This window comes from Prionailurus bengalensis, chromosome A1 (genome assembly GCF_016509475.1).
Source record: "Prionailurus bengalensis isolate Pbe53 chromosome A1, Fcat_Pben_1.1_paternal_pri, whole genome shotgun sequence".
In the NCBI taxonomy this organism is placed as follows: Eukaryota; Metazoa; Chordata; class Mammalia; order Carnivora; family Felidae; genus Prionailurus; species Prionailurus bengalensis.
Window position 1 is genome coordinate 150,121,364 of NC_057343.1, and position 72,089 is coordinate 150,193,452.

The following is a 72,089-nucleotide window of genomic DNA, read 5'->3' on the forward strand; positions in this document are numbered from 1 at the left end:
AGATACCAAGGCCAGGGTCAAGAAAAATCTCTTTTTGTGCCAGTATGGTTTGGATGCCAAAGAATTAAGTTAAGAAAAGTAAGATATTATCAAGCTGTTGAGAGAAAATGACATTTCAAGCCCGGATTATAGAAAAAGTCTTTCTAAAAAGAACAAAAACCTCTTCCACTCCCCTAAATAAGTTCTATGATTAGATAAGCTAATGAACCAAATGGTGGTCCTTTGGGATAAAACCCTAAACAGATCCAAGCTGTTTCATTCCTTAGACCAAAAAACTTGCACCTTATTTTCATCTCTGCCACTTAACAGCAATTTCAGAAAGCTGGCACCTGTACACCCATTTTTACCATTTGCCCAAATGAGCTTTTAAGGTAAATCACCTCAAAGATTTATATATGTAGGAAGAGAGAGAGAGAGAGAGATCTATATATAGAGATGTAGCCTGTGAGCCTCACCGTCTTATCCATCTCAGTAGCAGAGGACGGCATGATTTGTGTGGGTGTAGTCAGCATCATGAGTTCTTTTTTATAAACTGAGTTTACGAGTTCAGGTCATATCACCACACCTGGGAAAGGTACAGAGCAAAGAATTAGGTAAAAGGAAAAGAAAGATGAAACATAGGTATATGAAAGATTATTTTGAGACTGAGTTATGTCTAGAGTAACCGGTGTCCTCTCTTCTTCTCATTCAGAGCAATAAGTAATAGCAATGTTCTTTTGAGGTTGTGAAGTCCCACTAAGAGCAAAAAAAAAATAGCATGATTGATTAGTAATGTTTGCCATATATATGGGTGAGAAATTGATGTCAGGATTCTGACATCAGATATCAGATATTCTGATATTCTTATCTCTGAGTTTTATTTATTAATTCTGATTAAAAATTATTTTTAAACCCTATTCTAATCCAGAGAGTCAAAACTTTTATATTTCAGGGGTGCCTGGGTGGCTCATTGGGCTTAACATCTGACTTGATTTTGGCTTAGGCCATGATCTCATGGTTCGTGAGTTCGAGCCCCGTCTCAGGCTCTGTGCTGACAGTGCAGAGCCTGCTTGGGATTCTCTCTCTCCTCTCTCTGCCCTTCCCCCGCTCGTGTGTGTGCACGTGTGCTCTCTCTCTCTCTCAAAATAAATAAATAAAACTCAAAAAAATATTTTATACTTCATAGTTTATAATTGAGTTTTAGAATTCTATAATATTTACATTATTTTCATTTTTGTAACTCTTTGCTACCCTAAATAGTAATACTTTCTCCAGTATAGAAAGCATTACTGATAAAAAAAAGATTATAACTGAAAACAAGTATGATTTTGGAACTAAATTTTGTTTCAAATTATCTGTTAATTTTATTTAACAGATTAAATAAAATATTTTAATAAGTAAAAGTATTTTAACTTTTAAAATACTTTTTAAAGTAAAGTATTTTAAGTAAGTTATTTTAACTTTGACATTACATATTTTTCCATTAGCATGGGAAACAATTGAATTTTTCAATAAGCATTGTTTTTTATAGTCTTTTAGAGTTATTGCTTTAAAGTGTTGCTCTTTATAAGATTTACCTATATATAATAAGTTACAATAATGTAGAGAGTTTTGGTATTAACACAATAAGCCTCTATATATATGAACCTATGTCTGGCAGTAAGAAACATTCCCAGGTAAAAGTTTAATTCTTTTAGCAGCCCAGGAATCTGCTTCCTTAAGCTGAACACAAAACAGAAGATTTATTACATAAAGTATAATCTAATTGGTTATTCAGTGTGAATAACTTAATTAAGACTTCAGAATAAAGACATTATTTTAAAGCAGGGTCAGAGGGGATAAGTTAGGTAACAAAAAAAGTGTTTAACTGAAATTTCCTTTAATCATAATTATAGGTTATAAAAGTACTCAATCAACATATTCATTTCGCATAATCAATTGAGCTGAAAAAGAAAGCTTATTAGGAGTTTATACATCTAAAAGATGACAACTTTTAAGTAATTATTCAACAAGTATTTATTCAACACCAACTATATGCAAGGTATTATGAAGAATATAATACTGATAAAACACACTAACTATCCCCAAGAGACTTAAAATTGCAGCAGAGGACATAAAATGTGAAAATGAATATCATTTATAACTTTTTACTTAGGTGAATAGTGCCAAAATTTGGCATGCTCTGGGAATTTTGAGGGAAATTATTAAATGCTTTGTAAAGACGGTTGCTTATGAAAAGTCCTAAAAACATGGATAGAATTTGGTTGTGGAAAAATTGAAGGAAAGAGGCCTCCAGATAGAAACACAAATACATCAGAAGGAGATTATCTGCTTCAGGATGGTGGTTGAAAGTAGATAACTGCAGATAAGGGAGACTACTGTATTTTTAAAATAATGACCAGGGATGCCTGGATGGCTCAGTTTGTTGGGTGTCCAACTTCGGCTCAGGTCGTGATCTTGTAGCTTGTGAATTTGAGCCCCATGTCAGACTCTCTGCTGCCAGCACAGAGCCTACTTCATATTCTCTGTCCCCCTCTCACTCTGCCCTTCCCCCGCTCGCATGCTCGCTCTCTCTCTCAAAAATAAACATTAAAAAAAATAAAAATAATGACCAAAAATTGATGTTTTTCTTTAGTGTTGTTCCAAATTGAAAATGTGTCATTTTTTTAATATTGTCAATATCCAAAATCTTAATTAAACTTTGTTACTGTCATAACATAATTCAGTATCTGGATTATTAATTTGAAAAAAATGTATCAGTGCATCTCTGAAAAAACGTCTAAGGCAATTAAAGCAGAATGCTGCCAACTTTTTGGAAATATTTTTATTTCTTTGAAACCTAGAAATTTAATGAATTTTTATAAATTTGTGGAGAGAGAGAAGGAAAAAGAGAGAGGGGGAAAGGGAGGGAGGGGAAATGAGAGTGGAGAGGAGGGAAGAGAGCAGAGAAGAAGTGAATGGAGGAGGAGGAAAGAATCAACAAGGAAAGTGATACTTTTCTTTATTTTTCTCTGCCAACTAGGGGGCCCATAAATCACAGGGAACCATATTATGCTATTTGGAGAACTACTACCAAATGTGTTATGATCTACTCGTTCAACAAACATAAATGTATTTATTATTGAATCACCAATCCTTCGTAAGTAGGAAGGCTGTATAGAAATTATGTAATGAATGCAAACATCCTGCCATTACCCACTGGATATTCTTCATAGACAATGTTGAGCAGTTATGGTACTCTGTCCCAGTGAGTACAGATTCAACCTCAAAATCCTCTGTATAGCACTACCAGTGGCCCACACTAATCAATTAAAGTAGGCACAAGATATGCAACCAATTTGCTACCTTTGATTTAATGACTGATAACATACATAAAAAGCATGATAACATATGTATAAAGCATTTAGCATTGGATTTTAGAATCACTTTGACTTTATTTTGCTACTTTGTTTTGCTACTTACTAGCTATATGATCTTGAAAATTTTACCTAACTCTTCAAATGGCAGCTTCCTTATATGTAAACTGGGAATAATATTATCTATGTTTTAGTACCTGTAATGTAAATGAGATAATATAAAAAAACACTTAGCATAAAGCCTGGTATATAATAAATATTGGCTCTATCACAGATACTGTGGGTAAAATGAAAGGAATAAACAGATTAACTGTATAGAATCCTCGCCCTTAAATTTTTCTTGTTATGGTATGGAGAAGTAGGCATAAACAAATGAGTTTAGTCAAGTGTTACCACTGCTACAATAAAAGCATGTTTACACAATAAAATCTGTCATCAGTTCTATAGGAAGGTTTCAGAAAAAAAAGTTTGGCATCTAGTAAAATATTGACTATAAGAATAAGGATCTTGAGAGAGAGGTTAAAGAAGGTATCTGAAAGAGAACCAGTATTTAAGAAGTGGATGGAAGAAGAGGATTTAGGGGAAAAAATGAGACCCAGAGTGACAGGAGTGGAAACAGGATAGACTAATGACACCAGCACCAAGGTAGAATTTTGGGTCTTCAAAGCTATAGAGTGCCCCAGTGAGAGGAGGAATAAAAAATTGCCTATCAGTTACACAGAGCAAGTTGCTCAGCAAGAACTATTTTAATGGATTGTGAGGATGCAAGTCAAACTGCAAAACATTAAGTAGTAAATGGAGGGTGAAATCTTGGAGTCAGGGTTTTAACTGGAACTGAGAATTTTAGATGTGAAAGGAGAATAGGCCTATACTATTAGGGTCAAAATTTGAGACAGAGATATAAGGAGAGATTTGCACATATTCTAGAAGGATTGGAAAGTACAGGTTTAAATACAAAATGATGCCCCCTCAAGCACTTTCTTTGTGAAACATGACTATTCAAAAGCTCACCAGGTTACCCTATCTTGTGCTATCTTAGATAATATAAACTATGGATCATAGGGACCCAACTCCTAGCTATTGACCCCTAACCAGTTGGCGCCAGCCTGTTCAGTCCCTCAGGAATGGAGAATATCAACATCTGCTTCCACAGTAGTCTCTTAAAAATAATTTAAAAATTCATATATTTCTTAAATATAATTCTGTTACTTGCCTGCTTAAATTATTTCAAAGGCTCCCACATCCAAGTTTGCAGTGCATTTTTTGGCATGCTCTGGTACACACACTGCTTACTTCTCTAGATGCATGTCTCTTAGTATTTTCCTGTCCACTCTACCCTTGAATTTTATTGTTATTACTTACTGGTGTTGCTATGTTTCACAAGGATGCACTCAATGCCTAGGTGTTGGGTTTTCCATTAGGTACTTTGTATGTCTGAAATGTTTATGCCACTGTGTCTGCTGAATTTTCCCTCACCTGCCCAACCTCCCTTCTGAATAATCATTACTAACTCTTTTTATCAGTTATTAAACCTTATGTACACACATCATGATATGTTTATCATCTTCCCTAGGGAGTATTTGCCCATCCATTTAACAATGTAGACTATGAGATCCTTAAAAATGGATTCCATATTTTATGTAAATTTGGATCACTACTACCAAAAATGGGCCTAGAATATTGTCACGAACTATTTTTTAAATGAAGCAATGAATTAATGGATGTGTACAACCATTTATGATTTTAATAATAATTTTAATTACATTTCCTGGTCCAGTTTTTTTTCTAGACAAACATATCCGTCATACCAAAACCATAGCTGAAATAAATGGCATTTAGTACACTGAGAGTAGATGACATATCTATTATTCTAGATTTGATAAGTCAATATATTTGAAGTCTCTTATTCCTAAAATAACTTACTCATGTTCATTAAATGTTATCCTACCAAATAAAAGAGATCTAACATTTCAAGACCATCTAAGCCAGAACAGTTTGATTTCATAATTAACGATATTTTTCCGATGAAACGAACTGGCTCCAGTTGACTAAATATGGGTTGTTACTTTTCAGTTAGAATCAATAAGAAAATCCATATGCACCTAGAATATGTTCCCAATTGTACTCTTAGAAATTTGATCGTACAACTTACAAAATCCCTGAATTAGAGCTTTCTCCCTTGACATGGGTCCTCAATTTCCTGAGAGCTAGAGTGACAGGATGTAATTATTCTGCTTGGGCTCTCTGACAACAAATGCATTCAATCATCAATTAAGAATTAGCACATGTATGGTTTCAATTATATTGATTTATAACAGTAGCTTTTTAATACAGAATTAAGTTACAGTCTATCATGCCTTGATAATTAAATTGCACTTTGTTTTATTGTTTTTTACTCACTTGTAGGAAAACAAGTAAAGTTATAAAAGCTTCTTGCATTGTATGTTATTTATTTCTACTAATCATGAGACAGAATTTCCCTGTACCTGAGCATTGTAAAATCCAGACAAATATTATCACTATCATTACCATCTCAGACTCTCTTTATATCATTTCTCCACTACAGCATAAATATGAGCAATGTTTGCCTAAACTACATCATGGACAGGAAAACATAACTCTTAATTTTATTTGCCTTTAAGATAAGAAGCACAGCCTGGAAAAAAATCTGGACACCTCCAAAGTTACTTCTTAGAGTGCCAGTAATCTGTTTTTGCACTAGCTTCCCTCTCTCTGTTTGATGATATCTACCCTCACATCCAAGTCAGGACATCTACAGGGCCACTCTGCTTTCTAATCCTTTACCACTGGTGAAACTGAGAAATGGCTTGAGTTAACTCATTATATCTGCTGATTTATTAAATATACTTAAGTGTGAATGAGTTCCACTGTATCATCAATCCTGGCCATTTGTATGGCATGCCTTGGTATAAAAGTATTACAAAATGAACATTTTTCTCTCCTTCAGAGACCCAAGTAGGTAGTAATTTTTTCTTGTCCTTGAAATATTATGACCATTTCTTTGGCTTATTTGAAGTCTAAAACTAATTTATTTTAGAAGAGCATTTTTCTAGTAAAAGTAATGATTTTGGAAATAACCTAGCTGCAGTTACCATGGTATTATTTCTGTGTGTTGTTGGGAGCTGGAATGTTCATGCAGTCACCTCCATGCATGCCTATGGTTTCTGCTCCCTGTAACTTAATCTACTTTAACCAACGTTTCCAGTTATTTGGTGACATTGCTCTTTAGAACTGAAAACTGTCCTTCACCAGCTTTCCTTCCCCTTACGTAAAAGTTATTTTTGCTCCCCTATAACTTCCCTTATCCAGAGGTCTAAGCACCCAGACAATATTCTTAGAGTCTGGGGATTGCCACGATCCGGGGTCAGCCTAGCCAAGCAAGCTGGCTATTCAAGCATCAGATCCACAGAGCCTCCAGCTTTCCAGACCTATGATAGCTGAAGATCAGGGAACTGGGCTGAGGCAAGGATAATACCATCAGTTACAAATATTGAGCAAAAACTAAGCATCACAACCTGGGTCATATTCTTTATATCCATTGGCTATGCAATTCACATAATACCGCTTTCAAGTAGGTAACAGCTTTATCTCATATTTTACAGATGAACTGAGGTTCAGGAGCTTAGATGTATTGTTCAATTTCATCCAAAAGGAAGCAGAGATTAAACTCAAAGCCAGATCTGCCTTATTCCATAGTCATTCTTCCCAAAACTGCTTTATTTACTTCTTGGGTGGGGGAAGATTGCAGAGAAGGGAAACAGATCTTAAAGTCTTAATCTTGGTGTGTATTCTGCAGAGACAGGGAGAGAGGAAAGATTAATTGTATTAATAGAACTCTTAACAGTGGAGGAGTCATATTAAGACCTTGGGCGTTGCGGGCGGTGGCGGGGTGAGTGGGGTGGCGGGGAGGGCTGTGAGGTTAGAATTTATATGTGTGACTGATGAGGATCAAGTTTTACATGGTATCAGATAAAATTATCGGTACTACCAGTCATGAAAATACTGAAGAAATAATGAAAGAGCTATATAATTTTAGCTTGGCTATGGAAAATTATAATCATCTGTTGTCCATTCAGTTTTAATTACCATGTAGCACAACGGCAATTATGCATATCATTAAATAGATGCTAGATTAACTTATGTGCATTTTATTGGATCAAAGCAGTAAAATGCAGTTTGCAGTATGCTCAGCCTTTATACTTTGTGGTTCATGTAACATAATAATCTACTCAAAGTTAAAAACTATTAGGAGATGTGTTGATTATGAAGTTTTATTATATCGTGTTAGCTAATCAATTTTACTACCTTGTATAAACAGTGGAAATGCAGCTGTTAACCTGGATATATGTAACCTACTCTGCTGAAATATTTCAGAAGGGGAAAATATCCTTTTTAGTGGCAGAAGTGATATCTGGCAATTGCCTTTGAACTTCAGTTTTTGATACCAACCAAAATTTATAATTTATTTTATCTAGGATAATAACCTAGAAAAATCTAACTAAGTTAACTTTTGCTAATATCTGGAATGTAGATATTTTTTGTCATATGTGCTTCTGCATTTAAAGTTTTTAATTTTTTTAATAATGTTTATGTTTATTTTTTAAATTTATATCCAAATTAGTTAGCATATAGTGCAACAATGATTTCACGAGTAGATTCCTTAGTGCCCCTTACCCATTTAGCCCATCCCCCTTCCCACCACCCCTCCAGTAACCCTCCGTTTGTTCTCCATATTTAAGAGTCTCTTATGTTTTGTCCCCCTCCCTGTTTGTGTATTATTTTTGTTTCCCTTCCCTTACGTTCATCTGTTTTTTCTCTTAAAGTCCTCATATGAATGAAGTCATATGGTATTTATCTTTCTCTGACTGACTAGTTTCACTTAGCATAGTACCCTCCAGTTGCATCCACGTATGTGCAAATGGCAAGATTTCATTCTTTTTGATTGCCAAGTAATACTCCATTGTATAAATATATACCACTTTTTATCCATTCATCCATCGATGGACATTTGGGCTCTTTCCATACTTTGGCTATTGTTGATAGTGCTGCTATAAACATGGGGGTGCATGTGTCCCTTCGAAACAGCACACCTGTATCCCTTGGAAAAATACCTAGTAGTGCAATTACTGGGTCATAGGGTAGTTCTATTTTTAATTTTTCAAGGAACCTCCATACTGTTTTCCAGAGTGGCTGTACCAGCTTGCATTGCCACCAGCAATGCAAAAGAGATCTTCTTTCTCTGCATTCTCGCCAACATCTGTTGTTGCCTGAGTTGTTGATGTTAGCCATTATGACAGGTGTGAGGTGGTATCTCATTGTGGTTTTGATTAGTACTTCCCTCATGATGAGTGATATTGAGCATTTTTTTCATGGATCTGTTCGCCATCTGGATGTCTTCTTTGGAAAATTATCTATTCATCCTTTTGCCCATTTCTCCACTGGATTATTTGTATTTGGGGTGTTGAGCTTAATAAGTTGTTTATAGATTTTAGATACTAACCCTTTATCTGATATGTCGTTTGCAAATATCTTCTCCCATTCTGTCAGTTGCCGTTTAGTTTTTCTGATTGTTTCCTTCGCTGTGCAGAAGCTTTTTATTTTGATGAGGTCCCAGTAGTTCATTTTTACTTTTGTTTCCCTTGCCTCTGCAGACGTGTTAAGTAAGAAGTTTCTGTGGCCAAGATCACAGAGGTTTTGCCTGCTTTCTCCTCGAGGATTTTGATGGCTTCCTGTCTTACAGTGATGTCTTTCATCCATTTTGAGTTTATTTTTCTGTTTGGTGTAAGAAAGTGGTCCAGGTTCATTCTTCTGCATATCGCTGTCCAGTTTTCCCAGCACCACTTGCTGAAGAGACTGTCTTTGTTTCATTGGATGTACTTTCCTGCTTTGTCAAAGATTAGTTGGCCATACGTTTGTGGGTCCATTTCTGGGTTCTCGATTCTGTTCCATGGATCTGAGTGTCTGTTCTTGTGCCAGTACCATACTGTCTTGATAATTACAGCTTGGTAGTATAGCTTGAAGTCTGGGATTGTGATACCTCCTGCTTTGGTTTTCTTTTTCAAGATTGCTTTTGCTATTCAGGGTCTTTTCTGGTTCCATACAAATTTTAGGAATTCTGATGTGTGAAGAATTCTGATGTTATTTTCATAGGGATTGCATGGAACATGTAGATTGCTTTGGGTAGTATCGACATTTTAACAATATTTGTTCTTCCTATCCAGGAGCAAGGAATCTTTTTCCGTTTCTTTGTGTCTTCTTCAGTTTCTTTCATAAGCTTTCTATAGTTTTCAGTGCATAGATTTTTAACCTCTTTGGTTAGATTTATTCCTAGGTATTTTATGGGTTTGGGGACCGATGGGATCGATCCCCTGATTTCTCTTTCTGTCACTTCATTGTTGGTGAATAGGAATGCAACAGATTTCTGTGCATTGATTTTATATCCTACAACTTTGCTGAATTCATGAATCAATTCTAGCAGTTTTTTGGTAGAATCTTTTGGGTTTTCCATATAGAATATCATGTCATCTGCGAGGAGTGAAAGTTTGACCTCCTCCTGGCCAATTTGGATGCCTTTTATTTCTTTGTGTTGTCTGATTGCAGAGGCTCAGACTTCCAGTACTATGTTGAATAACAGTGGTGAGAGTGGACATCCCTGTCTTGTTCCTGACCTTAGGGGGAAAGCTCTGTTTTTCCCCATTGAGGATGATATTAGTGTTGGGTCATTTATATGTGGCTTTTATGATTTAGAGGTTTGATCCTTCTATCCCTACTTTCTTGAGGGTTTTTATCAAGAAAGGATACTGTATTTTGTTAAATGCTTTCTCTGCATCTATTGTGAGGGTCATATGGCTCTTGTACTTTCTTTTATTAATGTGATGAATCATGTTAATTGTTTTGCAGATATTGAACCAGCCCTGCATCCCCGGAATAAACCCCCTTGGTCATGGTGAATAATTTTTTTAGTGTATTGTTCAATCCGGTTGGCTAATATCTTGTTGAGTTTTGTATCCATGTTCATCGAGGAACTTAGTCTATAGTTCTTCTTTTTAGTGGGGTCTCTGTCCGGTTTTGGAATCAAGGTAATGTTGGCTTCATAGAAATAGTTTGGAAATTTTCCTTCCATTTCCATTTATTGAAACACCTTCAAGAGGATAGGTGTCAACTCTTCCTTAAATGTTTGGTAGAATTCCCCTGTAAAGCCATCTGGCCCTGGACTCTTGCTTTTTGGGAGATATGTGATTATTAATTTTATTTCTTTACTGGTTATGGGTCTGTTCAGATTTTCTATTTCTTCCTGTTTCAGTTTTGGTAGTGTATATGTTTCTAGGAATTTGTCCATTTCTTCCAGATTGCCCATTTTATTGGCTTATAATTGCTCATAATACTCTCTTATTATTGTTTTTATTTCTGCTGTGTTGGTTGTGACCTTTCCTCTTTAATTCTTGATTTTATTTATTTGGGTCCTTCCCTTTTTCTTTTTGACCAAACTGGCTAGTAGCTTATCATTTTTGGTAATTCTTTCAAAGAACCAGCTTCTAGTTTCACTGATCTGTTCTACTGGGTTTGTTTGTTTGTTTGTTTGTTTCAATAGCATTAATTTCTGCTCTAATCTTTATTATTTCCTGTCTTCTGCTGGTTTTGGGTTTTATTTGCTGTTCTTTTTCCAGCTCTTAAAGGCGTAAGGTTAGGTTGTGTATCTGAGATCTTTCTTCCTTCTTTAGGAAGGCCTGGATTGCTATATACTTTCTTCTTAGGACCACCTTTGCTGCGTCCCAGAGGTTTTGGATTATGGTGTTATCATTTTCATTTATTTCCATATACTTTTTAATTTCCTCTTTAACTTCTTGGTTGGCCCATTCATTCTTTAGTAGGATGTTCTTTAGTCTCCAAGTATTTGTTACCTTTCCAAATTTTTTCTTGTGGTTGTTTTTGAGTTTCATAACGTTGTGGTCTGAAAATATGTATGGTATGATCTCAGTCTTTTTGTCCTTGCTGAGGACTGATTTGTGTCCCAGTATGTGTTCTATTCCGGAGAACATTCCATGAGCCCTAGAGAAGAACGTATATTCTGCTCCTTTAGGATGAGATGTTCTGAATATATCTGTCAAGTCCTTCTAGTCCAGTGTGTCATTCAAAGCCATTGTTTCCTTGTTGATTTTTTGATTAGATGATCTGCCCATTGCTGTGAGTGAGGTGTCGAAGTCTCACACTATTATGGTATTACTATCAATGAGTTTCTTTATGCTTGTGATTAATTGATTTATATATTTGGGTGTTCCCACATTTGTCACGTAAGTGTTTACAATTGTAGGGCTTCTTGGTGGACAGACCCCTTAATTATGATATATTTCCCTTCTTCATCTCATCATACAGTCTTTATTTTAAAGTCTAGATTGTCTGATATAAGTATGGCTACTCCGGCTTTCTTTTGTTGACCATTAGCATGATAGATGGTTCTCCATCCCCTTACTTTCAATGTGAAGGTGTCTTTAGGTCTAAAGTGTGTCTCTTGTAAACAGCATATAGATGGATCTTGTTTTCTTATCCATTCTGTTACCCTATGTCTTTTGATTGGAGCATTCCGTCCATTGACGTTTAGAGTAAGTACTGAAAGATATGAATTTATTGACATTATGTTGCTTATAGAGTTGGAGTTTCTGGTTGTGTTCTCTGGTCCTTTCTAATCTTTGTTGCTTTTGGACTTTATTTATTTATTTATTTATTTATTTATTTATTTATTTATTTATTTATTATTTTCTTCCCTCAGAGAATCCCCCTTAAAATTTCTTGCAGGGGTGGTTTAGTGGTCACAAACTCCTTTAATTTTTGTTTGTCTGGGAAACATTTTATCTCTCCTTCTATGTTGATTGAAAACCTTGCTGGATAAAGAATTTTTGGCAACATATTTTTCTGATTCAGCACATTGAATATATCCTGCCACTCCTTTCTGACCTGACAAGTTTCTGTGGATATGTCTTTGGCAAACCTGATCTGTCTTCCTTTGTAGGTTAAGGACTTTTTTTCACTTGCTGCTTTCATGATTCTCTCCTTGCCTAAGTATTTTGTGCATTTGACTATGATACGCCTTGCTATTGGTCAGTCTTTGTTGAATCTAATGGGAGTCCTCTGTGCTTCCTGGATTTTGATGTCTGTGTCTCTCCCCAGGTTAAGAAAGTTTCCCACTATGAGTTGCTCACATAACTCTTCTACCCCTATTTCTCTCTCTTCCTCCTCTGGGACCCCTATGATTCTGATGTTGTTCCTTTTTAATGAGTCACTGATTTCTGTAATTCTTAAATCTTTCTCTTTTGCCTAAATCTCCTTCTTTTTTTTCTGCTTCATTATTCTCCATAAGTTTGTCCTCTATATCACTGATTCTCTTTTCTACCTCATCCATCCTTGCCACCTCAGCATCCATTTGAGGTTGCAAATCAGTTATAGCATTTTTTATTTCATCCTGACTAGCTTTTACTTCTTTTATCTCCGCAGAGAGGGATTCTAATCTATTTTAGACTCCAGCTAGTATTCTTCTTATTGTGATTCTAAATTCTGGTTCAGACAGCTTGCTTGTATCTGTATTGGTTAAGTCCCTGGCTGTTGTTTCTTCCTGCTCTTTCTTTTGGGGTGAATCCTTTATTTTGTCATTTTGAAGGGAGAAAGGAAATTAATGAGGTAGAAAAGATTAAAATTTAAAAAATGAAATTAAAGAAAATTAAAACTAAAAAAAAATTAAAGTAAATGATGCTCGATCCTATGTGTGTTTTGGTCTGGGTGTTGAACATGACTTGATAGATTAGAGAAAAAAGGAAAGAAAAAAAGGAAATCATTTGAAAATTTGAAAAATGAATACACTGAAGTAGACTAAAATGACATAATGGAAGTAAAATAGAATTTGAAAAAAGTTACGCAAAAGTAAAAAATATAGTAGAAAAAACTTGAAGAATATTTTTAATAAAAATTGAACATAAAAATGAAATTTTTCTCTTTCTGTATTCAAGGAAAAGGAAAAAAAAGAAAAAGAGAAAAAAAAGAAAAAGAAAATTGAATAGATGGTCCAGGTAACAGACTGAAATATGACTGAAATTACTTAGTTTCCCCCTAGAAGTCAAACTATGAAGTGCTTTCTAGTCCATAAACTAAGCAGGCGGTGAGACCTGTGTTCTTGAAGAAGGAGGTTGGCCCAGTTGTGCAGGGCTTAGTGTAGCAGCTCCATTCTCCAGTAGATGGTGCTGCTAGCCTACTGGGGTGGATTATTGTGGCGATTGTAGGTGCGTATGTGCATGCACGGGAACAGTGAAAATGGCATCACCCAGCTATGCAGTCTCTAGTATTGGAACTCTGTTCTCAATGATCAGCATTCGTGCAACCATCCTTTGTCTTCATCTTCTATCCATTCTCCACTTCCTCACTGTCAGTGACCAAGCCCCAGGCAGCACCTCCCTCCCGAGTTTTGTCTCAGATGCGGCTGTCTTCCCTGGCCCCCCACTTCTGAGGGACTGCGGCTTTGACCAGCTCCACCCCCTGTGGAGTGTCTCACCGAGCAATGGCTGGTTGCTAGCCACACCCAGGAACTCTTGTGGGACTGTGCTGCTGCTGATGCCTAGAGACTGTGGCCAGGTGCCAGCCCACCCCAGAAAAAGTTCACAAGACAGTGTAGCAGTAGCACCTCAGGGATTATGGAAAATCACACACACACATCTGACACCAGGCTTCACCCCCAATGACCTTGTTCCAACACCAGTGAATGTGGCCTTTCTCTGGGGTCTGCTAGCCCCAGGTAGCCTCACAGACTCTACCAAATGTCCTTCCAGCAGTGGAACCACTTCTCTTCGTGTAGCCCAAGGACCTCCTGGACCCCACTCTGCTCCTGTGGATCTGTCCTTCCCACCAGAGCACCGCCAGGTATCCAGCTGTGGAGTTACAGACTCTGTGCTCCCCGTTTACAGTCTTAATGGAATTTAAACCCTCTCCTTTCTCCTTTCTCCCTTTTTAGTTCAGTCCTTGTGGCTGTTTCCAACTTTCCACTTTCTCTCCAGCTGCCTTTGGGGAGGGGTGCTTTTCCTGTATTCTCCCCCCACCCCCACCTCCGTCCTCTCTCCACATGCAAAAGCGGCTCCCTGCCCTCTGCAGTTTCTCTCTCCCCACATTCACCTCTCCACACCGCATACCCGCTGAATTCTGTGGTTCAGGTTGTGCAGATTGTTCTGTTAATCCGGAGGTGAGTTTTCTAGGTGTACAGAATGGTTTGGTGTTGGTCTGGCTGTATTTCATGGACACAAGACACACAAAAAACTTTGATGCTGTTCTTCCATCTTAGCTCCTCCCTCTATGTTTATCTAGAATTTTTAAGTTTTAATTTCATAATGAAATATCAAATAACTGACATAGCTATGCTATTGTCATCAACTGAATGAGGTACTACAACGTAGTAGCTAAGTTTAAGAGCCCCAGAGATTTTTCAGAGATTAATTCTTAGTTCTCACACTTCACACTATGTGGCTTTCATATCTGTTTCTTTATCTATGAAATGTAAACTAATAACAGTACAGGATAGTGTCTATTGCATGAGGTGTCTGGGAAGATTTCAGTAGCCCTATTAACGCAATCAATCCTGTTCCTGACACACTGTAAGTTTTCATTAAATATGACCAACTATTATTGAGTGGTTTTATTTTTCTAATTTTACTTACTCAATCCTTTTTAGATCTGTCTGACATTTTACAAATTCTATTAAAGGGAAAACTAAATTTACAAAACTGATCATTTGACAGGTATCTAAATAAAAATCCTCAAAGTATAGCCGCTTATTTTTTTTTTAATTTGTTGAATAAAACTGGCCATTTCAGAGCAATCACAAATATGACTTCTTGCTGCTCAAGCCCCAAATGGAGCCTTGTGACAGATTTCTTGTGCCACACTAATGAAGAGTCTTGAGAAGAGCAATTGGGAGGAGGGATATGTAAGGAACTATCTAGAGAACATTCTTTAAAATAAGGTTAATGGCACATAGGGCATCCTAATAAAATACTGTTGAGAGAAGTAATACATGTCTTGTCTTAGTTATTTTTAGTCTCAATTTTATCATTTGTAAACTGAAAGATTTAATCTAAAATGATTATAAGTTCCCCTGTTTTCTCTTTTTTGTTCTAAGAGGCTGAAAACAAACAAACAAATAAAAACAAATATCTGTGATGTAAACTAGAAAGAATTGTTCGAGGTAATTCCAAAGAACAGAATTGGGAGAAATTAATGGAAGGCAAATTTTATTATGTTATTTTGTTGTTGTTTTTAATCATCCTCATTACCTCCTAGGATTTTTGTGAAAATTAAGTTGAAATTTTGTAGGGGGCTTAACACAGTACCCATTAAATATTGCCTGTTATTATTTTTATCAAGATACAGTTCAAAGGCTCTGTACTTGGAATAAATAAAATTTGATTCAACTTAAAGGAAGAAAATCATATGCGGCATCTGGGTGGCTCAGTCTGTTAAGTGTCCAACTTCAGCTCAGGTCATGATCTTGTGGTTAGTAAGTTTGAGCCCGTGTCAGGCTCTATACCTGAGCAGCTCAGAGCCTGGAGCCTGCTTCAGGTTTTGTGTCTCCTTCTCTCTCTCTCTGCCCTTCCCCCACTCGTGCCCTGTCTCTCAAAGAGAATAAATGTTAAAAAAAAAAAAAAGAAAAAAAAAGGAAGGAAATCATATGTAAACAATGGAATTATGAGGTTGTACCCATATTGTAAAAGCATTAGAAAAAGCATGTTTCCTAAAGCATTTGAAAGAGTATGATCATAAGCAAGATGCTAACAGATTAAAATATCTTTATCCATCAAGTTGTTTTTTTTACATTCACTGGATCATAATTCTATCATGGTAATATTTAAGACTCTGCTTTTTAGATTTCTTAATGTCTGGGGTTTTTTTAATTTTAATTCCAGGGTAATCTACAGTGTTATATTAGTTTCAGGTATACAATATAGTAATTGGACAATTCTATACATTAGTCAGTGCTTACCATAAGTGTATTCTTACTCCTCTTCACCTATTTCACTTATTTTGTTATATTATACATTTCTGGAAACCAGAGATGTGCTACCTAAGTTCCATGGACCCCAAGTATGGGATTTCAAAGGATAAGCTTCTTGAAAGTATTCGAAAAATTCTGTGTGCATGTGCATTTTTCAAGGAGGAATATACTTCATTTTCATCAGATTCTCAAATAAATCAGAATTGGAGTCTGAGTCACTGATTTAAATGAATAGTGCTTTCTTCCATGTGCAAGAAAGCTAGAAGATAAAGCCAGTGCATAAATAAGGTACTCCCAAAATGAGTTTTATTAAAAACACTTATCAGTGGCACTTTTTTACTAAATGCTCTGTGACAAAGCCTATTTAAAATGGATTTGTAGATTAGACTTGAATGTAGTGATTAAATATCTAACTCTGTAAGTCACATCTGATCAACCAAAGAGAGATGAGAATATTTATATCACCTGTTTACCTCACTGTGTTTGAATTTCTAATCTTGGTTTGATAAGCTCTATAGAAAAGACCTAGATAATAATTACTGAATTCTTATTTTCAGCTCTAAGAATGATAAAATTTTTAGCCTCTTATAATAAAAATACTTAGAAAACTTATTTTGAGCTAATATTGCCAAAAGAAAGCTAAATGCCACTATGACAATACTCTTTATTACAGTATATGTATGTGTGCATGATATCAACAAAAAGAGACATTTTACCTGTTTGTTCAATTACATGAGAGCATGTAATAATCTATTTAAAAGAGCAGGAATAGGCCTGATGAACTGTTAAGCAAGGAGGTCAACCTTTCCTGATTTTCTATTTAATTTGGGTAACATTGGCAATGCAAAGAAAAGACAGTACTGCCAAAGTCAATATCCCAGATCTCCATGTCTATGCAACAGCTTTCTCTGTGCTAATAGCGTTTATGCCATCTGTCTGTTTCCAATTAAAGTCCATTTTTGATTCAATGACCAGATGTTTCACATTGTGGGGCCATTTTGTTATCTTCTCCTCTGCCTCAAAATTAGTACATTTACTCCAGTGTTGACGCTGTTTACATTTTCTTTTTTTTTCTTTCTTTTTGCATTTTGGATATCATAATCTACTGCTTCGTGCATTTTTTCCAAGTCATGAAATAGATTTCCCATTTCCTTCTTTATGTTATTGCCTACAAAGTCAGACTTTTGAATATGTTTGTACTTGTAATGTCAGTTAATGGTCGCTCATATACAATGTCTGTTTACCTGATTTTTCATATACTTAACTATACAAATGAAATTTTCTACTATAAAAAAAACCCTGCATAAATAATACATTTTAAATTAAAATCACTAAATATATGCTTCCTCGGGGAAAGGCAAATTACTGTATTAGTTACTTTTTCTGTGCTTTGTTACTTTAACTATTTTGTGAAATCTACCCATAAACCTGTATATTTCCAATCTCAACTCTAAGTCAGTTTTGTTCATTTTTAGATAATAAAACAACAACAACAAAAATAAACTTGAAAAACATTAGATTAAGTTCCAGTCTCATTTTCTATTCAGATTTTATTGGTTATTCTAATTTTAGAGAAATATTTTCAGAGTTATGCTTGATGATGTTCTTATTCTAACAACCTCTGCATGCTGCCATTTCGTGAAGTATAGATGTACAACAGCTGGAGTTTGTAATTTTCCATTTTGTCATTGGCACTGGTGAATACTATACGAACATCTTTGGAAAAGTCCTTGTGGTTGGTATATTGTCATGGACAATTTGAATATTCTTTCTGACATAAGTGCCAGGTTCTAATATCTAATATCTATGATGGCTAGGCTCTACAAAGGGCATTATTTTTAGTAAAGAAGCCAAAATAATAAAATTTTACGACATGGAACAAGGAAGAGGTACTACCAACCTTTAAAGGTCCCCAGAATATCTGCCTCCCTACTATGGAAGTGGCTGCCTGAGATCAGTTACTCTGTGGGAGAGCTTTTGAGTAGATTAGAACCATAAATTTCTCATTTTTTTTACTGATAAATAGGAAAAGGCCTCATGTCATCACTGAATTTTTGTTAAAACTCGATATGAAAAAAATGTGTATTAACGGTATTCATTTTATTCTTTATTCTAGGCTTTTTCTCTCCCTTAGTAGACACTCAGCAACTTGAAAATCTAGACCCAGTAGTATCAGATTCCTCTGGAGTTTCCTAATACTCAAATTCTTTCTACTTTGAAGGTCAAGTTTAAATATTAGGTCCTCCAAGGAACCTCATGAGCTGTATATCCTCACCTTAGAAATCACTGCCTCCTTTGTACTCTTCATACATTTCTTGTAGCAGTTTTTACTTAATAGGATGGAATATATTGGCACATCGCATGTCTTTCATGTATTTTAAGTGCCATGGTGGGACATAAAGCTTATCCCTGTGCTTTCCCATTACATCTAACACAATTACCAAGAATCATTTGTAAACTGAATTGATTGATTGATTACTCAGACTGTGCTTAGCCAAATTTCCTTGTGCTCTGAATTTTCTCCACAAATAAAACTCAACTATTTCTGTTTAAATCATTCGGGGCCTGCTATGTTCCTGAAATTAGACTAATAAAAGAATTCATGGCAAGTTAGTAATATAAATTATTATTTTCTTAAATAAGCATTTTAATTTTAACCCAATCTTGACTTTAGCAAGCCTAAAAGCTTGATGATAAAAGACTTTCAGGTCCAAAGATGAGCAGGTAATAGCAGAGCCTTTGAGCTCAAGAGAGGGCACCCTGTCACATAATATTGCATACTGTCATTCAGATAAAACTGCTCCTATTCATTTTGAATCAAACTATACTTTAAACAAAGGAGGACTATTTACACAATGACCATTAAAGTCTGGTTTGGGCAATTCTATTAAATTGCATTACAAACACTGATTATTGATTCTCAAACTTTACAATATTTAAAGTGAATCCCTGTACGTTTGTTGTTGTTGTTGTTGTTGTTGTTGTTTGTTGTTGTTGTTGTTTTCAGTGGGAATTTCTATGTCCCATCTATGTCCCATTTAATTTTATATGTATGACTTTCAGGACTCTCCATTTTCACAAACACCCACCTGATTCTAATGGGTAGTCAGAGGACTGCATAACAAGAAACCTAAATGATCTAAAGATGATGCCCCCAGAATTGAAATTTATTTCCCAAGAGATTAAGATATTTTTGTATCCTTCAGTAACTGTGTTTTTATTTCATGCCATTTTATGAAATGTGAATATAATGTGCTTCAAAATTTTGATGCAAAAAGGATAGCAAAGAGCATCTGAAATTTTTTAAGTGGAAATACTGAAAAAGAAAAATTATGCATTTACCAACAATTTATATAAATTTTATTAGTTAAGAGTAAAGCATAAAAAACTGTTAAGAATATACATTTCATTAAAGGCATGAAGCTAAATTTTATATTTATTTTAAAATTTTTTTAATGTTTATTTGTGAGAAAGAGACAAAGTGTGAGCAGGGGAGGGGCAGAGACAAAGTGAGACACAGAATCTGAAGCAGGTTTCTAGCTCTGAGCTTTCAGCATGAGGCAGACACAGGGCTTGAACACACAGTAAGATCATGACCTGAGCTAAAGTCAGATGCTTAACTAACTGAGCCACCCAGGTGCCCCATAAATTTTCTATTTACTTCTTTTTATGTTCAATAAGTATAAATTATGTTTTTCAAAATTAAAAATGAGATAATATTGAATCTCATCACTGAGAACTTTCTGTCAATTTTGAAGTTCCTTTTATGTGATGTCAAATTTTAGATTTAAAAATAGAAAAAACTCTGTGTGCCTGAGTGGGTCAGTTGATTAAGGGTCCAATTTTGGCTCAGGTGACAGTCTCAGGTTTGTGAGTTCCAGCCCTGTGTCAGGCTCTGTGCTAACAGTTCAGAGCCTGAAGCCTGCATTCTGTGTCTCCCTCTCTCTGCCCCTCTCCTATTCATGCTCTGTCTCTGTCTCAGAAATAAACATTAAAAAAAAAAATTAAAAAAAAAAACTTAGTAAGGATGTTTTTCACTAATGTTATGGTGAGTCTTAGGGACATTCTTTTTCTTTTTCTTTTTCTTTTTTTTTTTTTTTTTAACTTGTAGGGGGAAACCAGAACAGTGCCCTGTGACTCAGGAAATTTTCAGTGAATGAATATACAATTTTTTTCCAAAAGTCTCATCTCAGTTCTATCAACTATTATTACATCCTCTGATCATACGCGGGGAGATTAAAAATCCCTACTCTTGTGCACATCTTATTTTAATTTCATGGATCGTGAATAAAATTAAAAGAGATGGGAATATCTTGAAAGTCAAAATTATCTTTTCTTCTTTCATTTTACATAAATTTATATAGAAAATACCTCTTTTAATCCTCCTCTGTGTGCCAGGCACAACTTTGAAACTAGAGATAAAATGGTAAATCAGATAAGTAATATTCTGTTTCTCAAAGAAATTAGGCTCTTATTAGAGGAAGAGAGGACTGAATAATAATACATAAGCGAAAAGGGAATTGATAGTGAAAGCTAGGCAGATAATTAAGAAGTGGGAGGGGGGATGGGCTAAATGAAAGGGGCATTAAGGAATCTACTCCTGAAATCATTGTACATGTCTCAGATCTAAAGAGGGTGCAGAGACCTCTGGGAAGATGGCAGCATAGGAGAACACTGGGCTCACCGCGCATCCTGCTGATCACTTAGATTCCACCTACACCTGCCTAAATAACCCAGAAAACCGCAGAGGATTAGCAGAACGGAGTCTCCGGAGCCAAGCGCAGACAAGAGGCCCACGGAAGAGGGTAGGAAGGGCAGAGAGGCGGTGCGTGCTCCACGGACTGGTGGGAGGGAACCGGGGCGGAGGGGCAGCCTGCCGGCCAAGCAGAGCCCCGGAGTCTGGCTTGCAAAAGCGGAGGGGCCGGACGGAGCGTGTTCCGACAGCAAGCGGGACTTAGCATCTGGGAGGTCATAAGTTAACAGCTGTGCTCAGAAAGCTGAAAGGCTGGAGGACAAAGGGAGGGAGAGTTGCTGAGCCCCGGGACGACAGACCTCACTTTGGCGGGGAACAAAGGCACTCGCCAGCGCCATCTCCTTCGCCCATCTCCCAGCCAAAATCCCAAAGGGAACCAGTTCCTGCCAGGGAACTTGCTTGGTCAGCGCAAACATCCAACGCTATGCTTCTGCAGAGCCACCCCTCCGGCAGTGGGTCTGACTCCCTCCCGATGCCACAGGGCCCCTCCTGAAGTGGACCACGAAGAAGTGAGCTAAGCCTGCCCCTCCTGCCCCCGTGCACCTTGCCTACCCACCCCAGCTAATATGCCAGATCCCCAGCACCACAAGCCTGGCAGTGTGCCAGTAGCCCAGACGGACCATGCCACCCCACAGTGAATCCCGGCCCTAGGAGAGGGGAAGAGAAGGCACACACCAGTCTGACTGTGGCCCCAGTGGTGGGCTGGGGGCAGACCTCAGGTCGGACTGAGGCTCCGCCCACCAACTCCAGTTATACACCACAGCACAGGGGAAGTGCCCTGCAGGTCCGCACCACTCCAGGGACTATCCAAAATGACCAAACAGAAGAATTCCCCTCAAAAGAATCTCCAAGAAATAACAACAGCTAATGAACTGATCAAAAAGGATTTAAATAATATAACAGAAAGTGAATTTAGAATAATAGTCATAAAATTAATTGCTGGGCTTGAAAACAGTATAGAGGACAGCAAAGAATCTCTTGCTACAGAGATCAAGGGACTAAGGAACAGTCAGGAGGAGCTGAAAAATGCTTTAAACGACATGCAAAATAAAATGGAAATGACCACGGCTTGGATTGAAGAGGCAGAGGAGAGAATAGGTGAACTAGAAGATAAAATTATGGAAAAAGAGGAAGCTGAGAAAAAGAAAGATAAAAAAATCCAGGAGTATGAGGGGAAAATTAGAGAATTAAGTGATACACTAAAAAGAAATAATATACGCATAATTGGTGTCCCAGAGGAGGAAGAGACGGAAAGGTGCTGAAGGGGTACTTGAAGAAATAATAGCTGAGAACTTCCCTGAACTGGGGAAGGAAAAAGGCATTGAAATCCAAGAGTCACAGAGAACTCCCTTCAGACGTAACTTGAATCGATCTTCTGCAAGACATATCATAGTGAAACTGGCAAAATACAAGGATAAAGAGAAAATTCTGAAAGCAGCAAGGGGTAAACGTGCCCTAACATGTAAAGGGAGACCTATAAGACTCGTAACTGATCTCTCTTTTGAAACTTGGCAGGCCAGAAAGAATTGGCAGGAGATCTTCAATGTGATGAACAGAAAAAACATGCAGCCGAGAATCCTTTATCCAGCAAGTCTGTCATTTAGAATAGAAGGAGAGATAAAGGTCTTCCCAAACAAACAAAAACTGAAGGAATTTGTCACCACTAAACCAGCCCTACAAGAGATCCTAAGGGGGACCCTGTGAGACAAAGTACCAGAGGCATCACTACAAGCATAAAACATACAGACATCACAATGACTCTAAACCCGTATCTTTCTATAATAACACTGAATGTAAATGGATTAAATGCGCCAACCAAAAGACATAGGGTATCAGAATGGATAAAAAAACAAGACCCATCTATTTGCTGTCTACAAGAGACTCATTTTAGATCTGAGGACACCTTTAGATTGAGAGTGAGGGGATGGAGAACTATTTATCATGCGACTGGAAGCCAAAAGAAAGCTGGAGTAGCCATACTTATATCAGACAAACTAGACTTTAAATTAAAGGCTGTAACAAGAGATGAAGAAAGGCATGATATACTCATTACAGGGTCTATCCATCAGGAAGAGCTAACAGTTATAAATGTCCATGCGCCAAATACGGGAGGCCCCAAATATATAAAACAATTACTCATAAACATAAGCAACCTTATAGATAAGAATGTGGTAATTGCAGGGGACTTTAACACTCCACTTACAGAAATGGATAGATCATCTAGACACACGGTCAATAAAGAAACAAGGGCCCTGAATGAGACATTGGATCAGATGGACTTGACAGATCTATTTAGAACTCTGCATCCCAAAGCAACAGAATATACTTTCTTCTCGAGTGCACATGGAACATTCTCCAAGATAGATCATATACTGGGTCACAAAACAGCCCTTCATAAGTTTACAAGAATTGAAATTATACCATGCATACTTTCAGACCACAATGCTATGAAGCTTGAAATCAACCACAGGAAAAAGTCTGGAAAACCTCCAAAAGCATGGAGGTTAAAGAACACCCTACTAAAGAATGAGTGGGTCAACCAGGCAATTAGAGAAGAAATTAAAAAATATATGGAAACAAACGAAAATGAAAATACAACAATCCAAATGCTTTGGGACGCAGCGAAGGCAGTCCTGAGAGGAAAATACATTGCAATCCAGGCCTATCTCAAGAAACAAGAAAAATCCCAAATACAAAATCTAACAGCACACCTAAAGGAAAATAGAAGCAGAACAGCAAAGGCAGCCTAAACCCAGCAGAAGAAGAGAAATAATAAAGATCAGAGCAGAAATAAACAATATAGAATCTAAAAAAAAACTGTAGAGCAGATCAATGAAACCAAGAGTTGGTTTTTTGAAAAAATAAACAAAATTGACAAACCTCTAGCCAGGCTTCTCAAAAAGAAAAGGGAGATGACCCAAATAGATAAAATCATGAATGAAAATGGAATTATTAAAACCAATCCCTCAGAGATACAAACAATTATCAGGGAATACTATGAAAAATTATATGCCAACAAATTGGACAACCTGGAAGAAATGGACAAATTCCTAAACACCCACACACTTCCAAAACTCAATCAGGAGGAAATAGAAAGCTTGAACAGACCCATAACCAGCGAAGAAATTGAATCGGTTATCAAAAATCTCCCAACAAATAAGAGTCCAGGACCAGATGGCTTCCCTGGGGAGTTCTACCAGACGTTTAAAGCAGAGATAATACCTATCCTTCTCAAGCTATTCCAAGAAATAGAAAGGGAAGGAAAACTTCCAGACTCATTCTATGAAGCCAGTATTACTTTGATTCCTAAACCAGACAGAGACCCAGTAAAAAAAGAGAACTACAGGCCAATATCCCTGATGAATATGGATGCAAAAATTCTCAATAAGATACTAGCAAATCGAATTCAACAGCATATAAAAAGAATTATTCACCATGATCAAGTGGGATTCATTCCTGGGATGCAGGGCTGGTTCAACATTCACAAATCAATCAATGTGATACATCACATTAATAAAAGAAAAGATAAGAACCATATGATCCTGTCAATCGATGCAGAAAAGGCCTTTGACAAAATTCAGCACCCTTTCTTAATAAAAACCCTTGAGAAAGTCGGGATAGAAGGAACATACTTAAAGATCATAAAAGCCATTTATGAAAAGCCCACAGCTAACATCATCCTCAACGGGGAAAAACTGAGAGCTTTTTCCCTGAGATCAGGAACACGACAGGGATGCCCACTCTCACCGCTGTTGTTTAACATAGTGTTGGAAGTTCTAGCATCAGCAATCAGACAACAAAAGGAAATCAAAGGCATCCAAATTGGCAAAGATGAAGTCAAGCTTTCACTTTTTGCAGATGACATGATATTATACATGGAAAATCCGATAGACTCCACCAAAAGTCTGCTAGAACTGATACATGAATTCAGCAAAGTTGCAGGATACAAAATCAATGTACAGAAATCAGTTGCATTCTTATACACTAACAATGAAGCAACAGAAAGACAAATAAAGAAACTGATCCCATTCACAATTGCACCAAGAAGCATAAAATACCTAGGAATAAATCTAACCAAAGATGTAAAAGATCTGTATGCTGAAAACTATAGAAAGCTTATGAAGGTAGTTGAAGAAGATATAAAGAAATGGAAAGACATTCCCTGCTCATGGATTGGAAGAATAAATATTGTCAAAATGTCAATACTACCCAAAGCTATCTACACATTCAATGCAATCCCAATCAAAATTGCACCAGCATTCTTCTCGAAACTAGAACAAGCAATCCTAAAATTCATATGGAACCACAAAAGGCCCCGCATAGCCAAAGGAATTTTGAAGAAGAAGACCAAAGCAGGAGGCATCACCAATCCCAGACTTTAGCCTCTACTACAAAGCTGTCATCATCAAGACAGCATGGTATTGGCACAAAAACAGACACATAGACCAATGGAATAGAATAGAAACCCCAGAACTAGACCCAGGAACGTATGGCCAACTCATCTTTGACAAAGCAGGAAAGAACATCCAATGGAAAAAAGACAATCTCTTTAACAAATGGTGCTGGGAGAACTGGACAGCAACATGCAGAAGGTTGAAACTAGACCACTTTCTCACACCATTCACAAAAATAAACTCAAAATGGATAAAGGACCTGAATGTGAGACAGGAAACCATCAAAACCCTAGAGGAGAAAGCAGGAAAAGACCTCTCTGACCTCAGCCGTAGCAATCTCTTACTCGACACATCCCCAAAGGCAAGGGAATTAAAAGCAAAAATGAATTACTGGGACCTCATGAAGAGAAAAAGCTTCTGCACAGCAAAGGAAACAACCAACAAAACTAAAAGGCAACCAACAGAATGGGAAAAGATATTTGCAAATGACATATCGGACAAAGGGCTAGTATCCAAAATCTATAAAGAGCTCACCAAACTCCACACCCGAAAAACAAATAACCCAGTGAAGAAATGGGCAGAAAACATGAATAGACACTTCTCTAAAGAAGACATCCGGTTGGCCAACAGGCACCTGAAAAGATGCTCAACATCGCTCCTTATGAGGGAAATACAAGTCAAAACCACACTCAGATCACCTCACGCCAGTCAGAGTGGCCAAAATGAACAAATCAGGAGACTATAGATGCTGGAGAGGATGTGGAGAAACGGGAACCCTCTTGCACTGTTGGTGGGAATGCAAATTGGTGCAGCCAGTCTGGGAAACAGTGTGGAGGTTCCTCAGAAAATTAAAAATAGACCTACCCTATGACCCAGCAATAGCACTGCTAGGAATTTACCAAGGGATACAGGAGTACTGATGCATAGGGGCACTTGTACCCCAATGTTTATAGCAGCACTCTCAACAATAGCCAAATGATGCAAAGAGCCTAAATGTCCAGCAAGTGATGAATGGATAAAGAAATTGTGGTTTATATACACAATGGAGTACTATGTGGCAATGAGAAAGAATGAAATATGGCCCTTTGTAGCAACGTGGATGGAACTGGAGAGTGTGATGCTAAGTGAAATAAGCCATACAGAGAAAGACAGATACCATATGTTTTCACTCTTATGTGGATCCTGAGAAACTTAACAGAAACCCATAGGGGAGGGGAAGGAAAAAAAAAAAAAAAGAGGTTAGAGTGGGAGAGAGCCAAAGCATAAGAGACTGTTAAAAACTGAGAACAAACTGAGGGTTGATGGGGGATGGGAGGGGAGGAGGGTGGGTGATGGGTATTGAGGAGGGCACCTTTTGGGATGAGCACTGGGTGTTGTATGGAAACCAATTTGACAATAAATTTCATATATTAAAAAGAAAATAAAGAGGGTGCAGATACTACTCTTATTTTGGTTGGTGAGGGTGGGTAGTTCCAAGGTAAGATATCAATGCCCATATGGAGTTAGCTATATTATGACCAGAAAGCAAAGCATCTTAAATGGAGAAGATGGCCTGAAAAAATACTTAAAATAGAATGAGATTGGTCTATCCTGTTGGGAAAATAAAAATAATAAGTGTGATTAAGCATAGCAAATGAAAGGAAACATGTTAAATGAGGCCAGGAAATAGGTAGAAGCTGGGTCATAAAGAACTTGTATATCAGGGTAAGAAGGGTGGATTTTGTTCTATGAGCAATGATAGGCCATCAAAGGATTTGGGTTTTTTTTTAACTTATTTATTAATTAATTTACATCCAAGTTATTTAGCATATATATGGTGCAACAATGATTTCAGGAGTAGATTCCTTAATGTCCCTTATGCATTTAGTCATTCCCCCCCCCCCCCACATCCTTCCAGTGATTCTCTGTTCTCTATATTTCAGTCTTTTATGTTTTGTCCCCCTCCCTGTTTTTATATTATTTTTGCTTCCCTTTCCTTATGGTCATCTGTTTTGTCTCTTAAAGTCTACATATGAGTGAAGTCCACATATGATATTTGTCTTTCTCTGACTGACTAATTTCACTTAGCATAATCCCCTCCGGTTCCATCCGTGCAGTTGCATATGGCAAGATTTCATTCATTCTGATTGCCAACTAATACTCCGTTGTATATATATGCCACATCTTCTTTATCCATTCATCCATCGATGGACATTTGGGCTCTTTCCATACTTTGGCTATTGTCAATAGTACTGCTATAAACATCGGGGTGCATGTGCCCCTTCAAAACAGCTCACCTGTATTCCGTGGGTAAATACCTACTAGTGCAATTGCTGGGCCATAGGGTAGTTCTATTTTTAATTTTTTGAGGACCCTCCATACTGTTTTCCAGAGTGGCTGCACCAGCTTGCATTCCCACCAGCAGTGAAAAAGAGATCTTCTTTCTCTGCATCCTTGCCAACATCTGTTGTTGCCTGAGTTGTTAATGTTAGCCATTCTGACAGGCGTGAGGTGGTATCTCATTGTGGTTTTGATTTGTATTTCCCTGATGATGAGTGATGTTGAGCATTTTTTCATGTGTTGGTTGGCCCTCTGGATGTCTTCTTTGGAAAAATGTCTATTCATGTCTTCTGCCCATTTCTTCACTGGATTATTTGTTTTTTGGGTGTTGAGTTTGATAAGTTCTTTACAGATTGTAGATACTAATGCTTTATCTGATATGAAGGTTTGTGTTTAAAGCAAGAAGATTACCTAATTTATGTTTTAAATAGATGCTGTTGGCTGGGGCACCTGGGTGGCTCAGTTGGTTAAGCATCCAGATCTTGATTTCAGCTCAGGTCATGATCTCATAGCTGGTGGGTTAGAGCCCCATGCAGAGTCCGCTTGAGATTTTCTGTCTCCCTCTCTCTCTGCCCATCTCCAGCTTGCGCTCATGCGTTTGCACATATGTGCTCTCTCTGTTTCTCTTAAAAATAAACAAACAAACAAACAAACAAACAAATAAATAAATAAATAAATCCTATTGACTGCTCTGCAACGAAGCAGTTGATAAGAGGACAACTTGGAAGACCCCTGCAGAAAGACAGTGACAACTCTGATTAATGTAATTCCAGAGATAAATTAAGTGGACAAATTTGGGGTAATTATGAATAAATTTAGCATACCCTTTTATTTCTTGAATAAAGTACATTATTTTCAAAATTTTTTGATGTTTTATTTATTTTTGAGACAGAGAGAGACAGAGCATGAGCAGAGGAGAGGCAGAGAGAGAGCAAGAGACAGAATCTGAAGCAGGCTCCAGGCTCTGAGCTGTCAGCACGGAGCCTGACACAGGGCTCGAACTCACGAACTGCGAGATCATGACCTGAGCCGAAGTCCGACGCTCAACCAACTGAGCCACCCAGGCGTCCCGCACATTATTTTGATTGAGCAGATAGGACCTGAGATGTATGGTGAGTAAGAGACAGATATAATCATATCTTTAGACCAGTACTGTTAAATAAAATTTTCTGCAGTAAATTTTTTTATGTCTGTGCTAATATGGTAACCAATACCCATATATGACCCATAGATACTAAACACTTAAAATGTGACTAGTATAAGTGTGAAATGCAATTTTTACTTTTACTTAATTTTAGTTTAAATAATCACATGCAATTGGTGGCTACTAAATTGATAGACCAGCTCTAGAAATCTGGCTTGAGCAAATAATTGAATGGTAGTGTCTATTACTGAAACAAGCAAGAGTAAGAGAAAAGCAGACTTGGAATGAAAATCAAGGGTTCTATTTGGATCACGTTAAGTTTGAGATGCTTAGTGGTTATCTATGTGGATATATCACATAGTATAATAGATAGGTGAACATGGAGTTCCAGCAAGTTCAGCATTATACCTACACACTTAAGAATTATCAACACATAGATATTATTTATACCCATGAAACTCAGTGAGGCCCTCTAGAGAGAGTGTATAGAGAGAAAAGGGCTCAGTGACAGAGGGTAACATTTGAACATTTAATAATCAAAACAGAAGCCAGCGTAAAAGACTGAAAGCAAAGTCAGTCTCAAGAGGTACACCCTGAAGTAGAGCACAACCAGGTCAATGATGGTTGAAGAAGGGTCATCTCTTCCACATCAGTTTAGGAAAGCACTGTTGCCCTTGGAATGACCAGATGGAGCCCAGGGAATAGCTCAGCCTGACAGACTGTAAGCTATATGGGGGAGGGCATGGATTTTCATAAGGATTTGGAGCTGAAGGTGAGGCTAAAATGAACAGTATTATTCATTATGAATATGTCATTCAGAATATATCATTCTGAAACTATGAGGCAGAAGCGTTCATGGTTTCAGAAGCAAGAAGCAGCTGGAAGCTGATTTAAAACCTGCACCATTTCCCATTCAGAAATAGCTAACTATAAATTTCTCTAATAACAATGATTAAAAAATATATTGTTTATCTTTCCTAACAAAAATTTCATATTACTCCTTCAAAAACAAATACTCTGAAGGTAAACATCAGGAACCTCTGATTTTGTGTCATAATGTAAGTTTTCAGGAGGGCAAGTATATACCAAGCATTGTATCAGATAAAGAAGTTAATGCAGAATTTTATCATATATTAAGAAGTTATAATACCTTTTAAAATAATTTAAAAGAGGTAGAAAAGCATTTTAAGCAATGGAAAATAGCTTTATCTCTTTCAGATAGGTTTTTCTTAGAATTTCATTAGAATTCTTTTTAATGTAATTCTCTTTATAGTAAATCCCTAAGTTTAATCTGGGATTGTTTTGAGATTCATGATTGTGTGATTTTGTTTGAGCTTTATAGAATAAAGGCATTTTTCATTCTGGGGACTTATGTATCTGTTTCTATCTATCTCCAGAAAGAAAAAGATAAAAATAAAACCAGAAGCAAAAGAAGGCAGCCTGAAAACTGCCACCACAGACTGATGAACTACATGAATATTGCTCTATTATGATAAACCATCATTTGCACATACACAGAACTTTTTTTTCTAGGATCATAATGAGAATTTCATAGTACATTCAGGAATTGTTTCTCATTTTGATCTTTCTATAAAATGACAAATTCAGATCATGTTTACAGGAAAAATACATACTATCCTTTGTTTATCACACTACTAATTTTGTTTTCTGTGGAAAGTGGCCACTTAGTCATATCCTTGCCATGCTACATATAGAGAATATATATATATATATATATATATATATATATATATATACGCACATACACATATGAACACACAAACATATATATACACATATATATACACTCTACATGTATACACATATATATGAACATAAATATGTACAAAAGAACAATAATAATTACAAATATATGGATATAAATACAAAAGATGAGATAGATAAAATTTAATTTAAATTTTCAACTATAAGTTTACCAGACACCAATAGCAAAATGTGGGAGTGTTCTTATGGTCTACACAACAGTGAACATGAAAGGTTAAACAGTAAAACTTCAAGATGCCATGGCCAGAAGGCAGGTTTAATTCTATAATGCAGAACATATCTTTCTATGACTGTCTAATAGAATCATTTTATACATCAGGTTTCAATGGAAAGTCATTCTGTACCTACAAAATGATTGAAATGAAAATCACCTGACTCTTCTTGGACAGTAGAACCAAATGACCAAACAATGTACAGGCAGATTAGGAGTCAGCACAAGACAGCTGCAACAGGCTTTGCCCAGATTCTGATCAGAACACAGTCCAGTCAAGAGATAAGGAAGAGTGATAGCCCAAAGACAAACGCAGAAAGGCCATGTGATAATGAACACATATTTTTGGCAACTTGGAAAGCAGAAAAATGAAATAAAAATGCTGTTGATTTAGACTCAAATTTAAAATCTAAATTGTAAGTTATTTCAGACAATGAAGCTTAGTTTCTTTTACTGTTATTGTAATGTTGATATAAAAATGATATCCAATCAGCTCAATGGTCTAATGCAGCAAGAGACCTAAGAAACAGATCTCTAGAATTTTACTACAAGGAGAAAGGACAAGCTTTTTACTTATCTAAATATGATTATTTCCACTTCTGTCATGATAAAGAATAGAAATTCTAGAAAAAATTAAGTGAATGTTATTTGAAGTTGATTAATCTTATAATTATGAGTAAAAGAATTATATACTGAACTGAATGTATTGTTATAATATGTAGCATCATTATACATAAAACCTTGATGATGGCTTTGACCAGGGACCTTAATTCTATATGGAAAAAAAAATACAAATAGATAAATCATAAGTCCTACTGTCCAAAAGTCATAGTATGACAGTTAATTAAAAGAGTTAATTTCAACAACAAATCCTAAAATGTAGGATTCAAATACATAAAGGTAATAAATGGATGAAAAACATCGTACATAATATTTTTACTTAAAACATGAACACCCATTCACTAATTTGATATTGGCCAAAGATGAATTGGATTATTGACCAGTAATGTACTGTGTCTAATGCTTCATCTCCCATTTTCAGTTTCAGTATCTTCAAGGTAAAAACAGAATTGAAGACATTTGTAAAGCAAAATGTGTGAAACCTTTCCAATTTTTGTTTTTTCAGTCTTTACAGTCATCACAATTTTTAGCCATTTACATAAGTCAAGCCGTGCCAAAGCATTCAATTTTTATTTTATTCAGATAACGATCTCTTTCCATACATATGTCATCACTTTATGTTATATTTATCTAAACATTTGTGATTGCAGTAACAAGTATAAACCTATGAGAATAAGTCTTCAACTGGTAGGAGTAAACCATTCCTTGGCAAAACAGAACACACCCCATGAGCAGTAAACCTTCAGCATGCCAAGGGCATTAGACAGCACGTTATATGGAAAAATTAATTCATCTGTTAAACTAATTAAGAGGTTAATTAGGAGACCTTCTACCAAAGATAATTGATTAATCAATGGAGGGTTATATAAATATATACATTAATATCAACAAAAATTTGATAAAAAGAACTGATAGAAAAGGAAGATATCACATTTTAAAATTTTGTCAAGGATTTTTAATTTAGAAATTAAGATTGAGACTCATTTTGTTCAATATCTTTTTTGAAGAGCAGAAAAATATATAGAATCTGCTGTTGTTTATAGATCATACAATTATATGGAAGAAAAAAAAATAGCTGCTATCTTGCTTCCCCGCATGTGTGCACCTACTAATCTCAACTGGTCCACCGAGACCCCCTGAGCACCAACCCTAGTCCCCCAAGCAGTCCCATTTCCTCTCCAACAAGATGAAAGAAACTATCATGAGCCGGAAGAAACTCGTGGAACTGCAAGCACAAGTGCGCATTGGTGGGAAAGAGCTGCTGGCGCAAAGAAGGTGGCTCTTGGAACAGCTACAGCAGATGATTAAAAAAAACAAAAACAAACAAAAAAAACAAAAAAAAAAACTTCAGTTCTCTTTAAAGAAGTTGGGGGTAAAAGATATCTCTGGTATTGAAGAAGTGAATATGTTCACAAACCAAGGAACAGGGGTCCACTTTAAGAACCCTAAAGTTCAGGCATCCCTGGCAGCGGAAACTTTCACCATTACAGGTCACGCTGAGACAAAGCAGCTGACAGAAATGCTACCCAGTTTCTTGAACCAACTTGGTGCAGACGGTCTGACTAGTTTAAGACTGGCTGAAGCTCTGCCCACACAGTGTGTGGATGGAAAGGTACCGCTTGCTACCGGAGAGGAGGGCGATGATGACTTTCCAGATCTTGTGGAAAACTTGGATGAAGCTTCAAAGAATGAAGCAAATGAATAGAGGCACCTTCTGAAGAAGATAAAACTTGAAGGAGTTACTGTGATTGCTCTTTCTTTCCAAGAAAGGTACAAAGTAAAACACCTATCTGTGGTTGGTTTAGCTCTTGAGATTAATCAGAGCAATGTTTACTTGTTTTACATAGAGATCAATTTCTCTGGACCAAAGAGAATTCATATAGCAAGTTTACCCAATAAGTTTCTTACATAATAAGAAACGACTTTCTAGACAAGTCTAGCTCAGCATCTCACCTGCAGAGGAAAACCATGGAATATTGGCTGTCAAGATTAGCTAGTCTATAGTCATACAGCCCTGCACTTGCCAGATCTCATCTAATATCAAAGGATTAGCTAATATTTTGCTATATTCAAGCTAATTCTTAGAATATTGAAGGACAAATGGAGAGCAAAAGTACCAATTAATTAGGGGTGCCTGGGTGGCTCAATCAGTTAAGTGTCCTACTGTCTATCAGCTCAGGTCATGCTCTCACAGTTCATGGGATCGAGCCCTGTGTCAGGATCTGTGCTGACAACACAGAGTCTACTTGGGATTCTCTCTCCCTCTCTCTCTGCCCCTCCTCCTCTTGCTCTCTTTCCCTCTCTCTGTCTCTCTTTCAAAATAAACAAATAAACTTAAGTTTTTTTAAGTACTAATTAATTAATTAACATTACAAATGTCTCCCAAGTTTAAATAAATACATATGTAGATATTTTCCCTCATTATTTACTTGGGGGAGGGATAAGAGAAATCAACTATAACTTTAAAATGTCTAATTTAGGGGCTCCTGGGTGGCTCAGTCAGTTGAGCGTCTGACTTCAGCTTAGGTCATGATCTCACGGATTGTGAGTTTGAGCCCTGCGTGGAGCTCTGTGCTGACAGCTTAGAACCTGGAGCCTGCTTCATATTCTAGGTCTCCCTCTCTCTCTCCCTGCCCTGTCCCACTCATGCTGTCTCTCTCTGTCTCTCAAAAATAAATAAACATTCAAAAAAATGTTTAATGTCTAATTTACTACTGGCAAATTTAAAGTCCTTATTCTGGTCCTAATGTGATAGTCTCTGAAATAAATAAAATATAGGCTAAATTTGTGATTAATATTCATTTCAATTTTGACAGTTTAACTCAATTCAACCTGGGTGGGACCAGCAAAAGAAAGTCAAAGTTTATCACCAGTCTGTAAATTTTGGATAGCTTTCACTTCTTTATTCATATGTTTACCCCTATAATCTCTTTATGCAAAAATCCAACAAAGGATGCTATAAGCTGAAGCAAAGACAGTGAACCTATGTCAGTTGCATGTTATTAAAATGAGAAGAGTAACAAAAAATCCTGGTCAGAACTATCATTGGTGCTCAAAGGCTGTGACCAGTCTACCCATACCTCACCCCAGATTGTCACATATGACAATGAAAGATGTGTTTAATATATCCAGTCGACTATTAGGGCTGTGGCCAGATGTCTCAGAAAGAATTCTTACTTTCCCAAAGGATTAATGGCTTTTATCATGAAATGAAACTCACTTAAAAAGCTGAACTACATCTTAAGATCAAGAACAAAGGCAGCTAATTCTAAGACAAAGAAACCTTTATAAACCTGCCTACTCTAGGTTAGAGTTAAGCTCACCATGAATTCTCAGACTGATACACCTCTCCTGATTATCAAAAGGGTTATGACTCCTGGATTCACATCTGCTGCCTAACTTTCAACCTCTCAGCCTTCCCCTTGACTGTGCCTGTTATGTATTAATGTCTGTTACACAATTGGGTCCACCTCACTGTCTTCATGGTTTTTTTTTTTTATTTTCATGTGAAGTAGCTATAACTATAGTAGCTATAACTATGAAAAAGAAGCTTTAAATTGTAAGACACCAAAAATTTAAAGTTATAGTTGCTTAAGCAACTGAGCCACACAGGTACCCCTTGAATAAGGTTTGTTAGTCAAAGGTATTTAAATCAGGATTTTCACAATTTACATTCAAACTGATCTACAAAATATTTTTAATTTGGGGATTTTTTTAATTTATATAAATCAGCACAGAGAAAATACTACAAATCAGCACAGAGAAAACACTACTATTTTAAAAGTGAATCAATTCACCAGGTCTCTTAGAGTAAAACAAAAAACAAAAAAACAAAAAACAAACAAACAAACAAAAAACAACTCACTAAAAGTCTACATGCCAATAGGGTAATTTTATATATAGTTATTATGAGGAAAGGAAATAAGAGTAATTTATATTAGGCCAAAATTTAGAGTATTAAATAATCTGAACAAGTTAAGCCTTCCAAACTTGAGAGAAATCCTAACTCACTAATAGTTCTTATGCATTTTCTATATATTATTAATTTAATTTACCCTGGCCCATCATTAATTTAATTTACCCTGGCCATACCCAGTCATGGCGTTCTGATTTTGGAAGCTGCATTGAGGTGTTTCTTGTTCTGACACACTTAAGCAGACAGTAACTTTGGCAGAAATATTATGTTGTTAAATGGATATTATATGACTTGAAGCACCAAGTTGCTCATTCTTATTTTCAGTGTCTACCCATTCTTTTCAAATGGGGATTGTTATCAGTCTTCTGCAAAGAGATTCTTATTAAAGAGAAATTTTGTTTACTATTGGCTGTCAGCTCTACTCAGAAGGAAAGAGTCATATCTTTGAATGTTAAATTCATAATTATAAATATCTCCCTAAATCACTGACATCTTTTCCTAATTATTGGGGCAAAGTTTCAATTTATAAAAAAACAAGTCCAAAATATTTATTTTGGGTCCATGGCTATAAGAGAGCACGTATCAGGTTAACAGTATGAATGTATGATGATGTATTTACCAGAGACACACAAAAAAAAGAAGAAATTGATAATTGGCATGGAAAATGCAAAATGTGCCAAATGATCCTCCTAAATATTGAGAGAAAGAGGGTTAAACATAAAGCTGTACTTTGCACTAATGAAAATGTCCAGTATATTCCTTTCCCAAAGCAAAATAGCATGTAAATGACTCTGCTCAATGTTGTTTTTGTTAATGTGACATCCAAGGAAGCACTCCTCCTGGAGCCATAAACCGTGTTCAAGGACAAAGATCAAAACTGCTATCCATTGCCTCTCGCTGGTGGCTGGAACTAAAACCCTCGGTCAGAATGGTTATCATTACCATAAGTGGCCACCTAGCCATTTAGAATTAGGACCATAGCCCATCTACATTGTTCCCTCTCCTGAGAATTAGCAACAATGTGTATATATTTGCTGAAAATTTTCAGCATGGCATTTCAGGGCTCACAAAAGAAAAAGACTCCTCTCCTTTACCCTGGAAATTCCTGAATATTTATTTTCTATTTTTTCTTCATAAATCAATTCAAATATCATACTTTCATAAAAGTTTGTTTAGTAGTGAGATAAGAACATAATCTATGTAGAGGTGGAGCAAATTATGATAATAATAGGATATAAAGAACAGTTAAGCACAGGGTGGAGGAAAGGGAGATGGGATATAGATATCTTTATCCTAATGTCTTCAGTTCAAGAGACTGAAATCATTTGGTCTGAAGATATGGGTCAGAAAAGATAGATTGTGGTCCTGGGACTATTCAGTAGGGACTAATGGCAAACTGTCCTGGATTTGTGTGCTTCTCAACATGGCCAGATGTAGCACACTTTGCCCGGTAGGGGGCAGTAAGTAATCTGACCAACCTGGCAGGCTTAGGGCTTTGATATTCTCAAAAAAGCCTTCAGTGGAGTTTTGTCTCTTAGCTTCCTTGTCTTGTATCTCAACCTAGGCTCCAAGTGTTTCTTAGTGTACATTCATTATTTTTTCCTATGTCTATCAGCTGTCTGACTATTCGAGATTTAAGCTAAAATACATATGTATTTCTTAGTTTCTGCCAAGTGTAATGCCCCCGATTTCAAATCCGAGAGACCACCAAGGAGCCAATACAGATGCAAACGTACAAGGGTTTACTTGCAAGCTCGAGCTTGGGCCCAAGTATACCCGACACAGTGGAGCAGGGACTTGGACCCCTAGGTTAAGAGGTGTAGCAGTTTTATAGGGGCCAGTGGCCAATGAGATTGTAACACACACAGAAAGTTGCATAGTCATGTCGGTCCACACGCAGGTGGCTAATTGAATTACAATTTAGCCTATAGTAACTGTTTGAAATAGCCTATCACTCTGGTCAGAATTGGCGCGCAAGTTTGGCGAGCAAAAGACAGGGTTTACATTCTTTGGCAGTTAGGGGTTCCGCATTTCTATCTGAGCCTGTTTCCAGTAAGGGTGTGCTCAGCGGCTTGACTAGGGTGGGGGAGTGTCTTAAGCAGTAAGTAGGTCATGTGGGGGTTATACATGAGATGGTGGGTGTAGCACAAAATGGAGTTAGTCTTGCTCTGCTTGTCCAGGGGTAGGGGATTTTTGTTAAATTCCTTGGGACCCACACCAAGAACTTTGGATATGACAGCATTGATTGATTTTATTTTCATAACAAGTCTCTGATGAAAGATTATTGCCCCCATTTTGGATGTAAAGGCACTAAGACTTTACACAGTTAAATAATGTGCCTAAATTAGTAAGAAATGAGCCAAGGGTCATAATCGAGCCTATTTTACAATAAAGCTTGTCCAGCCATTATGCATACAGCCCCCATCTGCTTCATATGCCCAAGAGAAGATATAACTCAGATGTTTCATAGCTTTGCTCAAAAGGGAAGAATGTGCTAATCTTCCATGATCAGAAAAACAAAGCACCTAGAGGGGTGTGTGTGTGTGTGTTTGCATTAAAATTGGAGATCCAGCATCTCCACCTAAATTGCTATTATTAAGAGTAATAGAACATAATAAAACTTTCATCCCCATTGAAATATTTGTAACATTAATTTCAATCCATAATTTCAACTTTCAAAGTTTTGCTAAAATGTGCTGTGCTTTATATATTAAAATATATTTCATGTCATACATGGTATGGTTTGTATAGTTGTTGGCTTTTTTAAAAAGGCAACCTAAAAAAGGGCCATGTACAAAAGCAACAGGACAACAGAGTAACAAGAAATTGATATGTACTGTGTTTCTAATTTGGATGAGATGACTATGATGAGAATTTCTCTTGACAAGGAAATAACTCCACTTAAGCAAATGTTTACATTCTTTTACACAATTGATCAGATCAATGTTAATATATAAACCAAACAAGTTTTATGGGTCAAGGAAATTTTTGAAAACTTTTCCAATTATGCTTTAAAACTGTGAACATTCAAATGTTAGGAAATATCATTCATGAAAATCTATTAATAGTAAGAGTAAGAATATAACAGCAATTTTTAGCATTAATAACATTCTTATTATGAGGCAATAACAGCATAGTTAGAGTAGGTAACATTTAGTGGGTAAGCTTTTCTTTAGTGGACACATTTGTTGCTTGGTTTTCTCCTTTTTCCCACCTGAACTATTCTATCCTTCGAAATCTCCTCAGACACCAGGTGTGCTTCAACTCAAATTCTTCTATTAAAAACATATATCCAAAGAATCAGAGATGTAGACTGAGCAGTATAAAAGTTAATCATCCAAAAATTATCCTCAGAGAAGATCTTTATTTTATTATAATTACAAGTACAGTGGAAATGCAGGTAACTAATATTAGCATTATTACCGTATTTCCCATCATTTAATGCTTGTTATGTGCCTACTAAACATTGACTATTACAGCAACTCAAAGAGGCAGGTACTGTTATCATCTCATTTTACAAACGAAGAAGCTAAAGATTTCAAGGGACTTATCCAAGATCACACAGTTAAAAAAGTGAAGAAATTTATATAGTTCTTAAATTATTTCTCTCTGCATATATGTGTGTGTTTGGCGGAGGGGGTGAAAATGTGTGTATTTCTTACAGAAGTTACCTTAGAACTGTTTTGTATACATTTAAGGCTAGCTTAATTCAAATACATAGAAACTTTCACTGAACTTATAGTTGCATTACTTTTTTCCTACTCTAATTTTGTAGTACATTTTTTAATATAGCCTTTGGTTTTTACCATCCTGTTTACATTAAAACAATTTTGTTTTAAGTGCATGAATGTGTTTTTCCAAATATTACAATAATAAATACATATTAGGGCAGTATACCAGCATTTAGAAAGTATATGGTGACCAAGAAAATAAATCAAGGCATCAAATACAGAACTTAAGAGATTTTTGAGTTTAAGATCATTAGTTTGTTTTGTATAGATTGGAGGTGAATACAAAACCATTACGGATTCCTCATCATAATTCTATGTGAGATGAGTAGGTGAGACACTCCATATCTTTAAAAATAATACTGTGTCAAAATCTTAAAACTTTGCTATCACAACTGACACTAATTGGCATCCTTGTTAGCGCTCTGAAAAGAGAGGTCAAAACTGGAGGTTCATAGGAGCTGAATTGCCCCTTCTTATAAGTGGTTCCTCTGGGTTGAAGAGCAGAGATGTGGAAACCTTAGAAAAAGTCTGACATGTAGCTTTATTATAAGAAAAACAAAAGACATTAATGTTGATCTGTGTGTATTGATTGTTTGACATCTTGGCCGAGCATTCTATAGGAAACTTATGAACAAATGTCTAAAATGATTAAAAAGATTATAAAATGGTAATTCAATTCCACTGTTTCTTACTCAAATATTTTGAGGCTATAGGAGTATGTATAGAATTTCAGAGAGGTGTGGAGGGATAGTACATATACCTTTTGTTATGTATAACACCCCAGTAGGGTGGGAGGCAGCATTACATTAATATTTCTGCAACAATATATAGGAATATATGCAGCAACTGAAATAGAGAAAGGCTATAAATATGCTCGTGCCACTTCAGATTGAAATTTGCCACCAAAAAAATGAGTTCACGTGAGGTTTTTGCTTTAAAATTATCTCTTATAAAAAACTGTGGAACCTTTGAACTGCCAACGCGGTATTGTGAATTTGTACAAGAATTGGGATTATTTGGCTTCAAGAAGAAAATACTGAAAATTAACTTAAATAAGGGCTTTATTTTTCCATTTATATTTTCAACAAATATTTGTCAAGCACCTACTACATGCCAGTTATTATGACGATGACACAGTGACAAACAAGACAGTATTTTGTGACCAGTCTTCTTCATTTTCAGTGAGATCAGAAAAGAAAGCAAACATTTTATCTACATCTCATAGAAATTAAATAAAATAAGGAAAAAAACTTCTCATTTCTAGGGTTAATACAGGAAAAGGTTATCTAAGAAGCTTATGGAATCCACTCTTCTCTGGAAATCTTGAAAGGTGAATCATCTCTGTCTTAGATGATTTGGAGACAAAAGAAATCAACAGCGTAGCTTCCTGAAGCCTCTTACTAACCCACACTCTATAATCCAATATTAATTTTCCATGCTATGATCTGATTAATTCTTACAGTTTAGTGATTTTTCACGATACAAGAATCTATATGATTATACGTTTGTAGAAAAAAGTTATTTTGGACACTGCGCATGCACACACACACACACGCACGCACATATACACAAATTTAAATAGGCACAAGTCGAGATTTGATGCATGTAAGTCAACACAAATCCAATTAAATGTTGCTTATCTAAACTGACTAAAAATAAACATAAAATATAAACTAGTCCATGAAGAAGCCAACATATTAATTCTGATTTTTCTCATTTTCAACTAAGAATTTTATGAACAATGGATATTAAAGCACTATAATTGTCATTTGAAACATAATACCAAAGACTTTGTTGTTAGTGTTTTATACCCACAGTCACTCAGGAAGCCAAAAATATAAGCATCTATATATGTTCCTTCTGTGGAAAAGACATTTTCTATTTTGCATCCTTCTCCTAGAAACACCATTGTCCTCTCACTAAGATTTTCAGAGAATCAATATATACCACTTATTAAGTATTAATATATATAATAGTGATTCTAAATTTTCCTAATTTTTTTCTCCTTTTACATCTGTATGATCCTTTTGTGTAGCCATGCACATACAAATGATTAAACCAAAGAGGCCATTGAGTAGCTATTGTTCACACATACACACTTTTGCAAACATACTTACATATACCTATATTTGGTGGACAAATAAAAACTGGATTTTATTTGTTGAGATTTAATAACCAAAGTTGTAATTCTACCAATTATGCAGCCTCTTGTGAGGGCAGGCTGGGATACTATGACTCATCTTTCCAAATGATATCCCTAAAGATTCTAGAATAGAGTCATTCTTGTAGAAAAATAATGATTGCTACTCCTAGCACAAAACTGAACATTTTTGGAATGAGTCTTGTTCAAGACCATTTCATTAAAAAAAGATTTTCCCTTATAAATGGAAATTAAAACATTCCTTAGAACATATTGTACCAGCATGGGAGAAATTCAAGATTGTTTACATTTCCACTGAGGCATACATTCTGGACCACCTGGGAAAATTAAACAGCTCTAAAATTCCATTAAGCTATCAATCTAACCCTTTTCACAGGTAGGCGAGAGATAGAACCAGGAGGACAAAAAGTTTGATGTGTTCTTTTCTATCAGTCACAAAAGATAAGAAAGGTGAGGAAAGCAGTGCTCATCATTAAACAAACCTAGTGAAACTTGACATGATTAAATCAAGTGATTGATGTGTTAAGTGGAGCTTCAGAACAGCTAGACATTGGTCTTGTTTCTCAGAATGAGCCACGAAATGGGTGCCCTCCTTCCCTATTGTTTTGCTTTGAATTGCATATAATCTTGGCCTTTGTTGGACACATACTGGGTGTTGTCCTGCTGATCAGTATTGAAACTAAACATGGGAGATAAAACTCAATCCTAGATTCTTTATGGATGCTGATTTTTTAAAAAATCCAAGAGTATATAAAGAAACAATGAAAGAGGACCTTCCCAAACAAATATCAAAGATTGCAAGCCCACACTAATTAATCCTGAATCCTCTAGAAGTGTTTCCTCCAACTGGCTTGTATGGGTGAGTTCAGGGTTGAAAGGAGTAATATTTAAAGACTGTAATTTTTTATTGGTAAAAGGTGCTTCTTGTGAGACTATCAAAAAATATCTGTTATTAAGACTGGCTTGGGGGGATGCCTTACTAGCTCAGTTGGTACAGTGTATGACTCTTAATCTCAGGGTTGTGAGTTTAACCCTCATGTTGGGCATAGAGCTTACTTAAAAAATAAATAATATATATTTTAAAATATATTAAAAAACTAAAAGATTGGATTGAGGTGCTGGGCTGCCTGTCTCTCTGGCTCCTTTTCTACACGAAAATAAAAATAGTCAGGGGACTTCTGCCTGATTAGACTTTCTCTTGTTTCCAATTACCCCAGTAGCTGTTAACTCAAAAGTCCACAATGACAAAAAATGAGAGATGAATCTTAGATTATAAAATACACTTATCTTCTCTGAAAGATAGTCTTATATTTAAAAAAAATGGGGCATTAATAATATCTACATCATAGGGTTGTTGTGGCAAATATATAAACTAATGCAATGTAGAAAATTTAGTGCAGAGCTCAGGGAAATCTCAGTACATTTAACTATCATTATTATTTTAAGAATTGTGTAGTATGCTGCTTTGCACATATGTAATGCATTCCTTTTTTATTTTAAGTGCCACTTTCCTAACTGATGCTTGTGCATTAAGAGTACGATCCTGCCTTAGAAAAACCCTAGACTGAATGTAGGTAAATTTCTATTGTGGTACCTGTATTGCTAAGGACTGACTTTTTATATGACCTGGTACAAGTCGCTTCATCACTACAGAATACAATTCCCTGGCATGTGATGTGTAGAACTGGACTCAACACCTCTAAATTGCCTTCTTGATCTCCAGGTTCATTTACTTCCTATGATTAATATACACTATGTTGTTTGTGCCATCATAACCGAAACTGAGTAAATGTATTCATCCCTCTGCTTTCTAAATAAGATGATTTGAACAAATAGAGTTTTCATGTTTCCCACATCTATCTACAATTTTTAAAAATGCTTAGCTATTGGGGTGCCTGGGTGGCTCAGTTGTTAAGCATCTGACTTCGGCTCAAGTCATATATCAGAGTTCATGAGTTTGAGTCCCACATCGGGTAAGCATGAACCCTGCTTGGGGTGAATTCGAGTCCCACTTAGAGTAAACATGAACCCCGCTTTGAGTGAGCCCCACTTCTCTCTCTCCCTTTCTCTCTCTCTCCCTCTCTCTGCTCTTCTGGGGATTCTCTCTTTCTCTGCCCCTTGCTCACCTTCCCTCTCTCAAAAAAAAAAAAAAAAAAAAAAAGCCTAGCTATCATATCTTTACACAACGTCAAAGTTGCTAACAATAGCACCCTCTGATACGATTAAATGTGTACCTTTGGTACTATAGAAACTGAATAGCACCTCACTTTGAATATATGAACTGCATAGATGGTCAGTTCTGTTTTTTTATTATTCAAGCTCTTCTCTTAAACTAATACATTGTTATATTACCTATCTAACCAAAATAGATTGAGAATATCTGTAATATTTGACTCAAATAAACCTTAAAAGATCTGAATCTGAATATATACTGTTGGATGCCTAAAATCCATCCTTTTCTTCTTTGCTAAAAGAATCCTGATTTCATTCAGGTATTACTGACCGTGTCTTTCAGAAAAGACTTAAGTTCCCAAGGGCTGTGTCTTGATTAGTCTACACCATTCCCCTTTCAAGTGATTGGTTTAGAGAAAAACGTGCGACCCAATTCTGGGAAATGAGACATAAGAGAAAGTCTGTTGGGTGGCTTGTGGGCAAGGTTTCTTTGTTCTTAAAAAAGAGACTACAGGAGAAATATCCTTTTACCCCTTCTGGCCATTATCATTTCTTTGTGATATCTGCAACTGCAGGAGCTGTTTTGGGCGTAAAAGGTGAGCCAGGCTAAGAAGCTGCAGAGTGAAAAATGGAAAAATCTGGATTCTTCTTCATTATTTGACTGAGTCACTGAATTTATCACACTGAAATGTAATCAACTCTAGACTTCCTGTTTTGTGATATTGTAAATATCCTTATTGCTTAGGTCATTTTAAGTTGGGCTTTGGGTTACATCTGAAACATAATATATGCTACACAATATATTACTCAGAAAAGCTAGCTGCAATAACAAACATCCAAGATCTCAGTGGCTTAAGACAAAATAGAAATCCATTTCTTGCTCACCTTATAGTCAAATTTCAGTCAGCAGAAGCCGGTGCTCCGTGCAGCCTACCATAGCCCCATGTGGTTCTACCTCTTTTACATGCAGGAACATATTACGGAAAGAAAGAGGTAATGGGAAACAAAGACACATTCCAATACTTGGACCTCTGTCATGTAATCCCACCAATTCAGCTGGGAAATGCAGTCAAGCCATGTGCTCACGAGGAAGAAGAAATGGGTCTGGCATACACGTAGTGTTGTCTCTAATTTTGCTTTAACAGTTCTGATATGGTAACATTTTTTTAAGTCAGTGTTGGCTTAATCATGTGGGGTAGTAAGCAAAAAAATAACCTGCTATACCCCCTATTCCACCAAAAAAGATTCTACCCTAAGAGTATCTTGCTTTGAAGGCCCTCCTGTCTGGCTCAGTCAATGGAGCATGCGACTCTTGATCTTGTCGTCATGAGTTCAATCCCGACGTTGGGCAGTAGAGCTTACTTAAAAAAAGAGTATGATGCTTTGAAAGATATATTTGCCACTCATGTATAGTACATAAAAAATCCTTCTTCCTACTCCAATAAAACTAGGGATATTCTCTTTACATGCTGGGGAATGATACAAAATAGGTGGGATTAATATATGGCATCTTCCCAAAGATCAAGTTTATTTTTTAATAGAAAGAAGTCTGTTCAATCAGACTGGGCATTTGATAAAATGAGTAATAAAAACAGGTGGCTTTCAACATTTGGTTTAGAATGCAAAAGTGAATGGTATGTTTATTTGTTAAGTGAGTCCCAGCTATTGGAATTTACTTTCTCTGGGTGGTTTGTCAAAATCTAAAAAGTATCTTTAATATCACTTTTGATTTGTGTCTGCTTTAATGTTTCTTTGCTATCCTATGAAGATTAAAGATTAAAAAGAATTGTTGACTAAGCTCTGGTCTCTTCTGTATATCTTTAGAGATGTGTGTGTGTGTGTGTGTGTGTGTGTGTGTGTGTTTGGATGCTCTCAGCAGCCTCATTTTACATACTATATTTTAGAAATAGTTTTTGGTGCAACAGAGCAGGACACAGATCAATCACCAACACTATCCTGTTGTTGTCTGTAACCAGCATCTGATACATATGGGGAAAACAGGAAGAAAAGATAACACTGAACCACCCATGGGAGATTTTTCATGTCTGGTGGGTGACAGAGAAAGTGAAGCAAAACCAATCCCATTACCACTAGTTATGCTTCAGCCACTCCAATTTCATTCATTTTGCTTTTATTTCTGATGTGCAGAAGCCGTTTGATAAATTCCCTTCTGGGGACAGGCCAGTCTTGGAAGAATGTACATTAAAAAGTTATGAAGAGTACATAATTTATTAAACCCAACTCATTATTGGAAACTGTTAGCATACAATTCATTTAATAGGAATCACTGGTGGAGAAAATGACTGTTGTTTTGATCTGATCACATAAGCTATGGAGTAATTTTCCTTGTCTGTGGTGATTTACTTAATCTTGAACAACATGAATACTCAGTTAAAGACTGCTTGCTGCTGGAAAACAGACACGTATGTTATGTTATTTATTAATGGCAATGGCTTTACATTTTTATTATGATCTGTAACAAATAGACTCTCCAAGTTTTTAGCAAAATGATTGAATAATTGAATAGAATAGCTATATCCCTGAGTGCACAATGGACATGAATAGGAAATGGTTTTACTAACAAACACTAAGGCCTAGGAGCCCATCATTTATTAACAGCCTTCACTCAGGAAAACAACTGATCTATCAGAAAAGATGTCCTGTCTGCCTACTATGCACAGAGTAAGCCTGAACATTGTAAAGTGAAAACATAAAACATCAGAGCTGAAGGACACAAGACATATACATTAAAACAGCTACTAGTCACCAAACCCTGGATGATACCGACAAATGCTAGAAGAGGTTAGGGGAAGGTGAGAGAGCTCAGTAATGCGGAATGGCTAGGGGTAATCTTTATAGCCTCAGGTCTGGCCCTAGGGAGATTTCCTTCATGTAATTTTGACATTATTTTCCAAGCCAATGTCATAGAACTATGGCGGGATAATTTCAAGTGATATATTAAAATTATTTAGTCATTTCCCTATTAATGAGCATTACTTTATTTCCAGTTTTTTCCACTACAGAGATACCGTAATAATCAATCTTTAAGTATTTTTGTTCTTTTTTTCTGTAGGATACATTTCCAGAAGTGGAATTGCTGGGTCAAAAGGTATGTGTATTTTTTTTTATTCTTGATATGTTGTCAAGAAGGCATTCAAGCTCACCTTTCCCACAGCAAGATCAGTCAGAAAGTACCATTTTGTCCATCACTGCCAGAGGTGGTTCTGTTGATCTGTTTCAGTTTTGCCTGCATGATGAGTGGGAAGTAATCTCTCATTGTTACTTTCAGTCTTATTCCTCAAAGCTCTCAGTGGGTTTGGTATCCTTTTATATATGATTAATGGTCATTTGGATTTTTATCCTTCTACGAAATTCTAATTCCTGTCCTTTGTTTATTTCCCTATTTCATTGCCTTTCTCCTAATAAATGAAAAAATCTAAACTTTTACTTGCAGACTTTTAATGTTTAGTCTTGAATAGTGTTGCTGATATTGTAGCTGTCCACAATGCCCAATGCTAAGAGACACTGTGGAAACTAGAACATGCTCATATATGGTAATATAGGGCTAAGATACACATGGAAACATCTGTACTACCAAAGCAGTCTGTAATAAACATTTCAAAATAAAATGTCTCACAAAATTGGAGACTCCAATCACATTACTGAAACTAAGAAGGAAAATGTATTTCTGGCTAATACAGTCAAGGGAAATTTATCATCAAGAGAATATAAATCTGTCTTTAGCTGATTGGTATGATTTTGATGAGTATTATGTCAGAAGAGAGAAACCCATGTGGCGAAATAACAGAGATTTTAAAAACCAAATAATTAGTTTAAATGCCAGAAGAATTGACCTACGTACTATGACCTTCTTAAATTTAGTAAAATTTCTTATTGTAACAATATGATATATAATTTCCAAATCCTGAAAAAAATAATTTAGAAGAATACAAATACCTTCCTTAGTAGTTTTTAAAAATGATGTTATGCTTCTTAAGAAGTGCAGAGAGGGGCGCCTGGGTGGCTCAGTCGGTTGAGTGTCCAACTTTGGCTCAGGTCATGATCTCGCGGTCTGGAATTTGAGCCCCGTGTGGGGCTCTGTGCTGACAGCTTGGAGCCTGGAGTCTGCTTCAGATTCTCTGTCTCCCTCTCTCTCTGCCTCTGCCCCACTCATGTTCTGTCTGTCTGTCTGTCTCTCTCCTCTGTCAAAAATAAATACACATTAAAAAAATTTTTTAGGGGCGCCTGGGTGGCGCAGTCGGTTAAGCGTCCGGCTTCAGCCAGGTCACGATCTCGCGGTCGGCGAGTTCGAGCCCCGCGTCAGGCTCTGGGCTGATGGCTCAGAGCCTGGAGCCTGTTTCCGATTCTGTGTCTCCCTCTCTCTCTGCCCCTCCCCCATTCATGCTCTGTCTCTCTCTGTCCCAAAAATAAATAAACGTTGAAAAAAAAAAATTAAAAAAAAAAAATTTTTAAATAAAAAAAGAAGTGCAGAGAAACATTTGTGTTTGTGTTTAGAATTTAAAATTTTAGCAACCACTAAGCAATTTCTTAGGCGATCATATTTTGAAAATTAGGAAAACCTGGAATTTATAGTAATACTTACCTCCTTCAGTAACACCAAAATTACTAAGCAGTAGCTTGAAATTCTGAAAATTAATACAACTTCCTAAAACATCTAACCTGAAATTAGCTAGAATCTGATTCAACCTGAATTGTGGTGGTATTTGACTTTTTAGCATACCCTTGTCTACTCTGTGTATTATTCAGAAGTTATTGAAATACACATATAACCCATGTTTCTGAAGAGCCTTATTAGCTACATGGAACAAAATAAGTAATAGTAATATTAACGACTCACTTGGGGGATCTGGGTCAGCTGAATGGGTGTAAATATATAGCTATTTCACAGTCTCCCAAAATAAACATAGAAGTCCCTGAGGGTACCTAAACTATTCTCAAAACTCTTATAGTGTCCGTTTAATACTCTGCTTTTGTTGGGCATTTTTAGCCTCTCTGCCTTAGTGAGATCACTACCCTCTGACACCCCTGCATTTTTCACACATCATTGCTGTTTTGATGACCACAGCAACTGAATACTGAATACTTTGAATATTTGTATGCTGAGAAATCTCCAATAGCAAGTCATGCTAGAATCAACTAGTTGGCTCAGATCTTTTCTTTCCTGCATGTTTGTTCTCCTCACTCACCTTTCATAGTCCCAAGCTGGCAGGATCAGAAATGAGTCACCGAGCAAGGGGGGAAGAGGAAGGCCACAAAGTTCAGAACATACAAAAGAGGCTAACCATACTACCTTACCCACTGTGGACATCAAGCCTGAAGCGGGCTCGAAAGGTAGAAGGGAGAAGCTATAACTCTCAATGCATTTATAAACATCTTAAATCTGACAATGAGATTTTGTGATTAAAATTTCCAGAGAATTGTTTTAACTATCATGGAGTGACCAGAACAGTCACAGGACCTGCCCTGGTGGAAAAGAACTACCCCTCCAGAGCAAGTTAGAACGAGCAATGGATAGAGAGAATAAGGTTTTCTCCTGGAAACCAACTCGTTCTTTCATTTCAAGTGTAGTGGTCATTGAATCTCTACTGTATGCCCAGCACTCTCCTTAGCTAAGAAGATTAATAAAAAATATATTGATAAACTTAACTTTTTAAATTAATTCTGTAAGATGAACACTATCATTACCAATCCTGTTTTCTAGATAAGGGCATTTAGGCACAAAGAGTTAATATAATTTGTCAAAGATGACTCAGCAAGTGAGTGGCAGAGCTGGGATATATTGTTCCCTGTAGGAATAAGTGAAAACAGACACATCACAGACTATGGAGAAATTCTGAGTTTCAAAGAATGCAGTCTTTACTTCTGTAAAGATTTTGAGTTGCTTTTTTTTTGAAGTAAATAAACCACAAAAACAACAAAAAATTTTAGACAATTTCCTTTTGTTCACACAGAGGCACTGCACATTTAAGTCAAGAATAAATTACCAATAAAATGGAAAGTTACAAAAAAGAAGAACTGCACACATTTTATTGATTTCTAAATTATGGTTTCTGAATTTTACATATAAGGAAGTGGAAAGCATATTAGATACTACAGAAAATCAAATTAATGATATTGAAAAATATGAGAAATCCTTCTAAAACATAAAAATAATGAATAAAATAATTAAAATTAGAAAAAATAAGCTATAAGGAAAACAAATCATCAATTTTAATCAAAGCACATGATAATGGATGGAAGAAAATTAATAATCTAAAGAATGAGATACTTTTTCCATTTAATAAAACATTCTGAAATCTGAGAGTAACTGCTATATTTTAGGAAATCAATAAAAAAAAAAACCCAATATCAAAACATAGCTAGTGGAATTGTCACAGTTAAAAGGTAAAGAAAGAATCCTACAGCCATCTGGGGAAAAAAATAATAACGTACAGAGAAATAAGATAAAATTGGCCCAGATTGCTCCGCAACACTAAATGCCAGGGGACTGTGAGACAATATTTATCAAACTTTGAAGAAGTTATCCATGAATTCTATTTCCAGGAAGACTGTCAATTCTTGTATGAAGGCAGCAGAAAAATATTGGATATGCAAATGAGCAGGTAACAGATAATATTTCCCAGATATATTTCCTGACCATATGATTTGAAGACATTCTGAAAGACAAGAATAAAAATCCAAGAATGAAAATGTCATGCCTAAAAAGGGGTGGCTGTGAGCACTGACAATCAGTAAACCATATTAAGATATTTACTAATGCAATAGAAACTCTCTTATTTGAACTCAACTAATTAACAAGAACCTCCATTCCCATGTAATTCATATTTATTCTCAGTGTCTGTATTTGTCTTCTAAGGCAGCCATAACAAAATACCACCATTTGAATGCCTTAAACAACAGAAAGTTATTTTGTCACAGTTCTGGGGCCTGGAAGTCCAAGATCAAGGTGCCAGCAGAATTGGTTCCTAGTGAGCCTCTTTTTCTGACTTACAGACAGCTGCCAATGTACATGAACTCCTAGTCTCTCTCTCTCTCTCTCTCTCTCTCTCTCTCTCTCTCCCTCTCTTTTACAATAATCTCTACACACAATGTGAGGCTCCAACTCACAACTCTGAGGTCTAGAGTCACATGCTCTACCAACTGAGCCAGCCAAGCACTCCATCTCTTCCTTTTCTTTTAGTGACACCAGCCCCATTGGATTTCTCTCCCCCACTTTATGATCTCATTTAACTTTAAATTCAAATACTTCTTTCAAAGGCTCTATCTCCAAACAGACGTTAAGGGTTATAGCTTCAAATTATGAATTTTAAAGAGATATAATTCAGTCTTTGATGGTGTTCATAACTAAAAGGCTAATCTCAATTCACTGTATCAAACCTGCTAACTGAATGCTTATTGACAAGTATTACTGCTAAGGCAACAGATTATCTCTAATTTTACTTTGACTATTTAAATTACCAAATTCTACCATTTAAATTAACAAACTGTGAGTCAGCTATGATAATTTCCAAATCTTTTTATCCAGGTATAATTACTTATTGAGTAATTTATTTAAGTATTGTACAGACCAATGGAGCAGGAGTTTGAAAATCCAGAGTCATTATATCTAAGACAAATTATAGTATTTGGGAAGAGTCAGTGAAAGGACACCACACAATGAAATTGATTTTATATTAATTAGTTGTAGCTAAGGCAACTATAGAAGGTTGAGAATAAAACTTATAAACATCCAGAAGGATTCTACCCATGGATTTCCTCATGAGTGTTCCATTTCTCACTCCACTAGAATGAAACAGAAACTGAAAATTAATGATGATGTTTTAATACTGTGGCATAAGAAATACAAAATGAACTACAATCAGTAGAAATGTACTCAAGAAGATGTCTCAACTCTATATATAAATATAAGTGAATAAAGTACATTTACATGCTTTAAGCTAACATGTTTAATTATGTGTGTATTATTTTAATAAAAGAGTCAAGCTTTTGGTTACTCAAGCAATTATGGATCATGTCATATGAAAAGGATTCTTCTGTATTTATTCTTCAGTACAAAGCTGATTATAAATCATTTAATTTGAAAAAACACTATGTATTTTTTTTAATAACAGGATTTTAACTCTAATTTCCATTAAAATAAAATTATCAGATTACTAAAAGAAAGGACAATGATCCTCTCAAAGGATGCAGAGAAAGCATTTGACAAAATACAGCATTCTTTCTTGATAAAAACCCTAAAGAAAGTAGGGAGAGAAGGATCATACCTCAAGATCATAAAAGCCATATATGAAAATCCCACTGCTAATATCATCCTCAGTGGGGAAAACCTGAGAGGTTTCCCTGTAAGGTCAGGAACACGACAGGGATGTCCACTCTCGCCACTGTTATTCAACATAGTATTGGAAGTCCTAGCCTCAGCAATCAGACAGCACAAAGAAATAAAAGGTGTCCAAACTTGCATTCTTCACAGACAACATGATATTCTATGGAAACCCAAAAGATTCCACCAAAAAACTGCTAGAACTGATCCATGAATTCAACAAAGTCACAGGATATAAAATCAATGCACAGAAATCGGTTGCATTTCTATACACTAATAATGAAGCAGCAGGAAGAGAAATCAAGGAACCGATCCCATCTACAATTGCACCACAAACCTTAAAACACCTAGGAATAAATCTAACCAAAGAGGTGAAAAATCTATACACTGAAAACTATAGAAAGGTTATGAAAGAAATTGAAGAAAACAAAAAAAAAAAAAAAAAGGAAAAATATTCCATGCTCCTGGATTGGAAGAACAAGTATTTTTTAAATGTCAATACTACCCAAAGCAATCTACATATTCAATGTAATACCTACCAAAATAGCACCAGCAGTCTTCACAGAGCTAGAACACACAATCCTAAAATTTGTATGGAACCAGAAAAGACCCCGAATAGCCAAAGCAATCTTGAAAAAGAAAACCAAAGCAGGAGGCATCACAGTCCTGGACTTCAAGCTGTATTGCAAAACTATAATTATCAAGACAATATGGTACTGGCACAAAAACAGACATTCATATCACTGGAACAGAATTGAGAACCCAGAAATGGACCCACAAACATATGGCCAACTAATCTTTGACAAAGCAGGAAAGACTATCCAATGGAATAAAGACAGTCTGTTCAGCAAGTGGTGTTGGGAAAACCAAACAACCACATGCAGAAAAATGAACCTGGATCACTTTCTTATACTATACGCAAAAATAAACTCAAAATGGATGAAAGACCTAAACATAAGACAGGAAGCCATCAAAATCCTAGAGGAGAAAATAGGCAAAAACCTTTGACCTCGGCCGTAGCAGCTTCTTACTCAACACGTCTCTGGAGGCAAGGGAAACAAAAGTAAAAATGAACTGCTGGGACCTCATCAAAATAAAAAGCTTCTGCACAGCGAAGGAAACAATCAGCAAAACTAAAAGGCAACCCACAGAATGGGAGAAGATATTTGCAAGTGACATATCAGATAAAGGGTTAGTATCCAAAATCTATAAAGAACTTATCAAACTCAACACCCAAAACACAAATAATCCTGTGAAGAAATGGGCAAAAGGATGAATAGATACTTTTCCAAAGAAGACATCCAGATGGCGAACAGATCCATGAAAAAATGCTCAATATCACACATCATGAGGGAAATGCAAATCAAAACCACAATGAGATACCACCTCACACCTGTCAGAATGGCTAAAATTAACGACTCAGGCAACAACAGATGTTGGTGAAGATGTGGAAAAACAGGAATCCTTTTCCACTGCTGGTGGGAATGCAAACTGGTGCAGCCACTCTGGAAAACAGTATGGAGGTTCCTCAAAAAATTAAAAATAGAAATACCCTACAACCCAGCAATTGCACTATTAGATATTTATCCAAGGGATATAGGTGTACTGTTTCAAAGGGGCTCATGCACCCCAATGTTTATAGCAGTGCTATTGACAACAGCCCAAGTATGGAAAAAGCCCAAATGTCCATCTATGGATGAATGGATAAAGAAGATGTGAGATATATATATATATATATATATATATATATATATATACACATATACAATGGAATATTACTCAGCAATCAAAAAGAATGAAATCTTGCCATTTGCAATTACATGAGTGGAACTGGAGGATATTATGCTAAGCAAAATTAGTCAGAGAAAGACAAATACCATATGACTTCACGCATATGTGGAATTTAAGGTACAAAACAGATGAACATAAGGGAAGGGAAGCAAAAATGATATAAAAACAGGGAGGCGTACAAAACATAAGAGACTCTTACATATAGAGAACAAACTTAGGGTTGCTGGAGGCGTTGTGGGTGGGGGGATTGGCTGAATGGGTGAGGGGCATTAAGGAAGACACTTTTTGGGATGAGCACTGGGTATTATATGCAGGGGATATTATTGCACTATATGCTAACTAACTTGGATGCAAATTTAAAAATTATAGAATTAAAAAATAATAAAAATTAATATAAAATAAAGTTACCAGGATGACTGAGTTGGCTGCACAATCTTTATATTTAACTGTAAGTATTGTAGTTATAAATACTGTAAGGGATGGAAGGATTTGGGGACTGATAAGAAAAAAGATATAATGTAGCACACACAAGGCTTATTGGGCTGTACTTGGACAGAGTTGCATAAGAGAGAAGTCCCTCACAGCATGAGATTATCCAGAGGCATATGACAAGGAGGACAAGGGAACACTTGTGGGAGACAGATATGACGGAGGAAACTAATATGTTAGTTATATATGCTACTCAACAGCATGGTTGAGAGTGTCTGGGTCAGAGGACTCCAAAGGCCCATAGCAGCTTGAGATCTTATAACCACAAGGCCCTATCCTACCAATGACCAGCCGAAGTAGATTAAATTTATCAAAGTATGAAAAGAAGACAGGCTCTAAATGGCTAAAACTCTATTTGTTTTGACTATTATAAAAATAATTGGATGTGTAAAAATGTAAGTTTCCTACTAGTACAGTTTTGAGCCAACGTATCTCAACCTGTAGTAAAGAAATAAATAACCTAGGGGTACACGATGACCATCTTTGGCTCTTTTATATAACAATATCGTTTAAGCAATATATATACTGAAACCGTTTCGCATTGATACCTGTGATATTCAACAGTGAAATTGCCAAAATATAACTGCCATACATGAGCATGTACAAGGAGGGCTGAATATTTATTTCCCCTTAGTGAAAACAGTTCAAGCAAACAAAAACACTACATTAGAAAAATTACTGCTTAAGTATTTTTACCAAGTATAAATATATATTTTAATGTGTTTAATTATGTATAAATTATTTTCACTTGTATAAAAAGGCCAAAAAAATGGATTATTGTCATGCTTTTCAGAGGAAATTTTTATTTTCTGCTCTTATTCTTTTGTTTGTGGTGTTTTTTTTTTGTTTGTTTGTTTTTTGTGTTTTCTTTTTTTTTGCTTTTTAAAAAGATTTTATTATTTTAAGTAATCTCTGCACCCAATGTGGGGCTTGAACTCACAACCCTGAGATCAAGAGTTGCACACTCAACCAACTGTGCCAGCAAGGGGCCCCTCAACTCTCTTGTTCCTTTTATTATACTGCTTCTTATTTCCTTAGAGTCACTCTAGCATTGCTGTCAGGGAATGAAAGTCAATTGGAATTCATATTATTGATGTTACATTAACAGACTCCACAGATAGCAATGTGAACCATGAATAAAATCACATAAAATACGAATGTTCTCAATGTTGAGAGAGGAAGAAGGAAAATAATACATAACAGCTTTAGAATTGTGTGAAAAGGAAATAAAACATCATTCCAATAAATTAACAAACAGGAGCCATTAGACTTAATAAATGCAAAGCACTATGCTCTTTACATGAAGTTAATAAAACCAGATGGGACATATTTTATTAAGAAGCTGTTAAAATTTTTTTAAGGAAAGGAATCCTAAGATAACTGTGGGTTGAAAGTTTGTTCTGAAACAACAGCAACAACAACAACAACAACAATAAAGATTGAGATGTGTGTTAGGGGAAGGTCAAGTAGAATAACTTAATTCAGCATATCATAGGAATCTATTATGCAGTTGGTGCCCAGGATATCAGGAGGAATGCGAAAATCTCTCCAGGCCCATCATGTATGGGTAAATGGTGTTACTGCCTTAAAGTAGTTCACAATCTAGTAGAGAAAACAAACAAACAAAATACTATATAAAGAATAATTGGTCTTTCCGTTCATAATTACCATAGTGCCTGTCTTCTGCACTTTGAATATAGGAGCTATGTTTACAGATTCTCCACTGTATTTCTAACTCTTGAAAAGTAATATTACATGGTAGGCACTCAGCAAGTATGTATTAAATTGATTACATGGTAGGCACTCAGCAAGTATGTTGGTGCTATAGAAAGAGAACCAACCTGGATACTTACTCTGCCTCATGCATAAAACCAGAGTTTAGCCAAGTAACCTACTACCTCCTTTGAGTTACTACCATATATATATATATTTTTTTCCCTTTCATGAAGACTGTCATTCCAAACTTACAATTTCCCAAAACTCAGCTTTCACATTTCTCTTCATGTCCAGAGAATTTCCTTTATCTGTGAGTTGGGAACTGTTGTACGATTTCTTCAGTAACCCAGAGATCCATGGATTAGATCAACAATGCAAAGGGCAAACTTCAGAGCATATCAGAAGCCCAGTTGGAAATGAGTGGATCTAAGAGCCAGAATGTTGGGTCACCTGTGGTCAATCTGGCACGCTACTTGCCCCCTTCTAAGATCTTTTTTTTCTGTGTCTCAGAGAGAAGTCAGGGTGTACATTTCACAAAATCCACGTCACTATTTGGTTCTAGGTTAGAATTTTCCAAAGGGAGGCTCTGGCACAAGATTTTGAGAGCAGAAGAGGAGAATCCAGATTCCTTTAGTTAAGTGCAGTCAGCTGCATGCACAGATCTGAGTTTCACAGAAGCTTACTGGCAAGTTTTTGCAAACCATCCATTTCACTAATGCAGATTGAGAGAGTTGGTGGGAGTTTCCCAGAAATTCTGGACTATTAAGGCAGCTTCCAAGCAAAGTAAGGACTACTCTGATATTTTAGACTTAAATATTTAATGAAAATTTTACTGACGTTTGTTCCTTCAGCTACTCTGTTGTATGAGCTTTCTATTTCTTACAGTAAACGTTTATGTCCAAATCACACAGTGAATAAATAACTAAGTGAATAATTTCAGACAATACTACTGTCAATAACCACCTCCAGTTCTTAGGTTCTTAGATAAAAGGCAAGAGTGGAAGACCTCACATAATTATCTTTGTGTCTACAACATTAGCCAAAGGCAAAGTTAGTTGTGTGGGTAGTAAAGAACCTCAAATCTGGTTTAAGGCTTTCTTAGACTTTTCCAAGGATGGAAACTGGTATCAGTGGTAGGACTGAACCAAACAACTTCTTGAGCTGGTAGGCAAATAATTCCACACTGCAGTGCTCCTCACCCCACTGGGAGATAAAAGCCGTCTGTAAACCTGTTTCTTGTTCAGTGTTTTCATTCTTTTAAATGCATGTAGTTGTGATAAAATTAAAATAGACTATCCATCCCAGCTATTGGACTGCCCTGCAGGGGCAAGGATTCTCATCTCCACACCTGTACATGGCATAGCTCTATTATTTATTTTCTGTACTCAAAGCCCCCTGGCTTGACAGATGGTTCTTATTGAAAATTTCATTTGTGTCCCTAGTGACTGCTTATTATTTTTAGCCTTTTCTCTTCTCTGTCATTATCTTCTGAGGTTAATAGAGGTAAACTTAGGCTACAAATATATATATTCTCACTAATACAAAAAGTGCCTTACTTTATAATTTTCACAAACCCTATTTTAAACAATATTTCACAGTAATGCTGTATTAGAAATGTGGTCCCTTTTATTTATTTTTTAAAGATTTTATTTTTATTTATTTATTTTTTTAAGATTTTTTTTAACGTTATTTATCTTTGAGACAGAGAGAGACAGAGCATGAGCGGGGGAGGGCCAGAGAGAGAGGGAGACACAGAATCTGAAGCAGTCTCCAGGCTCTGAGCCATCAGCCTAGAGCCCAAAGCGGGGCTCGAACTCATGGACCTTGAGATCGTGACCTGAGCTGAAATCGGACGCTCAACCGACTGAGCCACCCAGGCGCCCCTAAGATTTTATTTTTAAGTAATCTCTATGCCCAACTTGAATTTACAAACTTGAGATTAAGAGTCACATACTCCACCAACTGAGCTAGCCAACCAAGTGCCCCAAAATGTGGTCACTTTTAAATGTTGTGTGTAGAAATAGGAGTTGAGAGTTTTTGCCCTAGCCCTAACTAGGGCAAAACCAACTGTGCTATGCTGGACCTTTTAAATGGCCTCTCCACCTTCAACATATCTCTTCCTACATTCCCAATTTCTTCCAGACTACCTATTCTACATTCTCTGAGATTAGCTGGGACCATGTAGATCCGTTCTAAGACAATGTGGGCAGAAGAAAAGTGCTCTTTTAGTCCTGTCCCAAAAATGATACTGAAGACACTGAGGTCCTAGGAGTTGATGGAAGGAGCCTAGATCTCTGAATGATGATATGAAGTAAAGTCTCCCACTGACCACACTGGAGTATGATACAAGCAGGAAGAAAGTGTTTATTTGTGAAGCCACTGAAATTATGGAGGTAATTGGTTAAGAGTAGATAGCCTAATATGATTCAATAGGTTAGTCTAGTCTGTTTAATCTCCAACATGTCCCCAGTTTCTATAGAATAGAAACTGGATATTTTAGAATGATTCTCTAAGACATCCTTCCAACAAACTGTTCCCTTTCACAGACCTCATGCTTAAGATTAGATTCAGAATTAACTGAGTTAAACAATTTACATGATCAGAATAACCTGAGACTATATCCATCATTTTTTCTCCAGTTAGAATTTCTTTTCTCAAACATCTGCCATGTGAAATCCCCGATATATATCTCTTAAGCTGATGAAAGTGTCAGGGGAACTGTATTTTTTGTGAATGTGTGAGCGTGTGTGCGTGTGTGTGTGTGTGTGTGTGTGAGCACACACAAGTATGTGCATTTTAAAGGTTGTCATGACCATAAAATTAGGTCTGCCTGGTAAAGGTAAAGGTATTATGTCACGTAAAAATAGAAGCTCTCATCTGTGAACTATGGTGTGCAGCATTCTGATTTTTAAGTGATCTGTAGATGAGTTTCTTTTAAAGAAATGATTTTCAGGTTTCAGTTGAAAAGCCAAGCCTCACGTTATATTCCAGGCTCAGTCCCACAGTATACTACACAAAATATTGGGCAAAACATTGAATGTCAATCTTATTTTTTTGAAAATGTCTGATTTTTCTTACCAACGCAGGTAACGTATTTTGGGAATGACATATGTTTTGCAGTCTTGTCTTACCTCAAAAGAAGTAAGAACCATAAACAAAATAAAAGACAACCACTCTGAAACATTATTCTTTATTGTTTTTGTTTAGGCTCCTATGGCAAATCTATATGAATGCTCTTACACTGCTTGAGACAAGGTTAAACACGTAATCATTGCAAGATATTCTAAAATGTATGCATTTACCGATCAGTCAGCATTCTGAAGTGTGAAAGGCATCTCCTTTATAAGAGTTGGCTTCATACATGGGAAAGCATGGAGCCTGAAGGCTTAATTGACATTTGTAAGAAACAATCTGTCCGCACAGAGCACCATCTGTTTACAGTTATTGCCTATCAAAAGAATGTAAGAATCTTTGTCCTGTGAACAATCATTCTAGAAACCATTGTATCATTCTCACCTAGTAGCCGAGTAGCAGAAAAATATTTTGTTGGCAGGTAGGCTAATTTCCATTTAGGAAAAACTATGGAATACTGATAATCCCTCCTTCAGAATCAATGTAATTTCTTGTCACTGCTTAAATTGTATATGGTAACCAAGAAGCCAGGTTTATTTCCTTTTTTCTTGAGCAACTAGAAATATTCGAGATGACTAAAAATGGCTGGGGGGTAGGGTTGTGTCTTTATACCCCAGACAGTGTCTTTCAGAGTTTTTTTATACATAATAAGAAGGTAAACACTTGTTGAATTTAATTGAAGAAACTGATGTGGCATCTAAACACAAAAATTTAGTTTAAAAAAAACCATAAATATATTTAGACTAAATGAACTACTTGCTTCCTATCTCGTTTTGGCATAAACACAGCACAATAAAAGTTAGCAAAGATGAAAATCTAGTACCTATTATTTTGGATAAGGACAAAAGCAATATAAGCCCTGCTGTTTGTGAACATAAAAGAAAATTGCTTATCTGATTCAGAAAGGAGTTGGACCAATTCTAAAAACATCATTCCTTTTATACTTTTTTTTCTTTTCACCAGTCCTGATGTTTTTCTAATTCATTAAGCTGAGATCATCTATGTGCAGGCTTGACAATATGGTTAAGTAGGAACAAGGCTCAATAAATCTAATGAATTTTTACTTACAATTTGAATGTCAATGATGCAGTTTTTCAGAGACAATGACTATAATTAAGTCCATTCCCCATTTTTTTATCTGAAGTGATAGCATGGCAAAACTATAATTATGCAAAATGACACATTTCCCAAATTATGCATTATGAAGACATTAAAGATATTTAAAAAGTAATCACATGTATCTAAAAAAAGGCACAAGACTGTTATTTAAACCTTCAAATAAAATTATTGACTATCAAACTTACACTTAAAAAAACTTAAATAGATGTTCATGGGTTATTTGCTCTATGGTTTTGGTTTGCTTACATTCCTAAATTACTCCTTTCCTGTATCTACAAGATAGTAAGCACTCAGATAACTTTTAAATAGGTACTTCACCAATAAGAAAAGAAAATCAAGAAAAGACAGAGTCAGAGACATTAACATAATAAACTAAGGAGAACATAGAAATTGATCAAAATGTTGATAAATGTAATTTATATTTAATAATTAATGTTATGTGTTAAAAATAAAAATTTGTGGCACCCAGCTAAAGCAAGGCTAAGAGAGAATTTTATATCACTGTACATTTGCATTAGAAATAGTAAATTTTCAAATCAATAATCTACACTCTCACCTTACCTTTTATGAAGTTAGTATTATCCTGACACCAAACCCAGACAAAAACAACACACATGCCCACACACATGCACGAACCCATGTAAAAACAGAATTTAACAGTATATAAAAAGAATTATGCACCATAATCAAATGGACAAGGTACAAGGCTGGCTCAATATTTGGAAATCAAATAATGTAATTCACTGCATTAACAAACTGAAGAAGAAACTCACATGATCATATCAACTGATGCAGAAAACACAGTTGACAAATTGAAATATCCATTCGTGACTTAAAAAAAAAAAAAAAGAAGTTTCAGAAACCCGGGATGGGAGGAGAACTTCAAGTAAAAAGAACAGGTACAAATTAATTCGCTGCTAGAATCATACATAATAATGAAGACAATACTTACTCCCTAAGATCAGAAAAAAGGCATGATAGCTACTCTCACCATTGCCACTAAACATAGTATGAGAAATTCAAGCCAGTGGCAAAGTAAGAAAAAAATACAAGGCAAATAGATGGGAGAGGAAGAAATGAAACTGCCTCTATTTGCAGAACACATGGTGGTGTATGTACAAGATTATGTTGAGTGACAAAAATTAATCTCAAAAAGTCTCATATTGTAGGTTGTTATTTTTATAACTTTCTCAACATATGAAAATTATATGGATGATTAATAGATTAGTAGTTGTCACGGTTATGGGATGATGGAGAAGAAGAGGGAGGTGTGACTATAAAGAGATGGCATGATGGAGATATTTGTGTGAACAGACTAGTTCTGCTTCTTGTTTGTGACAGTGGTTACACAAATCTACATAGCTCATAAATGGTATCAAACCACACATAACATTGTACCATTGTCACTTCCCAGGTTTTGATATTGTATTACAGTTATGTCAGGAAATTAAGTAAAGGGTACATGAGACCTCTCTATATTATTTTTGCAACTTCCTGTGAAACTACAATTATTTCAAAATAAATTTTAAAAAAAATGAAAGAAAATCACAGACTAGGAGAATACATTTGCTATTACTTTGAGTGACAAAGAATTGTTACATGAAATCTATGAAGAATCTGAAAATCAGTAATAAAACGTAAATAAGCAATTATAAGAATGTGCAAACGCTGGAAGGAAATTCTTAGAGAAAGAAAAGGCACTAGCAGACATCATTAATTCACCCTGTTCATTTTGCTATACTCTGTCTCCTGTATATTTGGAATATTCCTTTAATAAAGACATGAATTTCCCCCTAGTTATAAATGGAAAACTGGACACATAGATTTGTCCATACAGTTACCTTTTTGAGTTTCTCATTTCTTATATTTTACAAAAGATTCAGGCTTAAGAATAAAAGCTACTTCCATCAGAAATTCTTTGAAGTAGTGAATGTTAATGTACAACACCATTCCTAAACTCTTTGTTTAGAAGTCAAGATCTCCCAATTTCTAACTAGTTAAAAATACTGCAAAATGAATAAGACCACTTTATTTAATTGTTGCATAAATTGTTTGTGTAGACAATGGAGTATGAATTAAGAGAAACAGGGACATGGGAATGCTTGTGGGGGGTAGGGAGAAGTGTAGTTTACAAAGATAAACAAAACTGTAATCTAGCCGGGACATATAGAGTTTAGAAACTCAGACTGAGAGGGATTTTTTTTTTTTTTTGATTTCAGGTAGTCATTTTTGAATAACAATGCCATGATTTCTGCCTCAGTTCAACTAAATTACCATGTTCATCTAGTTCTATCCTGAAGGAAGTAAACCTTCCACTAAAGTGTCAAAGTTAGTTTCTACTATAACCAAATATCTCTGAGCTCAAGATTAATGAGAAAATAATCTCAGATAAAACCAAAAGGAAAAAAAAAATACCGTACAATAAACTAAATAAGTTTGATTTTTAGTCTATTTTTGTAACACATCTGAAATAAATACATATTTGCTGTAGGAGTATACATTTCTAGGAAGAGAACATACTCAGAAAATAAAGATTTGAGGTGTTCAGGGGGAAAATTATCCTCAGGAACCTATGTCAGCAAAATCATTCTTTCTAAAAATTTTTTTAATGTTAATTTTTGAGAGAGTGCAAATGGAGAAGGGCAGAGAGAAGGGGACAGAAGACCTGAAACGGACTCTATGCTGACAGTAGCAAGTCCAAAGTGGGGCTTGAACTCACGAACTGAACCCTGATACCATGACCTGAGCTGAAGTCGTATGGTCAACCAACTGAGCCACCCAGGTGCCCCAGCAAAATGATTCTTGAACTGCCCAGTCCCTAAGCAATTTCCTGAGTAGGAACAAGGGTGGAGGTGGGGTTGGAGACCAATTCAACATGGTACTAGAGTCACGGAGTTTGCAGTAACAACAAATTTTTCAGTGTGGTAGTTCAGGTTTAAGTATTATTCATTAAAGAGATAATCTGAAAAAAGTAAGTCATTAGAAGAAAAAATGTAATAAATCATTTGGAAAACAATAGCATTTGTCTTTTATGTTTTTATAAAATTTAAATTTGGGTTATACAAGTGTTTTATCAATAATAGGAAAGCTGGATATTTTGAAATAGGAATAGGAATAGACGTTTTGAAATTTACACATGTTGAATAAACTAACTTTAGCTGAATACAGATTTATTGACGGTAGGAAATAAATGAATTTCTACCACATTTTTAAAAATTAGATTTCCCAATATATTTTTAGATTTCCAGGGAAATTCTTCATTCCAGACTATATCTATCATAAATAAAATATTGTCCAGATATAGTATAGCATTTTGAATTTCACCACAATGAACTCCAAAGTAAAGATCTTTCATCATCGATTACCTTGTAATTTATTTATCATTTACTCAAAAAACAAAGTTGGAAAATCTGGTTGTTGAGAATGCTTTGAAAATATAAACTGACCTCAAAGGACCAATAGCGACCCCTTTCTTTTTTGTACTTAAATATCAAAGACTTAAATTCAATAGCTTACTTTCCTTTTGTTCACAAAAGTTATTAATGTATGTTAGTGAAAGATGACACTCAAGCAGAAGAATAATTTCAGGGTAATTAAGTAGTTTCTTACATTTAAGGTTATTAAGATACTTCTTGTTTATTTGCTTTTTTTACACACTTCTTTTGTCCGCATAAAAACAGAATATTGCAACCTCAACTATTATAACTAAAGTATTTTAAAGGCAGCTAAATAAAAAGAATGGGTGTGATATTCCCAAGCAACAGCAAAGCACTCAATGAATTTCATAGCTGTAGCAAAACTTTTCTTAAAAGAGGAAAAAGATATTTATATGAAACTTCATCATCATAATCAAATATAGCACTACTATACTGTATATTGACTTTATACATCATACAAGACTTCACTAGGACTGAAATGTATTATTAAAAGTAGAGTGACAGGTGTGACAAAATCTACTGCTTGTGTGCCTTCAGCTACATTAAGTCTCATCACAGACTGAAAGAAAAATGTATCACATGGGATAAAGAATAAAAAGAACAACTCCAAGGGTTATTATCTTGTCACTTCCTATATACCTAGACTTACTCTATAGCCCTTCTTTTAAGTGAATGAAGAGCTAGAATACATTACAGGCTATAGCATGCTTCTTTCTAAGACCTCTCTTTCAATTTACTCTTCTGACCTTAAGTGATCACCTCTAAGCCCATGGCCTCAAATCAACTCTAAATTGATGATGCTCCAAGTTAGTTTTACCTCAGAATTCTTCTCTGAGGTCCATATCCACTATGGGCAATGTTTACTCAATTTCTCTATTTGGGTGTCTCAAGAGTGCCTCAATTTCAATATATCCAAAACTAAACCAAAATTTGTCAGTTTCCATTTTTCCCTTCTAAGTATTGTTCTCTTATTCATTTAACTTTATCTCCATTGAGAGTATCCCAGTCCAATGTACTATTATATGTCATCAAATTTTGCTATCACTAACAGCCTTCCCACTGGTCTCCCAGAATTCATTTTTGCCCTATCCAAGTCATTCTTCACTCAATAGCCAGTAACATTATTTTTAAGACCAAAAAAAAAAAAAAAAGATCTTGGGACAAAGGGAATGATAAAATGTATCTTGTACTATTTTCTTTTTGAAAAAAAAAAAAGTTTATTTTGAGAGAGAGTGTGCTTATGCGAGTGGGGGGAGGGGCAGAGAGAGAGGAAGGAGACAATCCCAAGTAAGATCCATGCTGTCAGCGCAGAGCCCAATATGGGGCTCCATCTCATGTACTGCAAGATCATGACCTAAGGCTGAAACCAGGAGCTGGCTGCTTAACCAACTGAGCCATTGATCTTGAACTACTTTCAAATAAAATGATAAATGACTAGAGAAAAATGAACAGAGGAATAAACAAAGTGTAGGACACTGGTGATGCTGACAAGAAAGATCAGATTCAGTGGAGTGGTAGAGATGAAGCCAGACTGGAGTGAGATGCAACACATGTGACAGGAGAAAGTAGAGAAACTGTGTGAAGACAAAGATTTGAAGGAATTTATGGACTGAAGCAGAGAAAGAGGGCAGTTGTAACACTGAAATACTGAATCAAAGGAGGAATTCCCTAGGAAGCAAGGTAATAGAAAATATTTGAATGCTGATTGATCCCTGGTACCCCAATAGGACAAAACCAGGAAGAACAAGAAAGGCAGGTTTCTGTTTTTTGAGGAGAAAACATTTTTAGATAAAATCTGTAGCTCACGGAACATTTCTTCATCGAAAAACTTTGGCCCAATGGACAAGATTGTGATCAAAAAGGCAGTTGAGGGGCGCCTGGGTGGCTCAGTCGGTTAAGCGGCGGATTTCAGCTCAGGTCACTATCTCGCGGTACGTGAGTTCCAGCCCCGCGTCGGGCTCTGGGCTGATGGCTCAGAGCCTGGAGCCTGTTTCCAATTCTGTGTCTCCCTCTCTCTCTGCCCCTCCCCCGTTCATGCTCTGTCTCTCTCTGTCCCAAAAATAAATAAACGTTAAAAAAAATTTTTTTTTAAATAAAAAAAAAAGGCAGTTGAGTAACTGGAGTGGTGACCCAACCCCCACCCCTCCCTGCACCCTAAGGCTGATGAATGTGAGGTACCTAGCTGTAAGAGGTGGATCTTCACTAAGAACTCTAAATGACAGACATTAGAGACTGGTCATTGTAGAACTCTGCCAGACTGTGGACTCCTGCCACTTCTCATTCATGTATCAGTGGAGTGCTAATAATACCCAAGGGTATTGATCTTTACTCTATAAATAACATATTAAAGTGAGAGGCAATTGGTGTTAGCCTAATGGAGTGTCCAGCGACCAAATTTTCTCAGATTTCTGGGCAAAAGAATTGTATTCCTAATACCCACAAGTTTCTGACATAAAATTATACCGGAATGTGAAAGGAAAAGCAGTGGAGTCCTTGAATCAGCACCAAAGGGTGGATAAAGGGATAAAGTGAAATTATTACAATAAAACAATGAAAGGAGTACTGACACTTCTCTCCGTAGAGAATTGCAAGTTCCATAGGTTTTTATGTAAAAGCCCAGGCTCTGGAGTTAAACTGGGTTCAAAACTCCTGCAGACTCTGCCACTTACTAGCAGGGTAATTTTAAGCAATCAGTGATCTGGAAAGGTCGGTTTTCTTTGAACAATGGAAACTTTTTTTTCTCAGTTTCACAGTGATATTTTTATTAACACCAACTGTTTTGTAATTATTATTATTATTTTTAAAATTTTTTTTCAACGTTTATTTATTTTTGGGACAGAGAGAGACAGAGCATGAACGGGGGAGGGGCAGAGAGAGAGGGAGACACAGAATTGGAAACAGGCTCCAGGCTCTGAGCCATCAGCCCAGAGCCTGACGGGGGGCTCGAACTCCTGGACCGCGAGATCGTGACCTGGCTGAAGTCGGACGCTTAACCGACTGCACCACCCAGGCGCCCCTGTAATTATTATTTTTAATGTTTATTTATTTTTGAGAGAGAGAGACCGAGAGACAGAGCATGAGCGAAGGAGAGGCAGAGACGGAAGGAGACACAGAATCCCAAGCAGGCCCCAGACTGTCAGTGAAGAGCCCTATGCAGGGCTCAAATTCACAAACCATGAGACTGTGATCTGAGCAGAAGTCAGCCGCTTAACTGACTGAACCACCCAGGCTTACTTTTTAAAAACTTTTTAATGTCTATTTATTACTGAGAGAGAGAAAGAGAGCACGAGCTCTGGGATGGGGCAGAGAGAGAGGGAAACAGAGAAGCAGACTCCACACTGTCAGCACAAAACCCGACATGGGGCTTGCGATCACAAACCATGAGATCATGACCTGAGCCCAAGTCCAACCCTCAACTGAGTGAGCCACCCAGGAGCCCCTGTTGCTGGTTTTTTGTTGTTGTTGTTGTTGTTGTTGTTGTTTTGTTTTGTTTTGTTTTGTTTTAAGAATAGTTACCACTAATATACAAGCTCTGCATCAGTTACCCTTGACTTCTCACATGTCTGAAATGACCAAGGAATAGCCAGTGTTGATACTGTCATAAAAAAGTTTAATGGCCTAACAGAAAAGTGAAACCATTTTTAGCAGAATAACTTATTCAGGAAAGCCTAGCTGAAAATCTTTTCATTTCTATTTTCTCACCTACATGCATTTCAAAGTTCTTAAAAGTCATCTTAAAAATAAAGAAAAAGAGCACATGGGTGGCTCAGTTGGTTAAGTGTCCAACCTCATCTCAGGTCATGATTTCGCAGTCTGTGAGTTTGAGCCCTACGTCTGGCTTTGTGCTGACAGCTCAGAGACCAGAGCCTGCTTCAGATTCTGTATCTCCCTCTCTCTCTGCTTCTCCTGCACTCTCTCTCTCTCTCTAAGAATAAATAAACATTAAAAATAATTTTTAAAAAGACAAAAATGATGTGTATCATTTTCTCTTATTTAATGTGGCTATAGAAAATACTTGACCAAAAGCATTGACTAAACCCTATTCTAAATAGATTCAGAAAGAAAAAGCTAAGACTCCCGTTAAACAATTTGATATTTCTGTTTCATCCTTACTATTTTATTCTGTAAATATAAGGCATGGGTATAGTAAGACAAATTTACTTATGTTACTCTTTTATCTTATAATATTATGGATAAAAGAAATTGGATGAACTGGTGACATACCATGTCTCCATTTGTATTAATAATATGAATGCAGGGACGCCTGGTTCACTTAGTTTATAGAGCATGCAACTCTTGATCTCAGGGTTGTGAGTTCAAGCCCCATGTTGGGTGTAGAGATTACTTAAAAATAAAATATTAAAATAATAATAATATGAATGGACATAAACCTTTGATGGACAAATATAAAAGTAAAGCATTTTACCTGTGAAAATTACAATTTTAAGGATAATAATATTAAAACAAATCCATCAAAATTCAGTGTGGATTCTTATGTCAGTCTTTGAAGGTTGGCATCTTCCCTCACATTTCCTGCACTGTCAGTGGAAAGTAGAGTGTTTTATCAACTTCTAGAGAAAAGGCAGTATTCTAAACAGGAACGGTTGACACACTTTTTTTTTTTTAAATAATAAGCAGTTTATTGCCATTAAGACAAGAAAATGCAGATAGTCACTTGTAACTCTAATTGCAGGCATTCTAAAATGTCTGTTTGGAAAATTACCTCTGGTATACTTATGAACTACTTTGAGATATATAAATTACAGATTTTTTTCCAGGAAACTAATCAAATTGTATATAAATATAGCTCAATCATCAATTTAAGATACAAAGTTGCTACACTAACTTTAAAGACAGCAAGTATACTTCACTCCCTTACTTATACTTAATGTTTGTTTTAAAACAGCTCAGGCCTATGTCTGATATAACAAAACGTTGTGCCTCATTCCAGAAATAACTGTCAAATTTAATGAGTGAATGATTCAATGAGTGAATTAGCAAAATAGTTAACCAACTAGTAAAGAACATTTATAGAGACAAAAATAGGTACTTTATTAAAGGATTGATTTAGAACTGTTTTTTGTATTGAAAATGTTAATCTTGATTGTGTCAAAATCTTTCCAACTAGGATCATTCCTTTCATCTCACCCATTGCCTGAGCTCGGTGTTCTTTCTTTCAGTGACACTGGAAGGATGTTATGTTTACTTTATCGCTTATTGAACATTGTTATAATCATCTATATTTTGTGTCCCCTACTAGACTCTAACCTACCTTAGGGCCGAGGTCTGTATTCCTGGTAATTGAGCGCTCTACCCGATATGTAGCATTGTACCAACATTACATGAGTTAAAATGTTTTGGATATATTAATAAACAAGCTCATCTGGAATGAAATGAGTGACTTGGTATAGAGACTGAGAGGACCAGGGAAGGCTCTCTCAGGATACCACAGTATTTCTTTAGGATAAGGAAACTTTCACCAAGCAGTGGATGCAAGGGACATGGTTTAGGCAACCATATGCGAAGCATGAAAATTGGTAATGTTAGCCATTTCCCTTCCTTCTTTTACGTTTATTAGTTCTGACAGGTTCTGTGTACTATACCATATAAAATAAGCATTTTATTTCAAATGGCTAAACGTATTGACATTGATTAGTAAAAATGTTCCAAAACATCCTCTTCTACCTTCTGGCTGCAAAAGAATAAACTTCAAAGAAGCAGTGAAATCACCTCTCTGTTCTTCCTGTGTGCCTAAAAACAGTACACATTTATAAATATAATGGAATTGATTTTTTAAATTACGCAATTTGGTAATTTTTTCTGTAGTCCATTCATATTTTAATTACTTAACCCATTTTCCCTTTAAAAACAAAAGTTACACATACTTGAGTAATGAAATGTTTGTTTTAAGTAAACAAAATAGGAGACTAAATTAGATAATAAAATTTCGTACTCTGTTCTCTTTGTTTCACTACTGAAGCACCTGTCAGCCTATCTTATTTTTAGGTACACAAAACACATTACAGATTTTGCCAATAAAACCCAAGAAGGAGCAAACAAGATTAAGCAACATCATCCTTTTTTTCTTATCAACTGAAAATCAATGAACTTAGAAACTGTAGTTTTGGTCTTCTACAGACCAACTGTTATTCAGAGAAAAACTATACACTGTTACAAAATTTTAGGTAATGCTAATAACCTTCTATATACTCCCATTTTACAATTAGCTAGTAATTAGTAACTATCTAAAACTATTGTATCAACTGTTTCTTATTGTTTGATCACTTCCCCTTTCAAAATAAATTTTAGATTTAATTTTTGTTCATTATTTTGTAAATTATGTTTTGAAAATTTATAATATGCTCATTGCTGCAGGCACCGAAGTGAAGTGAAATAGAGCATTAAGGCTTGTGCCACAGTCTGTTTCCTCGACTCAGTTATCTATATATTTCACAAGGAAAAGATTTGACCTAAATACTTTATTTCATTATTGTTACTTTTTGATATTTGAAAAATTTTCCACTATTTCCTTAAAATCATATTGAATACTATAAGCAAATCTAAATATACTACACATTATTAAAGACATGAGATAGCATTTTCTTGAAAAATTGATTGTGAATTTTTTACATTTGTTTTTTCTGGCCTATCCAAATTTTCCTTACATTATTTATAATTTTAATTGCCTCATTAATAAGGTCACATGCCATTAGACTACTATATGTAACATTATGTGTAATACATGCACAAAGAGAATCACTTGTACAAAAAAAAGCTAAAATTGTAAAATTTTAGCATGGAAGCCTTAAATTACTGTGTAAAATTATATTTACACAGTAATATGTTTGAAAGGGATAAAAATGATTTATTGCCAGAAACAATAAAATTTTGTGAAAAAGTAAAAAAATGTATCATGTTTTCTTGTATTTTCAATTTGACCATACCTTTCTAGTCAATATGGAAGAAGTGAAACTGTTGTTTAAAAATTATTATTGAATGTGCTAATTTCAAATAACTAAAAAAGATGTAATCTAAAATATAATATATAAATTTTATAGTTGCACATATGCCCAGGAAAGAAACTTTTTGTCTAGAAACTTCCATGACTTTGTAAAATGTACATGGTACAGAAATCACCTGAATATTTTAAATTTTGTCCAGAACAGTCTGTCCTAATTAAACAGAACAAACACAGAGAATCTTCTTCCTTCATGTTGTCTGAAATTATCTGTAAAAGCATCATTTCTTTCACTTAAACTTTGATTCTTACTACTTTGGAAAGTCTTCAGAGAGCATTAGCACTCCAATATAATGCTAACTCTTATATATTAAAAAGATACTAGTTTTAGATCTGATAAAAGGCTATGTTTCCCAGAAAGAGTATGTTTCTTGAGCCTTGGAAAGGAATGTACAGAAGAGAAGAGTCACAGCATGGCATGAACTGGAGTAGAAATCAAAAACAGAAATACTAAGGACGCCATTTTTCTACTTAAGGGCCGTGTTTAATGTAGGTACTGTGCTCATACACAACCAGGTGTGACCTTGAGATGAGAAGCTAGGAAATCAAGTGTAAAGTTTTTAATTTTCTTAGAGCAATATAGAGGGAATATTTTCCTTTCATCCTTTCACTTGGACTCAGAAATAAACAGCTATTGTCTGCCCTGAGATACCCACTTAAAATGGTCAGCACTGCAACACTGAGCAGCTCTGTGTGCATGAGGAAGAGTATTCAGCCTTGTGTCTAGACCCCTCCTCTTTCTAGATATTTAAAACATTCTATGCTTTTTGTTTTCTTTCCATCCTTCTCCATTAAATGATGAGTACCTTGAAAAGAGAGAGAAAAAAAAAAGTTCAAATACAATTCTCATATTCTAGAGTGGGATGACCAGAGAGTGGAAATGACACCCATGAAAAGAAAATCGGGAGGAAGAGTAGATTTGTGGTACAGGCTGGAGTTTCACCAACATAACACATTTGGTTTTACACAGACTGTCTGTGGCGCTATTATGACTTCATGGGGCAGGGCAAGGGGCTGTATTAAAATCCTCCAATGATGGCAGCATTGAGAAAAGTCAGGTTAAGTGTAGCAGGTTTAGGGCATGGCTTTCAAAAAGATGACCAGTTTGGTATCTAAGAGATACCAAATGGAGAACATTTTCTCCATTATCATTATTAAACCACCTTGTCAGACCTCTTTAATCTTTATGATTTAAACTTTGGAGTCCAGCATATTATTTTCCTGATATACATTAATTTGGTACCCTTAATCTTTAACTCCTGTATCTGTCATTCCTTTCCTGGAATTCCAAGTTATTTAAAGTTGCAAAGTAATCACATCGAATCTGTATATTTTCCACCAAGTTTCCATGACTCACATGAGAGAGAGAGAGAAATCTTATCCTGAACAAAATTATGCAGTTATGTATATATTATCATTTTTCATCTTGCATGTTGCTCTACCAATCTCTAATTCTTTC

General features: G+C 35.9%; 1 protein-coding gene across 1 annotated transcript; it reads left to right on the forward strand.

Moving 5' to 3' along the window:
* Positions 1-32,721: 32,721 nt before the first annotated feature.
* Positions 32,722-33,346, forward strand: LOC122474717 (transcription factor BTF3-like). Its single transcript, XM_043565824.1, has one exon. The coding sequence runs from the start codon at positions 32,794-32,796 to the stop codon at positions 33,310-33,312; it is 519 nt and encodes a 172-aa protein (XP_043421759.1). The 5' UTR covers positions 32,722-32,793; the 3' UTR covers positions 33,313-33,346.
* Positions 33,347-72,089: the final 38,743 nt, after the last annotated feature.

Coding starts and splice junctions, on each gene's coding strand:
- LOC122474717 (XM_043565824.1), top strand. CDS start 32,794: ATGAAAGAAACTATCATGAGCCGGAAGAAACTCGTGGAACTGCAAGCA.